Here is a 65,877-nt window from a genome sequence, read left to right on the forward strand (position 1 = left end):
CAGGTCTGAGATCATTAAAGCCCATCAAGATCTAAACCTTAACAAGGCAATTCTACCAAGTAAGATCTCTTTCTAACACCTTCACATAGCTTAGAGCTTGTTTGCTGCTCTCTGTTTCACAGGCTAAATGTCCTTTCTTGTCGATTACCCTTGAAAGCATAAAAAACCTCAAACACCAAAGAACAAACCTTTTAAAGAAATATTTTACTTATCCCACATTTTGCAACAGCATGACAGGAGACTGTGGGTGTTTTGCAGCAAAACTTTATTGGGAGAAGCAGGTGGTGCTGCAGGAGCAGGGGCACACCCCTGGCACTGCTGCCAGCCTGGGCAGCCCCCGCTGCCCCCTCACTCCTGTGACTGCAGGCGGGTGAAGATGTTGGTGCCCACCCTGTGGGGACACAGAGGGGGAGATGTGAGGGAGGGATGTGACAGTGTCCAAACACACACCCAGCCCTGTGTAACCACACCACATCTGCACCTTGGCAGGAGCCCAGGAGGTGGCATTTTTCCTTTCTGTGTTTTACCCATGCACAAAGCAACCAAGTGAATCTTGCCATCAAGATTTGTTAAGCTGTGTTTTCAAAACAGATAGTAAACCTGCTTTTGCCAACACCTGTGAGAGTGGCTCTGCAAGCAACCTAGAGCACTCCCTTGTGACAGCCCAAACCCGGGGGTGCAGCACAGGGGACATGTGCAGGGCAGGGACAGGGGGCTCACCTGGTGGCTTTCCAGTCATTTTTCATGTTCTCCACACGTGACCTCAGCAGCCACATGGTCTTCAAAACCTCCTTTCCATCCTCATCCACAAAGCACTGGCCCGTGAAAACAGTGATGGAGTCTGTGGGGACAAGACAGGAGAGGAGGGGAGCGTGGCGGAGGTGGCAGGTCAGTGGCTGCCCCAGCACAGGGGACAGTAGAGCCCTGCTGTCCCCGGCCTCTGGGGACAGCGGGGATGGGGAAAGCAGCAGGAGGGCTCAGGGCTGGCGTGTCACACGGACATGGGCAGGCAGTGCAGGCTCCAGCCCCTGCTGCCTCTCCTGCAGCCTGGGACTGGCAGCTGACAGCAACCGAGGAGCTCCAGGGACAGGGATGGGGGAGCTCCAGGGAGGGAGAGCAGTGGGGATAGTGCAGGGGAAGGCAGGGAATCAGCAAGGGCACTCCAGGGAGGGCAGAAAAACTTCAAGAGCAGAAGAGGGAGGGCAGGGGAGGTCCAGGATACCATAAAGAGGCTGGGAAAAAAGTACCTGAAAAGCTCCAGTTGACGGTGAATCCAAAGGTGGGCTGGCCCTTCTGGTTAGGGCTCTTCTGCATGGATCCCTGCAGTGGTGACACCTTGATCTCGTTGGAGGTGGCTGTCACAGCCGTGTGGTAGGAGCCAGCAAAGGCACCATTTGCGTTCACCGTCAAGATGGTCATGTTGGAGCCCAGGTCATTGACCCAGCGCCCGGTCAGGGAGCACTGGAGAGCAGGGAATTCAGCACTGGTGCCTGCAGCCACAGCCCCCTGCCCACCCCACCCTGTGCATCCCACCCTCACTGTACCTTTTTCACAGCGAGGCCCTGAGCCCCCAGGGCCAGGAAGAGCACGAGGAGCAAGGGAGTTGCTTGCACCATCTCTGCAGCAGGCAGACAGCTGATGGACCTGGGGATGTGCTCCTTGCAGGTCTCTGCTGATGCTCCTGCTCCCTCTCCTTTTTATTGGTGCCAGGTCTGTGGGTGGCACCTCTGGCCAAGGCATTGTGCAATCTGGGTGTTTCCTAATCTGTGGTTCCCAGCCATAAGAGGAGGTAATTGCAGCAAACATTCCCAGAAATGAGAGCTGAAGTACTGAAAATGTCCATTCCTGCTCCCCTGGCACCTTGCAGGGAGGCCCTGTCTCCTGCTGATCAGTGAGTGCTGGGAACTGGTTGGTGGGGAAAACCCCTCTCTGGAGCTGTTGTCCATTGTGTCACTCATTTGCCACATCAGTTCTGTACCCAGGGTTTGATTTTCCTTAAGCCTGGTGACCTCAGGACTGGCTGCAGTGCACAGCTCACCCTGCTCTTCCTCACCAGGCATGCCCATGTGCACTCACCCACCACCCAGATTCTTTTGGGACTCAGATTTCCCATCTCCCCCACCCCCAGAGTGATGAGTCTAGGAAGGTCTGATGTGCATGTTAAGCTGTTGTTTTCACAAACTGGTTTGTGTTGGAAGGGAATTATTTACTTAATGAGAAGCCAACATTCACTGAATATCTGGGACATTGGATCTTAATAGTGACAGAAGTTGTATTTACACAAGGATTCTTAGACAACTGTAAGAACAAATTTTCATCATTCCCCTTATGTTGTACTTGTTGCTGGCTAAAGAAGCTGAAGTGAATGGATTCAGCCCAGAGTTTCTCACCCATTTCTAAATGGTTTTCAAGGCAGTTTCCTAAAATACATGTTTTCATTCCCCAAGTCATCATAGCAAAAGCTGATGGAGCCTACTCACCAGAAAATAATACTTTTTGTAAACTGGAGACAAGGCAGTTCTTTGCAATGTCTCAAAAATAAAGAATATTTATTTTTATTTTTCTCAGTCTTTGCTTACTCTTAAATTTCACATTTGAGCCCTGGTTTCTCTCTGACAGCAAAACTCATTGCTACCCCAGCTGGAGAGCATCATATTTGTGCTGCTGGCATCTCCACAGCCCCCTCTCCTCCCTACAGGAGCCCTACAGCCCTGGAAGAAATCCCTGGTGAGAGAGCTGGCTGGCTGCTGCCCATTCCTGCCCCAGTGTTTTCTGTCGCAGAAATCAATTGCATAACAAGGTGTGTTTTCCCACATAGCTGCCATTTGCTCTGACAGTTTTTTGGCAAGCAGGTGCTGCCCAGAGCATTGCCAGTGTTTGGGATAACAAGTAAGGTCAATCTGGGAAGGCTGTGGGGGCCAGGAGGGACAGACATCGTCCCTTCTCCATCACCCCCTCTCCATCACCCCCTCTCCATCACCATGGTTCAGGGGGCTCCTGCAGGAACCCTGTGGATGGACAACACAAAGTCTCCATGCTGCTGATGGCAGCCCACAGCTCCTTCACAGGTGTAGGTTTATTTTAGCATCACACAGACAATATTGTTTATTTGTTCACATAATCTTTATTTTTCCTGTACTTAACAATCCCTTTAGCTCATCTCGCAGGGTCAGGGGGCAGCTCAGTGCTCAAGCAGGCAGATTTCTTGAGTGACCCCAGCTGAGTGCTGAGGTGTCTCCGTGGGGTTTGCACCCTCCAAAGATCAGAGAGTAGAGTGGCTTGGAGCTGGCAATCACCAGAAGGATTAAGTTCTGCAATGCCATGCCTGAGCTCTGGCACAGCAGGAAGTGAGGGCAACTGGCAGGCAGGGAAGAAAGCCAAAGCAGGAAGCACTGAAGAAGTTAAAAGTCATCAGGGCTGTGGTTTAAAACCCATGTACGTTCAGGGCGTTGTGAAAAATAAGTGTTGGTGGATAATAATAAGAAACGGTTAATGAACGATTTAACTGGCTGCTCAAACTGGGGTTGAGTCAGCCTTGAAAAACAGTGGAGTAGGCAAAATGTCTGTGACCAGGGACTGTCCTCTCAGCCCTCAGCTCCATCCATGCAGAAGCTGACAAAAGCTGAGCCTATCAGATACAAAACTAATTGAGGTGATACAGCCCAGAGTGAAAGAGAAATCAGAAATATCCCTTTATACAGACTGAACCCCAACCTTTGGAAGGCACGTTGCCTGGGGTTAAGGAACAGTATTGATGCATCAAAGCAATACCAGTCCAGCCAGAAGCTGTGCTGTCTCCAGTGCCTGCTCCTGTTCCTTGCCAGCTGGATCAGGACATCACTGCTATTGTTGGAAGCTGCCAACAGGATACAAATGCAGGTGGGAACCCCAGGTGCTCCTGACTGTTGTGCTGGCACCCTGTCCAACCAACCTTGCCACGGTGACCCTAAGGGACCACATCTCCATCCCTTTCCATTGTCTGTGGGCTTTCCCATGTGAGGATGACACCAGCTGCTCTGGGGGTGCTGCATCCAGGACAACCTGTCCTTCCTGGGTATTGTTACTTGTCTGCCTATGTGGTTGTAGGAACACTCCCCTGGGGAGTGAAGAAAAGGCCATTTGTCACCCAGTGACAGCTCTGGGCCACCACAGCGATCCCCTGCCTGCAGCAGCTCCCAAGGCAGAAAAGTGGGGGAAGAATGCTCACAGCAAGTAGGACAGGCTGCTTCCCACCCCAGCCCTAAAGGCTGCTAAGGACTTAGGGAACACTAAGCCCTGAAGAGAGAAAGAGCTGATAGTCTTCCCTGTGGTGTCCTCGGGGCCCTCCTGCCCTTCCCTGTGGTGTCCTCAGAGATGCCCTGCCCTACCTGTGGTGTTCACAGAGCTCCACTGTGATGTCCTTCATGCTCTTTTTCTGTCCAGCTCTGAGATCAGGTGAGCTCCCTGTCCCTGCCTTGCACAGGTCCCCTGTGCATCCCCAGAGAGGACAGGGCTGTCCTACCCCATGGGTGTCCCTTGGTGGGAGGCTCAGCCCCTCTGCTATAAAAAAGGGGCCGAGTGGGCGTGGGGCAGCAGCACAGGCAGAGCCCAGGCACCAGGCACAGCCACCACTGCCGTGGGGACCCCAGGCTGCTGCTGCTGCTGCTCGCCCTGGCCCTGTGATGCTGCATCCAGGGAGGGGAGGGCAGCCCTGGGGCAGAACCTGGCCATGCCAAGCTGAGCCATGCTGTGCTGTCCCAGGTGCAGGGTGAGGGGCTGCAGGCCCTGGCTGTGCTGTGCCATGCTGTCTGCTCTTGTTGTGCCCTGCAATGCCACCCAGTGCCATCCCACTCCATCCCACCCTGTTCCAGTGCCATCCCATGAGGCAGTGTCCGTGACCATGGGAATTTCCAGCTCTGGCTGTGCTGTCTCTGTGGGTACTGTTGGCGACTTACCCCTGGTATAGGGGAGTACCCAGAGCTCTGTCCTGCTCTGCCTGGGGAGGGAAAGGTGCTGCCCCAGCTGGTGCTCATGCCACAGCTCCCTGGTGCCACAAAAAGGGGCCATGCTGGCCCTGCACATGCAGGACCCATGTCCCACTGTTTAGGGAGGCTGGAGCAGCATCTATGACTCAGCAGTGACCAAGGCATCCATCAAAACTCACCATTCCCAGCCTTGTCTGGGAACACAACAGGAAGGGCAGCAGACCTCCCTAATCCCCATGCCTCCCTAACCAGGTTGGTGCAGCCTTCAAAGGCTGAGCTGGCACAGAAAGGAGGAAAAGGAAGCAAGGTGCCCAGCCCTGGGCAGAAGGGCACAGGGTTTGGTTAACCAGCTCAGCTGCTCCCCACAGAGGTATTTTCTGGCTCCTGGCCTTACCTTGTCTTGCAGGCAGCAGAAAAGAAAGCAAGGATCAGGTCTTTTGTGCCATTATGTGTGGAGAAGTGGATAAGGAGGCACATCCCTGCTCCCTTCAGCAAGGCTCCACAAGAGCCAGACACCACTGGGACTTGTCCCCTCCCTGCCCCTTAGCCCTAGTCCAGGAAGATAAAGGGGAATTGCAAGAGTTCCCTCTTCCTGTTTGATCCTGTGCCAAAGAATTCACCAAAGAAGAACAAGAGTAGACAGCTGGATAGATTTATTAAGAACTGAAGTGATTTATCCCCTTTCATGTGCTCCACTGCCTGCCCCCGGCACCAGCAGGGAGGGGGCCATGGTACCAGACCAGGACCTGCTTCTTGGGCTCAGATTGTCACTGTCCAGGGAGCCGGGTCTCCCCTGGGGATTGTATCTGCCACAGGCCCTGCTGGGGCAGAGCCAGTCACAATGTGCAGTGTCACCCCAGGACAACTACAGCATCCGTGTGCCTGAGTGCACCACTCCAATATCTCACACACACATTCACCCACACCCTTTTCTTTCCCTGCAGGACAGCTGCCCACCTCACCCAGCCCAATGCCTGCAGGAGAGAGGTCTCCTGTGCCTCTGGGCAAGGTACCAGCTGCACTTTGGGATGGCTGGGGAGCCTGCAGGCTGTCAGAGCCCCGAGTGCACAGAGATGGGGGCTTTGGGCTTAGTGCTCATGTGGACCCCTCGTGCTCGGTCCAGAGCAGGAATAAATTTTCCATGAGGAAAAAGGCAACACTGCTTGCCAGGTCAGTTGTCCCTAAATAGCACCAGGAAAATTACAAGAGGAAGTGGAAGAAAAACTTTCTCCAAAAAGCTTTTGAAAAATCCTGCTTGGTAGAATGATGTTGAACTACATTCCACCTTCCTCCTGGGGAGGCTGGCAGCTCATCCACCTAGGGCATCTCCAAAAACAGCTTCTCTCCCACAGTCCCCAGTTAAAGCTCTCCCAACTTTGGAAATTTTCCTTTGGGGACCTGGCCAACCAGACCACCCTCAACAAGTTTTTGGTTATCAGTGCTTGTTCCTTAGGATAAGGACTGTTTGAGGACTGCACTTTCTCCTTCACTGCACTGTTCTCTCAGCCTCTGCACCAGCTATGGGGAGCATCACAATGCCTCCAAAAGGTGGGATCCTGGCTAAAGGTGGACAAAGGACTGTCCAGGACTAGCGAGGCTGGAGGGGTTTTTTCTGCCAAAGGCAAAAGTGATGGCCAAGCCAGTCTGGCAACACCAGAATTGCCCTTGCGGCTGCAAAGTCCATGTTGTGGATAATGTTCAGGTTTTTGTGTAACTTCTGGGAATTTCAGGGAAAGGAATTACAAGAAAAATTCAGCTCCAGGTCAAGGAAAAAACAAAAACAACTTAGTCTGAGTGAGTTCCAAAAGTACTCTAATCCTTTCAGTTTTGCAATCAGATCGTGATGCAAAGGGTTGTGACTGAGAGTGGGCAGCTTGGAGGGAGAGAAGAGGCAGCCTGGGGATGAAGAAGTCAGACTGAGGTACACATGACCCCTGGTGGTTTTCTGTGTCTGGTTGCAGGTACCTGAAACTTTTCTCTCAAGGGAAACCTAAAGAGTTCTGAAAGGTCAGCTGTGCTTGCTGGATAAGCACTTCTTTCAGGAGATTATCAGGAAAAAGTAAAAAATTCTCTCTGTCTATGAGGAAAAAAAATCATCCAAAAACTGGGAAAAGAATTAAAAATATTTACCAGAATAGACTGAGAAAGCTATTGTCAAAACAGAAAAAGAGAACAAAGAAACACAAGGTAAACAAAAAGAAAGCTGCAAACAAAAAGAAAACAAAACCAACCATCTGGCTCCTGAGCATGGAAACAACCTGTCAGCTCAGCAAAAAGCAGCAGAGCAGTGGCACAGTGAGGAGTACAATGAGATTAAAATCCCTTGCACACAGCTGAAAATAAATACAGCATTTGCAACAATTTTGTTACTGCCAATAAAGACAGGAAATGTCACTGCAGAAGTCATGGAGTAACCACAGCATCAAATGGCAAGAGAGACAAGAGCCATGGGGCTCATCAGCACAGCCCAGGGACATGCCAGACACTTATTGTCAGTCTGGTGACACCAGAGCCAGGGGAAGCAGAGGCTGGGATGACACCAGACACAACCTTGCCAGGGAAGGCTGGGCAGTCCAAAGCAAAAGCAGCAAATCCCTTCTCTCTATGCTCAAGCCAAGCATCCCTGCAGACATTTTTCCCCACTGTGGCTCTGGAGATAAGCCCAGGGGATGCTGTGGGAATCAGTGAAGGGCTGGGGTGCCCTTCTCTGGCAGAAGCTTTTGGGCACACTCTCTTCAGGACTGGATCACAGACAGTTCTTACATCTCATTTCTGACTTGTTCACTGCTGACTTGTGCACACAAGGCCACACACCAAGGCCACGTCAATGAGCTCACAGACAGGAGTGATGCCAGCCAGGCAATGGAACAAAATACATGGAAAAAACTCAATGAAATGTCCTAGTAACAGAGGAATTCAGCAGTCCCACCTGCAGTCAGCTCAGAGCTCACCAGAGAGCAGGGGCAAGCACCACCTTCAGCAGCACCACGCTGAGGCTGGGGAGAGGCAGGCCACATTCTGGACTGCACCACATCTACTGTTTCCTCCCCAAAAGGAGCTGCAGGAGGGATTTACTGCAGGAGGGCTGGGCCAGACCCTGCCTGGAGCCCCAGGCACAGCCCCAGCCCCACACTGGGTGTCTTGGTTTGGAAATACTGAAATGGAGAAAATGAAACACTCCCCCCTGCCCCCCAAAATTGCCATAAATTTTAAATTAAGGGGCTCTCAGGCAACAAAAATTATGGGAGCAGGAAATAACAGTTCTTTAATAGGGAAAAAAACTAAAATGATAAAACAAACAATGCAGTAAACTAAAACAATACTGACAGAGTCAGAACACAACCTAACACTTTGTGGGTCAGGGTGTTGGTAGCAGTCCAATTGGAAAAGTGGCTGCAGCCCTCCTGGAGTGTCAGGTGTGGTTCTGCTGGAGCAGGGATCCTGTTGGAAAGGGTGCAGTTTTCCTCTGACGATCCAGTAGAAGAAGAGGCAGCTGCTGATCCTCTGGGAAATCTAATGGAGAAGCTGTGCTGGTATTCCAGAATCTTCAGATTATACCTGGGTAGCAATGCTTGGCTCCTCCCTCTGGGCGGAGCCTCTCACAAAGAGATGCTCTAGCTCTTATCAGACATGCAGTGACATTCAATAGCTGTTATCAGCAGATGTCCCTTCGGCTGATTGTCCCTTCCCACAATCCCTATCAGCAGATGTGAGGAGTGATTGTGATCACTCAGAGAGAGATAAGGCAAACTGCCCACTTGACAAAAGGCAGCTGCCATACAGAGGGTAATAGAATACATCTTGCCTTGCAATCTGGAACAGTGGGTTAAACACAGGAGGGAATGAGCAGCCAAAGTCACCTGAAGCTCCCCTCTGATTTCCCAACACACAGTGAAGTGGTTTGTCACCCTCCCAAAGACAAAGCCACTCCTCCCTTCACTCAGCTGAGGCCTTGGAAAGCTTTGCTGAAGCTTTGCTGTGACAGCAGCCCATGGGGTATAAATAACCCAAGGGTTCTGCACTGCCCCTCTCTCTTTAGGGTGTTGCAGCACCAGTGGCTGCTCTGAGCAGCCCAGCAGACATGAGGAGGCTGCAGCCAATTCTTCTCTTGCAACTGAAGAGCAACAGCCATGAAGTCACTGAACCAGTCTTAGCTGCCTTACCTACTCATATAGGCCTTTTTAAGACAGCAAATAACACTTGTAAAGTTAAAGCAATCTCTGAAAAACGCCAATCACTTGTTTTTAAAATGTTTAAAGTTTAATAGTAATAAAATGGTTATAAAAATAGTAATACAATTAGAGTAATAATAATTTGGACAATTTGAATTAGGACAATATGAGACAATAGAGACAAAAAGTTACGGATGTCCGGGTGTGGGAACTCAGCACATCCCTTTGGATATCTAGAGTTGCCAAGAACCCCATCAGGGGGCTCAGAGACCCTGGCATGCTGCCCAGAACACCTGGAGATTTGATTTTGACCCTTGCAGCGAATTGCCAGCTTTGTATGAGGACGTGAAAGTCACACAGGTTTGAACAGTATAATAATAAAGTATTCACAGGGTGAAAATGTAGATTTTAGGATTTTTGGTATGGGGGTTATGGGGACAAGATGGAGGAATCAGAGCGTGTCTAGCCTTTCTTCTTCTTCTTCTTGTTCTCCATTTTCTGCAGTGATGTTGGCACTTTGGGATTGGTTTGGAGTAGAGGTGCACTGTCTAACACAGGTGATAGGTATTGGGAATTAAGTGTAAATATGTTATATGTAGTTTGTAGTATAAAAGGACAACACCGCCTCGGGGGCGGTCAGAGTGCTCATGGCTGCCCTGCTGAGCAGATCTCGGCTGGGCAGAAAGAAAATTTTATAGATAAGAATTAATAAACAACCTCAGGACGGAAAAGCGAAGAGTCCACACTTGTTCTTCAGTTACGTGGGCTGAAGCAGAGACATCCCATGCATCTTGGGGCAGAGAACATCAACAGCCAACCCGAGATCCAGGCACCTTTTTCTGGGCAGCACAGATCTGAAAAAGGACCCCCGTTAACAGAGGATTAACCCTTAAAAACAATAGCTTGTTACACATTCATACACTTCATACATGATGTTATAAACAAAAAATCTGCCACATTTTTTGGGAAGAAAAAGAGCTGCAAATCCAGTTGGACTAGTTGTTGCCAAGGTGGAGTTCTACCTGTTATTGTAATCACTGGTCGTTTTAGCTAATTGCTCCTTTTGTATCAGTAAGGCTCTCCTGGGGCTAAGTTAATGGCTCTTCTCCCCAGACAGTGGGTGGAGGGTTCATGGGGGGGCATCAGAGAAGATGCAAAACAGCTTCGAGACCGGCATGCCATGGGAAGGAACATCATCAAACTTACCAAAAAGACCCCAAAAACAATGAGCCAATACAGACTTAAGAGATTAGAGTGACGTATGGATGTGAGGAACAGAGTGCTGAGCCTGCGGAGATGCTGAGAACCTTTGTTGCCCCTCACCCTGAGCAGAGACATCATCTGGAACCAGGGCCACAAGCCGGTGAGCAACTCAATATGTAGGGAAACCTAGGCCTATGTCCGCTGCTCTCCTGAGAACAGGATCTTTAGCTTGGGTTCCTAAAGGACAAAGCTGTGCATTCCTTTTTCTCCAACTCATCTTGGGAGTGGTGACAGCATACCACAGACCTGTCAAGCTTTCCAACCTTGAGCTGGTCACTTTTAACAAAGGCATTAGAAAGGGAAAAGTCTCTTGCCCTGTTTATTTCACATGATGCGTAAATTCCATTCAAATACAGGATTCTGTCTGGTCATCGTTAACTTCTTCCTCTGAGTCCTAACAGCACCTTTGAGGCGGGAAGAAGTTCGTTTCTTCTGATGAGAGGGCTATAAATTCTTTTTCTCTGAAAGATTTAGGTGTCCTGTGGCTGCTATTTTGCTGCAAGTCCTTTCTTTAAAAAAAGTATCCTACATAGCATAGTTTCTATTTTAACATTTTGTTATAACTTAAAACTATATTTAACACACTACTTAAGAGAATTAATACAGCATTACTTTCTAACACAACACATATAATATTCATTTCCATATTTGCGGAAATGACTATAAGGTAAGGCCGCACCCCCGAGGGCAGAGATGCTTGTTAGTGCCTTTCCCAGCGTTTCCCCGCTCCCGAGGGCAGAGCTCCTCGCTCGCCGCTTTCCCAGCGTTTCCCCGCTCCCGAGGGCAGAGCTCCTTGCTCGCAGTTCCCAGCGTTTCCCCGCTCCCGAGGGCAGAGCTCCTTGCTCGCAGTTCCCAGCGTTTCCCCGCTCCCGAGGGCAGAGCTCCTCGCTCGCCGCTTTCCCAGCGTTTCCCCATGGCCGCTCTCAGCAGCGCTGCGGGCGGGGGCAGCCCCGCAGCCGTGCCGGAGCTCGGCACTGCAGCAAGGGATGGCTCAGCGCTGCCCGTGCCGGCTGCCAGCCCCAGGCGAGGGTGGCAGCTGTGCCGGGACACGTCTGACCTTCCTCTTACCCCGGCATTGCAGCAGCCCGTGAGCCTGTATCAGCCTGCCCAGCAGGTGAGCGATGAGACGCCCTTTAGGCTGAGCCCTAAAGGCCTCTTTCTGTCCCTCTGCTGCCCGGTGTGCTGCTTGCCAGCCCAGGGCTGCTCCTCTTTGGAATTTTGTCTTGCCTGCCTCCCAAATTCCTCTGCTCCTGCTGCTGCTCCTCAGCTTGGCAAGAGACTCCAAGTCCAAGTTATCATTGCCGGTGCTCTTGCTGCCGCTGCATCCTGCGCGGTGTCCCGTGCGGGGGGGAAAGGATGCTGGGGCAGCTGCCTGTGGAGCAGCAGCCCTGGAGGCAGCATTGTGCATCTCCGCCAGGACTCCAGCTTGCCAGTGGGAGTGTTCATCTGGGAGGTGGAGAACGGGAGGGATGAGGACGTGGAGGTGTCCATCATGTTCAGCCTGCAGAATGGCCCGGGAGCGGCGGAGGCCGGGAGCGGCGGGCACTGGAACGAGCCCTTCACCTTCCACAAGGATGGCCAGCGGGTTGCTGGGGTCCTGCTGCACCACTGCCCGCCCATGAACCCCTTCACCCTGGCCATCTCTGCCCGGGAGAAGGTAAAGGGCTGGCCCTGCTGCTGGGGCTCCTGCTGGGGAGGTTGTGCAGCCCTGCTGCATGCGGGACAGCTGCCTGCAGGCAGCTGGCAAAGGATGGCGGTGCAAGGCCTTGGGGTTAGCAGCGTTCCTCAGCACTTGCCTGACACCAGGAGAGGGGACACGGCTTCCCTGAGGGCACCCTCTTTGGGGATGGTGTCAGGAGAGCGGCTGAGGCAACGAGTTAAGAGTTGCTGGGCAGCCCATGAGAAGCGAGTGTCACGTCCTGCTGGTGGTACTGGGGAGGGGAGAGCATGAATCTTCTCCTCCAAAGGAGCAGCCCCTGATGATGCTCTTCCCTTGTTCAGGCTGGCACGGGAGTCACCCATGTGACGGCATTCAATCCCACGGGATTGGGTAGAGAGGTGTGGCAGGACCTCCTGCAGGATGGCAGGCTGGATTCACCCCCTGGTGAGTGCCTCCATCCTCCGTGGGACGGGTGCAGGGGAGCAGGGCAAGTGGGTGGCCGTGCTGCTTCTGGGCACCCAAGCAGGGCAGAGCTCTTTCCTCCAGCCTCCTTGGCTGTTCAAAATCTCCCCAGGATGCTGTGGCTTGTTCCCCAAGTTAGGCTGTATCCAGACTTCCTATTGCTTGTCCTTGCTGTGGTTCTCCAAAAGCTGTTCATACCACTTTGGGGCTATTTTTAACAATTAGGGATGCCCTGACACACTACGAGGAGTGGGAGAGGAAGATCGAAGCGTGGCAGAATCCCATCCTGGAGAACAGGTAGGGCAGATGGGAGCACCTTCCCAGTGGCCTCCTGGGCTTGGCTGCCACAGGTTCATCACCACCTCAGCCTCCGAGGCTGAGCTTCCCTCTTTCCCGCAGCCAGCTGCCTTCCTGGTACAAGTCAGCCCTGTTCAATGAGCTCTACTTCCTGACGGATGGAGGGACCATCTGGATGGAGGTGCCCCCTGATTGCCGTGCCGAGGAGCTGCAGGGGCCGGCGGGGGCGGGGCTCTCCCACCTCCTCCCTGTCCTGCGGGAGTACGGAAGGTTTGCTTATTTGGAAGGTAACTCACAAGGATGGGAGGCAATCTCCAGCCTCAAGCCCTCCTCCCATAACTGTAGCCATGTGTTTTGAACTCGCCATGGGGGTGTTTTTCACACTCCAGTGGGTAGGGGGCAGTGCTATTCCCAGGAAAAGCCCTTGCAGCCCTGAAGGATAGGGCATGGAGTGTTCTGCACATGCCTGGTGCTCTGGGTAGAGAATGAAACCCTCTTGGAACGGGAGCCCCTGTCCGTGCTGGGAAAGATGCCCCTGTCCAGGGCCCTGTGGAGGGAGGAGCTTTGCCCCTTGTCCCCTGCCCATGGCAGTCTCCTTTGCCTCACCACCTGCCCTGTCCTGCCAGGCCAGGAGTACCGGATGTACAACACCTACGATGTCCATTTCTACGCCTCCTTCGCTCTCATCATGCTGTGGCCCAAGCTGCAGATCAGCCTGCAGTATGACATTGGTGAGTGTCCCCAGAGCCCTGCCTTGCTGCCTGCTCAGGGCTTCACCTGGGGAGGAGACAGAGCCTTGGGCACAGCTGCTGCTGCTGCTGCTGCAGAGATGTGTGCCTTGGAGCCAGCAGCCCCCTCCGGCCGCTCTGCTGTGCCCAGCGCTTGCAGCCCTGGAATGTTGCTGCCCCAGCAGCTCTGTGGCCAGCACTGGGGGCACCTTCTTGCCATGCTGGGGGTGCCCAGCTGGCTCTGCCTTCCCTGGGGGAGCCCCTGGTTTTCCCAGCTCTGTCCTTGCCCCTTGCATGGAGCTGTTTGCAGACTCCCAGTGGGAGATGGGCCACAGGCCATCGCTCCAGGCTGAGCGGGGCCCTGCTGGCCTGCAGCAGCTGGGGTCCCAAGGAGCTCCATGTGATGGGTGGTCTGACAAAGAAGAGCCCAAGCCAGGGAGGGTCACAGCTGGGGTCACACAATGGCCTTCAGTGGCAAGCGAGGCCACTACTGAGGAAAGGGAACAGGGACACTGATCTGTGAAAGAGAGGAGACAGTGTGTGTTTGCTGAAAAGCTTTATTGGGAGAATAAAGTTGCTGAAGGTGCTGAAGCAGGTGCTGAAGGAGATGCTGAAGCAGGTGCTGAAGGAGATGCTGAAGCAGGTGCTGAAGGAGATGCTGAAGCAGGAGGAAGGGCTACAACTTGGCATTGCCTCTTTTCTGGGAGTTCCAATGCTACCAGCCCTCAATCCATGAGCTCCTTCTTCCTCCAGAATATGTTGTAGCCAACCCTGAGGGGACACCAGCAGAGGAAATGTCAGGGTGGGACATGAGAGTGGCCCAGTGCCCAGCCAGCCCTGTATTCTCCCAAAACATTTGCACCTTGTCAGGACGCCCAGGGAAGCTACACACAAGCACCCTGTCCTCCCTCACTTTCACACTGGCAGCAGTTCTGCCAAATGCTGAGCACCACAGGCTGGGAGCACCACCCTTCATCCCCACCCTGGGGCCATTCAGGATGCCTTCTTAGGCCTTTGGCTTTGGAAATGCCTCTCAGGTGGTGAAGCTTCCCTTGAGCTTCTCACAGAAACTTTGCACACCAAGTCCTTCTGTTGCCTTATCAAGGAAACCAATACTCCAAAAGCCTTGGGGAATTACTTGCCTGAATCACAGCCCAAGTGGAACAATGTTATCATTACTGGAACTGTGAAAAATTCCTGTAATTACCCTCTCAAACTACATCCAGGATGAAGACTGGCTGATGACTTAGTTCAATCATCCCAGGACTTTACCACAGTATTCCTAAGTGAGGCCCTCATTGCCAGCCTGGATCTATAATTAAATCTCTGCTCTAATTGCGGTAAACCCTCCCAAATCACCTTATAAATGTTAAATTAGTCAATGGTTAAGTGCTGCCACGCCCTGTAGACAGAAACCATTGAGCAGGTCTGAGACTGAGAGCGGAACCAGCCCCAGCAGGGATCCATCCGTAGTTTAGAAATCAGTGGGCACCTTCCTGAACTTTGTGATTCATTTTAATATTCTCACTTCTCCTTGTCTATCTCCAGCTTCCATGTAAATCATTCTAGATTGATTCTAACCCATTTTTTCATTCCTATGTTTTACCCCTGCTCAAAGCAATCAAGTGAACCTTGCCATGGAGCTTTGCTAAGTCCTGTTTTTGCAAGCAGATACTAAACCTCCTTTTGCCAACACCTGTGAGAGTGACTCCTAAGTGACCTAAACCACTCATTTGTGACAGCCCCAACCCCTCGGGAGTGCATAGGGGACAGAGAGCTCACAAGGTGGCTTTCCAGTCGTCTGCAAGTTTCTCTGAATGTAACCTCAGCAGCCACATGGTCTTCAAAACCTCCTTTCCATCCTCATCCACAAAGCACTGGCCAGTGAAAACACTGATGGAGTCTGTGGGGACAAGACAGGAGAGGAGGGGAGCGTGGCGGAGGTGGCAGGTCAGTGGCTGCCCCAGCACAGGGGACAGTAGAGCCCTGCTGTCCCCGGCCTCTGGGGACAGCGGGGATGGGGAAAGCAGCAGGAGGGCTCAGGGCTGGCGTGTCACACGGACATGGGCAGGCAGTGCAGGCTCCAGCCCCTGCTGCCTCTCCTGCAGCCTGGGACTGGCAGCTGACAGCAACCGAGGAGCTCCAGGGACAGGGATGGGGGAGCTCCAGGGAGGGAGAGCAGTGGGGATAGTGCAGGGGAAGGCAGGGAATCAGCAAGGGCACTCCAGGGAGGGCAGAAGGGAGGTCTGGGGACAAAACAAGGATGCTAAGAAAAGGCTGATTACCTGAAAAGTTCCAGTGGACAGTGAAACCAAAGGTGGGCTGGCTCCGATATGGGAGCTGCTGGGACCCCAGCAGAGGTGATTCCACAATCTTTAATGGGGAGACTGCCACAGCTGTGAGGTACTTGCCAGTGAAGTCACCATTTTCCTTTACTTCATAAATGGTCATGTTGGAGCCCAGGTCATTCTGCCAGTGTCCAGTCAGCTTACACTGGAGAGGAAAGAACTCAGCACTTGTGGCACAGCACTGGTGCCTGCAGCCACAGCCCCCTGCCCACCCCACCCTGTGCATCCCACCCTCACTGTACCTTTTTCACAGCGAGGCCCTGAGCCCCCAGGGCCAGGAAGAGCACGAGGAGCAAGGGAGTTGCTTGCACCATCTCTGCAGCAGGCAGACAGCTGATGGACCTGGGGATGTGCTCCTTGCAGGTCTCTGCTGATGCTCCTGCTCCCTCTCCTTTTTATTGGTGCCAGATGGGTGTGTGGCAGCTCTGGCCAGGACATTGTGCAATCTGGGTGTCCCCAATTTTATCAGCTATCAGAGGGACTCATGACAGCTGATCTTCCCAGAATGCCTTTGTTCCAAGATAAATGCAGGTGGACAGCCCAGGTGAGATGCTCCAGTATTGTGGTGCCACAGTACCCCTCCAGCCTCCTTCAGTGACCCCAAGGGAGAGCTTCTTTGCATCTTTATCCCTCTCCATTTGCTGTGGGCTCTGACATGGGAAGATACCAGCACGTGCAGGGGGGGCACATATGGGAGCTTGCTCTCGCCATGTAACATTATTCCTCTGCCCAAAAATTCTCCCCTGGGAGCAAAAAAAGGGCATTTGTCACCACTGGCAGCACTGGGGTAGCATAATGATCTGCTGGAGAGGAGAGGAGAGGAGAGGAGAGGAGAGGAGAGGAGAGGAGAGGAGAGGAGAGGAGAGGAGAGGAGAGGAGAGGAGAGGAGAGGAGAGGAGAGGAGAGGAGAGGAGAGAGGCTACTTCATATCTGCCAGCCCTGATAGCTGTTGAGTATTAAGGATGCACTTTGGCACTAAAGAAGTCCTGCCATGGCCAGAAAGAGATAATAGCCCTTCTTGTGGTGTCCCCAGAACTCCTCCACCCTTTCTTGTGGTGTCCCAGAGATCCAACGTGTTTCCTGTGGTGTCCTCAAAGCTCCCACACCCTGCCTGGGGTATCTTTAATGCTCTTCTCACCTGCTGCCCTCGCTGTGCTCCCTGCCAGCTCACTCAGTGTCCCCCCCAGACTCCATCACTGTCCAGAGGGATCGGGGCTCTCCTATCTCATGGGTGTCCCTTGGCAGGAGGCTCAGCCCCCTCTGATATAAAAGGGGCAGAGTCTGACACCACACATGGCCACCAGCACCATGGGCACCCAGGGCTGCTGCTGCTGCTCGCCCTGGCCCTGCTCATGGCCCGTGGTGCTGCATCTGGGGAGGTGAGAGCAGCCCTGGGGCAGTCTGGCCGTGCTGAGCCGTGCTGAGCTGTGCTGTGCTGTGCTGTGCTGTCCCAGGTGCTGGGTGGGGGACGAGGGGCTGCATGCCCTGGCTGTGCCATCCCCGTGGTGTGTGTTTTCTCTGTGCCATGCTCTGCCACCACAGTACACAAAGGTTTTGCCTGAGGGGCTGCAGGTTCTGGGTGCACCGTCCTGTACCATGCTGGGCCACAGCGCAGTGTCCATGACCAAGGAGGCTGCCAGCTCTGGCTGTGCTTCCTTGGGGCTGCTGTGGGTCACCTCCGCCTGCCACAAGGTACCTCCAGCTCTGCTGCCCTGCCCAGAGACTGAGGGTTGCTCTCCTGACTGATGCCCATGCGCTGGTCACAGCTGCCAGGGCGAGGGGCTGTGCCATGGGGCACACATCCCCTGCTCAGCCAGGCTGAACATGGGACTGAGTCTGGGCACTGACTGAGCCACCCACACAAGCCCCAGGGTCACCTGCAGGGCCTGTGGAGAAACGAGCTGGGCTCTTACATGACCCTTTTGGCCCTGAACACAGCTGGGACCGCCTTGGGCTCCTGGCACAGCGCAGCAGCAGCCACCAACAAGCAGATCCTGCTGTCACCCCTGCAAGGAGCCCAGCAGCCAAGAGCTAACCCAGCTTCGGCTCCACTGTGCAGTGGCAGCTCCCAGGTACAGCAGTGAGAGCACCCCCTGCCCATGCTGGGAGTCCCCTGGCTGGCACTCCAGTCCCTTGTGCACCCAGAGGAGCCCTGGCTGTGGGCACAGAACTGGCCCACACATCTGCCCCTGCCTGGGGAGATGGAGGGGATGCGGGACATGGGATTGTGGGGGCGTCTGTCTGGGACAGTGCCACAGGCAGAGTGGGAGCTTCAGACATTGTTTATTAAATAAGCCCTCCTGCTGAATCACAAGGCTCAGAAAGCACTCTCTTGCATTCTAGAATCCTGCCAACTGAAGAGTTTGGGCAGAGCTGGATCCAACTTAGCCCCAGATTTTGTCAATGGATTATGTCTAAAGGATTATACAGGTGCAACAGAAATTTTATACAATATAGTACCACAGCACTGAGGATGGCAAATCAGATATATTTATATAAAAACAAATAATTTATTATGATAATTAGACAAAAATATCTTTATAAGAATTATTTACTACAGATTAGAAGCTATAACAATTTCTATAGTATGATGCAATATTTTGAAGCAGTATTCATTATATTAAAGCTAGCTAGCAAGGCCAATTACAGAGTAGACCCTGAAGTTTCCCATACCAGTAATTGTGGGCAAATCACTCTGGTTCAGCCTCAAGAAGGGGGTATCTCCATGCAAGGGAGGAATCTCCACACACACTCTGGGAAGGAGGGTTTTAGAAGACTTGACCTTAGAAATGGGGGCAAGCTTTTACAGCATAATGTGACTTGGCTATCATCAGGATGTCAGCTGTGGCGGTTCAGCAGCTTCAGATACATTATCAATAGTATCACTTGCCAGTTTCCTTTCTTGGTTCTTTGCCAGTTCTATCACACCTACACATCGCTGTTCAGGATGTTGAACTTCAGGGACTGATGAGTCAGACTCATTTCAGCATTGTTCAATACTAAAAGCAGCATGACACCCCTTTCTCCATTCCTCCCTGCAAATAGTGGATTGCAAATATTTGCAAATAGGGAATTGTTCAAGTTATTTCACCCCCACTGCAGGCACAGCATCCTGATACAGAAAGGGGACTGGGGTGTCCCTCTCTCTGTCCTAGGGATGTAGTGCCTATCTGTCCAGGAGATCTGTTTCTGTGGGCACAACGAGCTCCCTCCTTTCTATCCCTCCCACACCAGGATTGCACAGCCTTCAAATGCTGCAGTGGCAGAGAAAGAAGGAGAAGGGTGCCCAGCCCTGGGCAGAAGGGACTCGATGTAGTCAAGGGCCTGCAGCCCTGTGGCTCAGTTGCTGCCCACAGAGGCCTTCCCTGGAGGAATGCTCTCTCCTCTGCTGCTGGCAAGGCAGGGCAGAGCCAGGAGCCAAGCAAGAAGCAGGTCTTACCTGCTGCTATTGCATCTGGAGAAGTGGGTAAAGTGCACATCCCTGCTCCCTTCAGCAATGCTCCACAAGAGCCAGACACCACTGGGACTTGTCCCCTCCCTGCCCCCTAGCCCTCCAGCCTAGTCCAGGAAGATAAAGGGGAATTGCAAGAGTTCCCTCTTCCAGTTTGATCCTGTGCCAAAGAATTCACCAAAGAAGAACAAGAGTAGACAGCTGGATAGATTTATTAAGAACTGAAGTGATTTATCCCCTTTCATGTGCTCCACTGCCTGCCCCCGGCACCAGCAGGGAGGGGGCCATGGTACCAGACCAGGACCTGCTTCTTGGGCTCAGATTGTCACTGTCCAGGGAGCCGGGTCTCCCCTGGGGATTGTATCTGCCACAGGCCCTGCTGGGGCAGAGCCAGTCACAATGTGCAGTGTCACCCCAGGACAACTACAGCATCCGTGTGCCTGAGTGCACCACTCCAATATCTCACACACACATTCACCCACACCCTTTTCTTTCCCTGCAGGACAGCTGCCCACCTCACCCAGCCCAATGCCTGCAGGAGAGAGGTCTCCTGTGCCTCTGGGCAAGGTACCAGCTGCACTTTAGGAATGGCTGGGGAGCCTGCAGGCTGTCAGAGCCCTGAGCGATAGGGAAGGGGAGGCACAGGCTCCAGCAGCCACACACAACTCCTTAAGCCACCACACTCTGAGGAGATATCCCCCACACCTCTGGTCCCCCCTTGTGCTCAGCACCAGCAGCTGGAAGCCCTCTGAGGTCAAGGGCACGTAGTGGAGGTAGGGAAGGAAAACAGCAATGTGAGTACTAGCACAGAGAGGGAGGGGAGGGTCCCTGCCTGCCATCTGCACCCCCCAGCCCGTGGTGCCCTGCCCAGTGCCACGAGGCTCAAGGGTGGCTGTGGCCCTGGGCGAGCTGTGCCAGTGCCTGTGCCTGGCCAGCCCGGCGCTCCAGGGCCAGCTGCATGCTCCAGATGCTGAGGGGCCGCATGTAGGCCAGTGAGCGGTACACCTTCTTCTCCCGGTAGGCCTCTGGCGTCTGGAAGGCCATGCCCAGCCGCTCCCACACGGTCCGGTAGCAGCCCTCCGCCGTACGGAAGCCTTCCTCCACCATGCCCTGCACGAGAGGGAACAGCACCATCAGCACGCCCACAGAGCACACCCTGGTGAGCACAGCAGCAGCAGCATCCTCCCCGCTCACCTCCTGGATCATGGTGGCAGCCAGGGAGTAGACCACGCCGACCCAGACCTCGTTGGACTGCACGCTGGAGGTGTCGGGCACGCCATCGGGCCTCATGCCATTCACGGCGCCCATGGTGCCGCCCGCAAAGCCCAGCACGTTCTTCTCGAAGATGGTCTTGAGTGCGCTGAGGACGTGGCTCTTGGGGAAAACCTGGGTGGACAGAGGGGGGCTGGGTGATCACGTGGACCCCTCAGGCTGGGGCTGGAGCAGGATTGAATTTTCCATGAGGAAAAGGGCAACACAGCTCGCTGGGTCAACAGACACAAATGACCACCTCAAAAAATAACAGGAGGAAGTGAACCATCTCTTTCCCCAAAAGGTTTAAAAAGCCCCTAAAATACTTTAGAGACATGCTGAACCACATTCCACGTTGCTCAAGAGGATGTTGACAGTTCATCTAACTAGCTGATCTCCACAAACAGCTTCTCACCCACAATCACTGGCCAAGCCCCTTCCCCATCGCTTGTGGGTTTGCTCTGGGGGCCTGGCCAACCACACCATCCTCATCTACTTTATGGTTGTCACTTGCAAGAGAGACAAGAGCCATGGGGCTCATCAGCACAGCCCAGGGACATGCCAGACACTTATTGTCAGTCTGGTGACACCAGAGCCAGGGGAAGCAGAGGCTGGGATGACACCAGACACAACCTTGCCAGGGAAGGCTGGGCAGTCCAAAGCAAAAGCAGCAAATCCCTTCTCTCTATGCTCAAGCCAAGCATCCCTGCAGACATTTTTCCCCACTGTGGCTCTGGAGATAAGCCCAGGGGATGCTGTGGGAATCAGTGAAGGGCTGGGGTGCCCTTCTCTGGCAGAAGCTTTTGGGCACACTCTCTTCAAGACTGGATCACAGACAGTTCTTACATCTCATTTCTGACTTGTTCACTGCTGACTTGTGCACACAAGACCACACACCAAGGCCACGTCAATGAGCTCACAGACAGGAGTGATGCCAGCCAGGCAATGGAACAAAATACATGGAAAAAACTCAATGAAATGTCCTAGTAACAGAGGAATTCAGCAGTCCCACCTGCAGTCAGCTCAGAGCTCACCAGAGAGCAGGGGCAAGCACCACCTTCAGCAGCACCACGCTGAGGCTGGGGAGAGGCAGGCCACATTCTGGACTGCACCACATCTACTGTTTCCTCCCCAAAAGGAGCTGCAGGAGGGATTTACTGCAGGAGGGCTGGGCCAGACCCTACCTGGAGCCCCAGGCACAGCCCCAGCCCCACACTGGGTTAAACACAGGAGGGAATGAGCAGCTAAAGTCACCTGAAGCTCCCCTCTGATTTCCCAACACACAGTGAAGTGGTTTGTCACCCTCCCAAAGACAAAGCCACTCCTCCCTTCACTCAGCTGAGGCCTTGGCCTGCTGCCCATGGCCACCAGAAAGCTTTGCTGTGACAGCAGCCATGGGGTATAAATAATCCAGTGGTTCTGCACTGCCCCTCTCTCTTTAGGGTGTTGCAGCTCTGAGCTGTGGCTCAGTGGCTGCTCTGAGCATCCCAGCAGACATGAGGAGGCTGCAGCCAATTCTTCTCTTGCAACTGAAGAGCAACTTATTCCAAGCCTTCAGGACTTGGAATAAGCCATGGATCCCTCTGATACTAATTTTGGACTTTTCAGGGCAGCAAATAATGTGGAAAGTTTCATATACTTTTTTCTACCATTTTTAAACAAATAGCACCTTGCCCACAGCAAACCCCACTGGGGCCAAAGCTAGCTGCAGTTACACATCCCTGCTTGCATGGCCTCTCTCTGAGAGGGTTCTGGTCTAAGATGGATTCCACTGTACCCATCCAACAGCCTTCACTATGGTGTGCAGTGAGAGAGCAGGCAGGTGCCTGCCACATTAGCCCTAAAGTGTAACCCCCAGCATGTGCCAGCCCTGCTGCTGCTTCCCTCATGCCACAGGTCCCATCTCGCCACAACCACACCAGGCTGCCCCTTCTCTTACCTCAAACTCCCCTTGGTCCAGACCACAAGCTCCAAGAAACCACTGCCCAGCACACTGGTCTGACATGATGCTGATGGATGTGTCACTTCCACTGCTATCATAGTTGTAGTATTTTCCTAGAAAAGGCAGGAAACAGTTTAAAAACAATAGATTAAGATACTGGCTCCTGTGAGCTGTCCCTACACACCTCCCTGTGTGGCAGGAGCACAGCTGCTTTTTCCACAAGACTCTTCTCCCTTTCCCACACCTATCCCTTCCTAGACACCTGCTCCTTCCCCTCCATTTGGAGGGGCAGCATCTCCCTTACTTCCCCCCAGCTTGCAGGGACAGTATTGCCCCTTCCTTCCCCCATTCCCCACAAGGCTCCATGATCCAGGGAGGAGCCACTCCCTCCCAAGGGACACACGGCCAGCTGAGCGTGGTTCCCCACTGCTGAGCACCCACCATTCCAGAGCATCCTCTCAAACGCCTCCTTGCCCTTGTTCAGGATGCCCAGGTATTTCTGCTGGATCTCAGTATCCCCAAGCACCTCTGCCATCTTGCACATCATGCAGACTGCAGCCAGCCACAGTCCACCACAATAGGCACTGCCGGAGCCAAACGAGAGGAGCATCAGCAATGTGGGACACCTCAAGGGTTCAGTGACAAATGGGATACAAGGGCCCAACTCTGAGCTATGTCCCCTCCCCAGAGACCCCCTCTCCAACCCCTATGTGCCTCTCTTGCTCACCTGGCTCCGTGCACCACCCAGGCGTCGTACGTCTGGTCAGCAAAGCCTCCGTTTTCAATGAGCCCGTCGTTATCTGTGTCAAACTTCAGCTCCGACTCCATCACAGCCTGTGGGAGAGGCAGGACATGGTCACGCAGTCCTCACATCCTGGAAGCTCCTCACACTCTGCTCGGGAGCATCCATCCTCTCAGGAAGCTGCTTGGCTCCTGAAGTGGGAAGTGGGGAAGGGTGACGGCCCACAGCCTGACCTCCCAGTACCTGGCACACTGGCCACATGTCCCGCAGGTACAGGGAGTCATGGGTCAGGTAGTAGTCACGGTACACCTGCAGCACAAACTTGAGGTTGAGGTCCTTCCAGTCAGCAGTGTCGTGCATCAGGTAGGCATTGACACGCTGCCATGGCTCGTCACCTAAACCAGGACAGAGCAGATGCAGCAGGGCAGCAAGCAACAAACATCCCTCCTCCTACCCAGGAGCGAGGACCCGAGGGTGCTGTGATCAAACAGCACTGAAATATTTGTTGTACCCTGTGCCATCTCTAGTGAGAACAGCCTTCCTGCTACTTCCCTCTGTCTCCCTTGTAAAAGATTCATGCAGCACAGTCTTCATCACCACCCCATATCATCCAGCTTTCCATTCCCAGAAAATATAGAATCACACAATCATTTAAGTTGGAAAAGACCTCTCGGGACTGCTAAGTCCACCACTGAACCACATCCCTAAGTGCCACATCTACGCTTTTAAATACACCACAGATGGTGGCACCACAACTTCCCAGGCAGCCAGTTCCAATGCTTGACAACAATAAACAGTGTATTTCATGCACCATACCCATTTCCAACAGCTTAGCATCCCCTCTGCTCCCCCACAGACCCCTCACCTGGGTCCCCAATGTCGTGTGGCACCACATTCTTCATTTTCACCTGGGCTGTCTGACCACACATCAGGTACTGCCGGGGCTGGACATCCTCGTTCACCACAGTGACAGCTGCAGAGGACACAAAGCAGGACAAGTAAGAATGAGAGCAGAAACAGCTGCAGAAAGGTCCAAGCATAAGCACAGGCACAGCCACCAGCACCAGCACATCAGGCTGCCCTTTGGAGCTCCAAGATCACAGCCCTCTGCAAAGGGCTGAGGGGACAAGCTGCTCTCCATCCCCCACTCAGCAGGGGATATGAAACTGTCACGACCCCCTTAAGGGAGGGCTGGGAAGGGTACCCAGTGGGCTCAGCCCTACCAGAGCCCAGCAAAGGGCTGTGCTCCACACCCCTACTCAGGCCACCGCCAAGCAGCCACCAAACACAGCCAGAGCACTGGGAGTCTGCGAACAGCTCCATGTCTCCTCTGCAAGGGGCAAGGACAGAGCTGGGAAAACCAGGGGCTCCCCCAGGGAAGGCAGAGCCAGCTGGGCACCCCCAGCATGGCAAGAAGGTGCCCCCAGTGCTGGCCACAGAGCTGCTGGGGCAGCAACATTCCAGGGCTGCAAGCGCTGGGCACAGCAGAGCGGCCGGAGGGGGCTGCTGGCTCCAAGGCACACATCTCTGCAGCAGCAGCAGCAGCAGCTGTGCCCAAGGCTCTGTCTCCTCCCCAGGTGAAGCCCTGAGCAGGCAGCAAGGCAGGGCTCTGGGGACACTCACCAATGTCATACTGCAGGCTGATCTGCAGCTTGGGCCACAGCATGATGAGAGCGAAGGAGGCGTAGAAATGGACATCGTAGGTGTTGTACATCCGGTACTCCTGGCCTGGCAGGACAGGGCAGGTGGTGAGGCAAAGGAGACTGCCATGGGCAGGGGACAAGGGGCAAAGCTCCTCCCTCCACAGGGCCCTGGACAGGGGCATCTTTCCCAGCACGGACAGGGGCTCCCGTTCCAAGAGGGTTTCATTCTCTACCCAGAGCACCAGGCATGTGCAGAACACTCCATGCCCTATCCTTCAGGGCTGCAAGGGCTTTTCCTGGGAATAGCACTGCCCCCTACCCACTGGAGTGTGAAAAACACCCCCATGGCGAGTTCAAAACACATGGCTACAGTTATGGGAGGAGGGCTTGAGGCTGGAGATTGCCTCCCATCCTTGTGAGTTACCTTCCAAATAAGCAAACCTTCCGTACTCCCGCAGGACAGGGAGGAGGTGGGAGAGCCCCGCCCCCGCCGGCCCCTGCAGCTCCTCGGCACGGCAATCAGGGGGCACCTCCATCCAGATGGTCCCTCCATCCGTCAGGAAGTAGAGCTCATTGAACAGGGCTGACTTGTACCAGGAAGGCAGCTGGCTGCGGGAAAGAGGGAAGCTCAGCCTCGGAGGCTGAGGTGGTGATGAACCTGTGGCAGCCAAGCCCAGGAGGCCACTGGGAAGGTGCTCCCATCTGCCCTACCTGTTCTCCAGGATGGGATTCTGCCACGCTTCGATCTTCCTCTCCCACTCCTCGTAGTGTGTCAGGGCGTAGTGGGACAGGGCAGGAGCAGCATCGCCATTGCTGCCAAAAAACCGTGTGTACCGCCTGCCAAGGAAGGGTTTGGTCAGCACCCCAGGGGCTCCACCTGGGAAACCCCCACAGACACCACAGAGGGACACTGGACTGCAGAGAACAGCAGAACTCAGCTGCTACTGCAGGGGCATTGGGGAGCAGGGGCTGGACATAGGGTCCTCTCCCTGCGGTGGCGGGGCCACAGCCATCACGAGTGGGTGGCAAAAGGTCCCCTCATAGTACACAAGTCAGGAAGGAGGGAAAACAGGGCTCTGGGGGCATGAGCCAAACACCAGTGGAGAGAATCCACCTACCTGAGGTGCAGCTTCTCCTTGGAGCCAAAGTGAACACAGGGCATGTCCCAAGCCAGGGCAAACTCCAGCATTTTGTGCCCATGGGCAGGCACCCTACAGCTGGCACACACTGCTGCTGCTGTCACCTCCTCTTTCTCTGTCGGCCTGCTTTTGCCTGCCAGGAAAAATTAAGATATTCTTAAGCAACCAAGGAAGACCAAAGGGAGGGTAACTGAAGTTCACACACACCTTGAGGGAGATGAGAGTGGGCATACCAAAGCTCCTGTACAACCTGGAAGGTACAGCCCAGGGTTTTAAGGGATGATGTCACCGCAGGGGAAAAAAACCTTCCATGGGAGGAGTGGTTAAAAGGATTCAGTCATCCAAGAACAGGAACAGATCAGGCAGGAAAAGCCACCAGGCATGAATGGAAGCTACAGAGTATCCCATGACTCTGTATCTGCACTGCAGTCAGAGACACTGTGACTTTCTAGGGATAGTCATCGTTTCCAGCTTTCCGCAGGGCGTTTGAGACACTCTGATATTTAAGAAAAGCCCTTAGGTGGCTGGATAATTATATGCTGGTTCTGACATGTGTACAAGGTAAACTCATTAGAGCAACATAAGCACAGATCCAGACTATGATAATGTCTGGCATGCATGAAGAAAAACCACATCCCAATAGCCTGGAGAGCTCTGAGTGCATCTAGACAGGAAGCTTATTTTTCTGGAAAAATTCATATAGTAAAAACTTCATTTATGTAATTTAAGCCTCAAGAAATCTTGCAAAGACCCAGCATCACTAGTTTGTCAGCATCATCCTTGTTTAAAAACTGACAGACATTAGGGAAATGGTCACCTTTTATGGCAATAGGAGGTGAGTACCAAAGGCTGGAGATGCCACCCTGCTTCAAGGCTCCTCCCAAGGGAGTGAGCAGAGACCTGAGGATGGATGCAGAATGATCAGAAGAGACGTTCAGAGAACTGTTACAGTAGGAAGAGGACAGACAGTGATGGCAGTACTAAACCCCAAGCACTCTTAAAGCTGGTGGTAACAATTCCGACAGGACACAGCTCATTTTATCTGGAAACAGGAGCTATGGGAAGGGGGCTGGGCAGCACGCTGGCTTCCTAGCAGAAATCTCAATTCAGTGTGCAACCACACACAGAATAATGGGATACTGGTGCATGTAACCAATACCCAAGAACAGCCCCAAAGTGGTATGAACAGCGTTTGGAGAACCACAGCAAGGACAAGCAATAGGAAGTCTGGATACAGCCTAACTTGGGGAACAAGCCACAGCATCCTGGGGAGATTTTGAACAGCCAAGGAGGCTGGAGGAAAGAGCTCTGCCCTGCTTGGGTGCCCAGAAGCAGCACGGCCACCCACTTGCCCTGCTCCCCTGCACCCGTCCCACGGAGGATGGAGGCACTCACCAGGGGGTGAATCCAGCCTGCCATCCTGCAGGAGGTCCTGCCACACCTCTCTACCCAATCCCGTGGGATTGAATGCCGTCACATGGGTGACTCCCGTGCCAGCCTGAACAAGGGAAGAGCATCATCAGGGGCTGCTCCTTTGGAGGAGAAGATTCATGCTCTCCCCTCCCCAGTACCACCAGCAGGACGTGACACTCGCTTCTCATGGGCTGCCCAGCAACTCTTAACTCGTTGCCTCAGCCGCTCTCCTGACACCATCCCCAAAGAGGGTGCCCTCAGGGAAGCCGTGTCCCCTCTCCTGGTGTCAGGCAAGTGCTGAGGAACGCTGCTAACCCCAAGGCCTTGCACCGCCATCCTTTGCCAGCTGCCTGCAGGCAGCTGTCCCGCATGCAGCAGGGCTGCACAACCTCCCCAGCAGGAGCCCCAGCAGCAGGGCCAGCCCTTTACCTTCTCCCGGGCAGAGATGGCCAGGGTGAAGGGGTTCATGGGCGGGCAGTGGTGCAGCAGGACCCCAGCAACCCGCTGGCCATCCTTGTGGAAGGTGAAGGGCTCGTTCCAGTGCCCGCCGCTCCGGGCCTCCGCCGCTCCCGGGCCATTCTGCAGGCTGAACATGATGGACACCTCCACGTCCTCATCCCTCCCGTTCTCCACCTCCCAGATGAACACTCCCACTGGCAAGCTGGAGTCCTGGCGGAGATGCACAATGCTGCCTCCAGGGCTGCTGCTCCACAGGCAGCTGCCCCAGCATCCTTTCCCCCCTGCACGGGACACCGCGCAGGATGCAGCGGCAGCAAGAGCACCGGCAATGATAACTTGGACTTGGAGTCTCTTGCCAAGCTGAGGAGCAGCAGCAGGAGCAGAGGAATTTGGGAGGCAGGCAAGACAAAATTCCAAAGAGGAGCAGCCCTGGGCTGGCAAGCAGCACACCGGGCAGCAGAGGGACAGAAAGAGGCCTTTAGGGCTCAGCCTAAAGGGTGTCTCATCGCTCACCTGCTGGGCAGGCTGATACAGGCTCACGGGCTGCTGCAATGCCGGGGTAAGAGGAAGGTCAGACGTGTCCCGGCACAGCTGCCACCCTCGCCTGGGGCTGGCAGCCGGCATGGGCAGCGCTGAGCCATCCCTTGCTGCAGTGCCGAGCTCCGGCACGGCTGCGGGGCTGCCCCCGCCCGCAGCGCTGCTGAGAGCGGCCATGGGGAAACGCTGGGAAAGCGGCGAGCGAGGAGCTCTGCCCTCGGGAGCGGGGAAACGCTGGGAACTGCGAGCAAGGAGCTCTGCCCTCGGGAGCGGGGAAACGCTGGGAACTGCGAGCAAGGAGCTCTGCCCTCGGGAGCGGGGAAACGCTGGGAACTGCGAGCAAGGAGCTCTGCCCTCGGGAGCGGGGAAACGCTGGGAAAGCGGCAAGCGAGGAGCTCTGCCCTTGGGAGCGGGGAAACGCTGGGAAAGCGGCAGCGAGGAAGCACCTCGGGTGCATGGAAACGCTGGAAAAGGCGCTAACAAGCATCTCTGCCCTCGGGAGCGGGGAAACGCTGGAAAAGGCACTAAGAAGCAGCTCTGCCCTCTGGAGCATGGCAATGCTGGGAAAGGCGCTAACAAGCAGCTCTGCCCTCGGGGGTGCCGTCACCGCCTTACCTTATAGTCATGGGGGATGACGGGCGAGACCTGCCGGCAGGTGAGCACCACCTGCTGCCCCGGCAGCTCGTAGACCAGCCAGGCACGGGGGTACAGGGCATGGTAAAAGGCGTAGTGGCCGCAGTAGCCCCAGTTCCAGCCCTGCAGGCTGCTGGGTCTCTCCACGGACAAGACCTGCTGGTAAATGGTCTGCCCCTTGCACCGCAGGCACACTGTGAACTGTGGAGGAGAGGAGCATGTTCAGGGCATGAGAGGAGCCCTGTGGCAGATGTCCCAACTGCCCAGGCTGCTGCAGTGACTGTCACTCCCCTCACAGACCCTACCTGGTTGGCGATGACCGTTTCATAGTGGTAAAGGCCAGGGTTCAGCTGCCAGCGGCAGAACTCTCCCCGCCAGCCGCGGGTGATGGTGCCTCCCCCGATCCCGCCCAGCGGGCACCCTGGCAAAGACACCAAGAGTTAACAACCCCATTCCTCCCCCAGGTGGCACCTGGCTCAAGAACTCTCCCCCTGCATCTCTGCAGGGCAGAGTCACTCAATATCGCCCAAATCACGAAAGCTCCTTGACTCACTCGTTCCATCTAGCACCCTGACAGCCCCGTGTGAACCCCTGCCCACCCCAGTGCCCAGAGCGGATGGAGGCTGACCATAGATCTGCTGCAGAGGAACAGCACACAAGAGGTCAATGAAGGCCTTTTTCTTCTCTATCCGGGTCTTCTTGACCCACCACCTGAAGTACCTGTGAGGGAAAGAGAAGTATTGAAGAAGTGAGGAGCAGGCAACACCATCCTTTCATTGTCACCAGGCAGGATGAGCACAGGTTGAGCTTTCCCTCTTTTAGAGGTGTACAAGAGGAACCCGTGCCCCATGCCCATGGCACAAGGAGGGATAAGGCTCCATTACCCATCTGGAGCATGCATCACTCAGCAAGCACAAGCAGGCAGAGTTCAGGCAGCTCAGGAATTACTGCAAGGGCAACTCAAGAGCAGGAGTCCCAGCTCATTTAGCACAGGCTTTCCCAGACGTTCATGGAGAAGTGGGAATGCACACAAGGGCCACCACCACCCACATGCCTGGTACACAGTGTCCTGCTAAGGAAGGCCTGCAAGTAGAGGTGCAAGCCCAGTGGAGATACACACTGCCCCAGGGACACGAGCCTTGCTGTTCCACCTCCACTTCCCCATTGCCACACACTACCACTTCATCAGGGGCAGAGGGCACAGGGCAGCCCTGCCCTGGAAGTGGTGATGGTTGCTATCTGCAGCTGGCAGGATCCTGGGGACTTGCCTCCATCCACACACCAACTGCACAGACCAGCACTGCCCATCAGATAATTTCTCACCCAGAGGTCTGGGAATCAAGACACCCAAACAGGGGCACACCTGCAGCTGGGTGTGCCAGCACCACTGCAGGCAAGAGGAGCAGGGCTGGGCTCCGAGTCAATGCTTGTAAAGTACTGGCTTTGGCTAATAAACTGCCCCAAGTTAAGCCTCCTATACAGACACAATTAGCACATGGAAACCAGCTACCGGACCAGAAGCTGCTGAACCTTGTCCAGCAAGCAGTCAGGTAGGACCCAGCTGGCAGCTGGGTGCCAGGTGGGCAGGGGGGACACAGGAGCCCCCACAGTGAGCAGTGTCCCTGAGCTATCTGCAGACATCCATTCCATATTGCTGAGCAGAAAACCAGCCCAGCCAGGAGCACTCAGCCTGTCCTGCCCCTGGTTGCGCAGGATGCAGAGCACAGGTGATGGGCAACAAGCAATAATTCCCTGGGGACATGCACACCCAGGAGCAAGGGGGAGAGGCTCTCCCATGACACCTCTACTACTACTCTTCCCATACTGAAACAACCCACAGTTGACTTTTTGGCTGCTCATTGGGCATTCACCTTTATTCACCAACATCTAAGGTCCCCAAATCCCTCTCAGGGTGAGACTTTCTGTGCTGCAATCGCACAGAACCTAACTGCAGCCTGCTTTCCACTCCTACAGACCCAGCTTTGTGTTTGACTGTCTGTGGATGTTTTGCTTACAGGGGTTCAGGGCATGATGAGAACCAGCCTGTCCTGCTTGACTGCCCTGAACCAGGGCCTGCCACTATCTTCCAGCTGTATCTGCTGCAACTGCTCTTCTCCAGACAGGACAGTCCCAGCCTTACCCCGCCAAGGCAAGGTTTTGGCAGTGCTCTCTCTCTCTCAAGGAAATGATTATTATTCTTTTTCAACCCAGCGTCAGGGAACCAACCCAGCTGCTTCCCCAGCAGGCTTCTGGCAACAGGAAATAAGGTGCCCAGGCAGAGTGGCTGCAGCACAGCCTAGCAGGGCATCCTGACTTCTTGGAAAGGAGGCAGGAGATGGATTTCAGGAAGCAGTTTTTACAGGAGAACACAGTAGAATGACTTTGGGATTTATTGCCACTGCCAAAGTCATTTTACCATCTCAATATGCAAACTCTTCTCCTGCCAGCTTCTCCCAAAATCATGCAAGCCAGGAGGAGAAGCCCAGTGGTCAATGCCCAATTGCTGGCTATTAACAGCTCTGCCAGGGCTGAAGAATAACAAGGAGAAAGACTTTGCATTCTGTAGCACCAAAAGCCCTGCCAGGGCTGGAGGGCATTTTCTTCTCCTTCAAATTGGCAGTGGAGTTAAAACCTAGCTGAACATTACTCAGCTGATCTGGATTCATGGCATGACCCCTCTCAGGACACATGAGCCACCTCTGCAGAAACCTACCTGCACCTCTTCTCCTGCCTTGCCAGCCCCAGCTGAGCACTCTGCGCAGCCCTTTCTTTCCAGACACACATGTCCCCCACAGTTACCCTGATTAACAAAAAAATCCTGCACCAGAGCTGTCAACACCCCCAGCCACATCACCTGCACCTAGCACTGGTGCTGCAGAAGAGGGCACCTTCATCATGTTTAATTCAATGCAACAATGTCAATCCAGGATGTTGTGGCTCCTCTGCTGAGCTCCTCTGGACCTCCCGAGCACAAGCAGTGACCCCAAGGTGGTCCCAGTGGCTACAAGCACCTGCACTAGGTGACTTTGCACTTGATGCACCAAGCCATGCCAAGTTTTGAGAACATCCCTGGCACAGGGGTCACTCAGGAAAGGGCAGGTCAATCTGCAGGGCTTCACAGATCCCTGCACCATGACACAGAAATGAACTCCAGGTTTCTCTTGCAGCACCAGCACCCAGGTTTCCATGAGCTGGCTGCCCCAGCCTGGCAGCTGCTGAGATGCCCACCGATGCCTGGAGCATGCAGCCTTCCATATATCCTCTCATCTCTGAATGGGCTGCCCTTTCAGCCAACAATGTTGGCCTTGGGGTTTAAATCAAAACCACGCAGGTATTTCTCATGACCCTAGCATGTTGTCTCCTCTGCTCTTGAGGCTGGAATCTCCTCGCAAGGAAGCTCTTGCCATGGAAAATGTACTTTGAGAAAAAAACCAAATTACTTCCTGAACTTGAACAGGAGAAGAGGCAGTAGTTTGACTTCAAGCTTCCTGCTTTCAAAGACATTTTCCTAGAACTGATACAAGGCTCTTCCAGACTTCAATGAGAACAAGGCCAGGATCACCTCTCCTCCCTGCTCACCCCACCAGAACTTCACGCTTTCCCACATGCTCAGCTCATCCCAACCTGCTGCAGCAGCTTTTCCAGCAGCCTTTATTTATCTCCGGTGCATGACCCATGCTCTCCCTTCCCGAGTGCCCAGGCTTGCACCGGGGCGTCTCAGGTCAGACCAGCATGCCATGCACCCCAAAGCGATCCAGAATCTGCCCTTTCATCCAGCTTTGCAGGAACCAGCTTGGCAAGTGGCAGCCTCCAAGGACACCAGCAGAAAATGGAGGCAGGAGTCATAAATCCAGCACAAGGAAATAAGCGATGCCGTGGCAGGTCTCCGCGTTCAGCCTGGCGGGGGCACAAACACTGCCAGCACCCAGACTCCGGCGTTAAAGGCTAAAACGACACTCTGGCTTTACAGGCGTGGTCCCCGTCGTTACCTCCAGCTCACCCCGACGCAAAGCCCAGAGAGGTGCCCCGCTCCCGAACCTGCCACGGCACACAGCGTTCCAAACCCCTCCCAGCTGGCCCCGGTTTAACCTCCAGCTGCCAGCACTGGGGACTGTGCCGGGGAGGATGCGGCAGCGATGAGCCCCAGGGGGTCCCCATCCCCAAGCGATGCCCCCAATCCTCCCAGCTCCCCCGTGCTGAGGAGCCCAAGCGCCGGGTGCTGCCCCTTCAGCACCAATTGCTCCCGGTGCCGGCGCCAGGAAGGCTGGAGACTGCCGGCGCCTCCGGGCAGGAGGAGGGCGGCTCCCGCCAGCCCGGGGCCTTCCGTGATCCGCCGGACTCTGCCTCTCCGTACACCGGGACATCTCCGGTGCCTCCCCGGGGCGAGGCCCCCGCGGCACCGAGCGGCTCCAGCGTAACGCCGCGTCCCCCGCGGGACGCCCTCCCTCGTCCCGGTGCCTTCCCGGCCCCCTCCATCCCGCGCCGTACCGCAAGGCGAGGCCGACGTGCCGCAGGACATCGCGGAGCGGCACGTCCCCGGCGCCGTAGGGCTGCCGCAGCTCCTCGAAGCTGTGTGCGAGGCAGACGCGCCAGCCGTCCGCCGCCACGCCGCGGCCCTGCGCTGCCCCCTCGTAGCGCCGCATCAGCGGCCACTCCACCGTCTCCTCCGCCGCCGCCATCGCCGCCCCCCGCCCCGCGCGCGCCCTCTTCTTCACCGCCCCGCCCCGCCCCGCCCCGCCCGCGCCCCCGGGGCACGGCGGAAGCACGGACCCGCCCCGCCGCCGGTCCCCGGGGCTGCCCGGCCGAGCGCGGCCGAGCGCCGCCGAGCAGATTCCGAGAGTAGCCGAGCGCTGAGCGAGCGCTGCTGAGGGGCGTGCGAGAATTGCCGAGCGCAGTCCGGGAGCTGCCCGTGAGCCGACCGAGGGTGCCCGAGTTGTGACCGAGTGTTGCCGAGTGTTCCCGAGCGCTGCCCGAGCCTTGCCGAACTAGGCCCGAGCTTTGCCGAACTAAGCCCAAGCCTTGCCGAACTAGACTCGAGTCTTGCCGAACTCTGCCCGAGCGCTGCCGAACTCTGCCCGAGCGCTGCCGAACTCTGCCCGAGTGCTGCCGATCCCCGCCGAGCGGCGGGGGGGAGCCGGGCCTGCAGTGGTGGCGGACGGCGAGCGCGGCCTGTGCGGGTGGTGAGTGGGCCCGAGGCGGGAGCTGCGGAAAGGTTGCGGCACTGTGTCCCTGATCCCTCGGGTAGAGCTGTCCGTGTATGGGTTTACGTTCGGGACTGCAGGGCTGGGGTGTCAGGGCTGTCCTTCTCACCGTCGCGGTGTGTCCTGACCGCACTTCCTTGCCTGTGTGGGCTTGGGAGGAAGATGTGTGTGTTTGTAAAGACGGGGCTGCGCGTGTTTCCCCCCACACCTCGTGTGTGTGTGTGTATGTGTGTGTCTGTGTGCCCATTCCCCCTCAGTTACATGGCCCAGCCCTCTCTCTGTGTTTCTGTGACGGCATAAGGGGGAATGGCTTTAAACTGAAAATAGATTAAATATTTAGATTAAATATTAAGAAATTCTTTTCTGTGACGGTGGTGAGGCACTGGCACAGGTTGCCCAGACAAACTGTGGTTGTTTTATCCCTGAAAATAATGCCAGGCAGGATGGGGTCTTGAGCAGTCTGTTCTGGTGGGAGTGGTGGGAGGTGTCTCTGCCCATGGCAGGGGAGCTGGAACAAGATGGTCTTTAAGGACTCTTCCACCCCAAACCATTTGGTAATTCCTTGAATCTATGATTCTGTGATAACGTGCCCAATGTTGGCTTTTTTTGGCAGGTGTGCAGCAGGACTGTCCAAGCCATGATTGAAGTGGTGGCCAAGCTGGGCCGTGGGCCCGTGTTCCTGGCAGGGGAGGTGCTGGAGTGTGTGATCACCTTCACCAACCCATTGTCGGCCTTGTCCACCTCTGCCAGCAGGTACAGGAGCCTGTGCCAGTCCATGCACAGAGCCTCCAAGTGTTGGAGCTGCCTGGGTCCCTCCAGAGGGAACAGCCCCCTCTCCTCTCTCTGGAGTAGTAGTCATGGCTGCATTGTAGGGCAATGGTGCCAGCTCAGCCCCTTGTGATTTCCCTACTCAAGGCACTCCCTTAAGGAAGCCTTGCATCATCTCTCAATTTTGGGGGCGAAGCTGAGGTGATTATGCTGGTTTTGTGCCCCCAAGAAGTAGACAAGGAAGGAGGTATGCAGTTAGAGATTCTCTGTTGCTCAGGTGAGCCCTCAGTGACAGTGACTGGCAGAAAATGAAGCCAAACTGGCTGTCAAAGTGGGCTATCTGGTCACACCAGGGTGACAGTCCCACACAGCAGCATCCAGGCAGTGTCATTATTTCCTGCATTTGTGGAAGGAGTTCTCTTTTATCCAGCAGTGCTGGACAGATCAATGTGATCCCTGCCTCCAGAGGTGGCAGACAAAGGGTCGGGTCTGAAAGGGGCACCTTCTGCAGCCACATTTTCTGCAGTGGCCCAGCCCTTGAGCACTGCATCTCCCCTTCTCAGTGCTGAGGAAATGTGAGAAGATGGGAGCTTCCCATATTGGCTCACAGGGGGTGACTCTGTGTCACAAGTAATCACCCAAAGCCTTCGTGTCCGCTGAGTGTGCGGCCTTGTCTGATTCCTCAGGGAGTGGAGAGTGCTTTCTCATCTTGAGTCCTTCCTGGGAAGTGCCTGCTTCCAGCCCTGTCAGGTTCAGCATGTTTTCATCACCAGGATGATGTTCACATGTGATTGTTTTGCTGGGCCCACTCACAGTGCCTGCAGTCTCAGCAGCAGAGGGCTTCTGTATTTATTGCCTTCCTTAACTTTCCATCTTTTCTTCCTGTTTCCTTTTGGCTGCTGAGATCAGGTTTCAAATTCAGCTGTGGCAGAATCATTCAGCTTGCCAGAGTTCTGTCCTCTGTGATGACAAGATGTCCTGTGTTTTGTCTGCTTCTGAAACATGTGGGACTGCAAGGGTACCAGGTGGCATGGTTTGGGGGGGGTTTCAGTGTACTCACGAGAGCTTCATTTAAAACTTCAGATGTGTTGTGATCTGTAGAAGACTGCCTCTTGAAAAAGAAAAGTTTTTAAAATAATAAAAAAGCCCCAGGTGATCAATGGGGCAAGACCTGGCTAAGTCAAACGAGTGGCAGCAGCAAATAGATTGGTGGTTTGGAAAATGAAGCTGTGGGTTGTGTAAAGGCAGAAGCCAGATCAAAGCAACAGGCAGAGAGACCTGTCAGAGCCTGGGAGGTTTTGGGGCTGACAGGTGGAGGGACAGCAAGGCCTCCTATTGAAAACAGGGGCAGGAAATAAATTTAATTAATTTGACGTGGAGTACAAGAAACAAATCTCTTCTACCCAGAGGTTGCATGGAGTGTGTCCCGTGTAGGCTGCAGGAGTTGTTGGGGAAGGTGAGACTGTAAGGAAGTGACCTCAGCACCAGTGCAGGATCCTCCACTGCTGAACAAGCACTAGCTGAGCAAGCCAGCTCTGCTGGCAGGAAGGGACATGCAAATTTTGTTGGGACATCTGGCTAGAAAAAATGAAAACAATCCAGTGGCATGTTGTAAAGCTATACTGAAATAGAAAGAAAAAATACTCAAAATATGGTGTTTGAAGGTATTGTAATCAAGCTAAGCTCTAAGCTTATATAAAATCAGCAAATATTGCCTCAAGCAAGAGCAGTTATCTGCTTCCAAACAACAGGTACTTTACAAGAAAAAAACATATGGCAGCCCTATGTCAGTTGTTACCAGAAAAAGACATGCTGGTACTTTTGAAAATGCAGAACTACAGCTGTAGGGCTCAAATTAACTAGGTACAGTAACTGAGGTGTGCTTGGGTAAGGGCAGCCAGCACATACAAGAGATCAAATGGCACATCATTAGTCAGCTGACACAAATACAGCACACCTTTTTCCCTAGTTCATCTAGACCTTTAACCGCTCTGATGTGTCACATGGAGGGACATTCGTGTGCCACAAAAAATCCCTGTGCCGCCTAGAGCTCTGTTGTTGGTGCTTACTAATCAGATTGTGATGTTAGAAAACACCAGAGGAACTATTCACTGGCTAAACTATAGAGACCACTATTGAAAAAATAAATAGAGGAGTGATTTGGAAACTGAAAGGTGTCACTAGTACCATGGGAAGTGCCCTATGGAATGGCTGATGTCACAGCAGAGTCCAAAACATGAGACTGTTTTTTGTGCTGGATGCATGGCCCTACATTAATTGCTGGGGCTGTACTGAGGGGGGTCAAAATGACAGCTTTGCCTCCCCTATTGCCGTCAGCAAAGTCCTTGCATAAGGAGGTGTGAGTAGGTCCTAATGAAAGACCCAGAAGCATCCTCCTTTGGTCTGGCACAAACAGCAGCTGATGTTCTTGTTGGGGATGGTGCTGTGGGACCAGAGAGAGCATGTCTGTGCCTACCTGCTCTGAGGAGTGTTGGGCTTGGGGCATCTCTGTGCTGTGGGCAGGGACATCTGAGCCCAGGCTGCATGAAGTTGTTGCTTTAGAATTTACCCACTTCCCTAATGATTGTGTTGTCACCAGAGTGCTGATCTGTGCGAGAGCACAGAGGGATTTGTGGCTTGGGATTTAACTCCTCATGGCTGAGAGTCCTGTGCCAGGGTCCACGTGCAGCAGCTTGAGGTGTCCTCCCAAGACTGCATGAGTGGCCAGTTCTAATCTGTGGGCGATGCAAAAGATGAACAAATGAGTAAGGCTTTGGACTGTATCTTGAAACAGTTGATCTCAGCATGTTGGCTGAAAAGATCCCCGTGAAGTTTTGCACAAGCCCCCTGGTCTCTGGTCCTCATAGAAGGGGACAGGGGCTCCTGACCTCTGCTGCCTGTTGTCCTCTGCCATGAGTGTACAGCACGTTTCTTGGAGCAGATATGTTTTATCATGCCATGTCAGTGCTGTGCTGATGGTGTTGTGGCTCAGACTGCAATTATTGCTGCTTAAAAAGAGTCCTTGGGCTGCAGAGCCAGGCTTTGGGTGAAGCTGTTGTCAGCAGCTGGGGTGGAAGTGGCTTTGAGTCAGCTTCCCAGCTTGAGCTTACTCCCAAGGCTTGTTTGGAAGGGGACTGTGAGAGTAGCTTCAGTGACAGTGAAGCAACACCTTCTTCCTTCCAGACAAGCAGTCCTGCATGGAGCTGAGCTGACAGACATGCTCTTCTCCCAGTTCCTGCCTGCTGTAATTGAGGTTTAAAGCAGAGATATGAGTGTTGCTCTTTGCTTTCAGTGAGATGCTGGCATGGGCCAGCGCCCAGATCCACTGCCAGTTTCACGCCAGCGAGAACCGGGTGGCACTCCCTCCCTCTGATGGCAGCAAGCATGATGTGCAGGCAGAGAATGAGACTGTCTTTGTCCCCAACAGAGGTGAGTGCCACTCCTGCCTGTCACCCGGGTAGGGACAGTGAGAGCACAGTGAGCAGGAATCAAGCAGACCACTATGTGTGTGTCTTGATGCAGCATGCATCAGGAGTACAAAGTTGTGTTGCTTTCTTGGTGATAGATGTTATGGGACATTGTTAATACTGAAATCACAGTGACAGTTGTTTGTCCAGCTGCACTGGCAACATCTCATAATATGACCAGAGCAAGAGATGCTTCCTCTCTGGCTCTCTTCTCCCTGTTCCTCCTCATGGGGATAAAGCTTGACTGACGTGGACTGTGCAGCATTCATGTGTTTCTTATTCTCTTCCAGGAGAGCGGGGCCAGTGTATCCTGTCCACACCACCGAAGATCCTCTTCTGTGACTTGCGACTGGATCCTGGGGAGTCCAAGTCCTGTGAGTCCTGTCTCCTCTTCCCCTGCTCACAGAGCTCATCTCTGGGGAGCTCTGCTTTCAAAACTGGCTTTGCACACCTGAGTGCTGCAAGTGTGAGGTCCTGGTGCTCACAAAACGTGGGGTGCTTTGGTTGGAGCATGAGTGCTGAGGAGCTGCTGCATCATCCAGAGTCTGTTCTCTGCTGTGCTAGGGCTGTGTACTGCAGTGTGTCCCCTGGCCTGGGGCCTTTGCTGCAGGTCCACTGTGTAGCTGCAAGGCATTAAACTTTTGAAATACCCAGTTGCAGCAGGAGGAATGGCTACACACACTTGCATTTCCTTGCCTTTATTTCTTCAGTCACACTGGTGTATTCTTGGAATTTAGGCTGGTGTCCTCCACAGGGTTGTGCTTCCTCTTCAGGTTGTGGCTGTCCTGGAAATAAGAGTCTTCTAGTTTTCCTGCTGTGAAAGTGAGCACTCCTCATCTTCTCTGCTCAGAGCTCTCCATGTTTGAGTAGATAGCTGTGGAAAGAGCTGAGTATGTTCTGTTCTCTCTTGGTTGGTGGCTGTGTGACCCAGCCTGTTCAGGTCATGTCAGATCTCCTTTACATTCCAGTGGCCTGTGATTAGCAGCAGTGATGTTAGGCCTCTCAGGCTGTGCATGGAGAGCTTTGCTATTTTCCCAGGGATCTGCTGGGAACGGTTGATGGAGACCTCTCACACTGCAGAGCACAGGGAAAGGACAGACAGTGCCTATGCTGGGGTGGGCTCTGCTGGATCACTGAGCTCTGCAGAGCTGGAGGTGAACCTGGAAGTGAGACCAAGCAGCCGCGGGGTTGGGACATGCTAGTTTTGAAGCTGGTGTCTCCTGCCTTTCTGGCTTTGGAGGGGCCTGGCTGGAGGGAAAGGTGGACCTGGTGAAACCAGGCTGGCTTGCCTTGGTGGTTAGGGGGGTGGGGCAGTGCCATTGTGGGGCTGTGCCCCTAAACTGCAAGCCTGTTGTCTGAAGACGTTTAGTTATTCACTTATTATTGTACAGCAGCATGTTGGGGAAAGGTGGTGCCATGCCAGCAGGAAGGAGGAGGAGGCAGAAACCTTATCTGGCCTGAGGCTCACCTGGATTCTTCTGTGTTCCTTGCTGCTTGCAGGTTTGGGGCCGGAGCATCCATTCCCTGGGAGCAGAGGGAAGTCCCTTTTCCTGGCACACTTTAGGCAGGTTGGGCAGTTTCTGGGATAACAGATCAGTGACGATAGCCCAAGTTCCAGGTGGCTGGGATGGATTGAGGGATTGACTGTGCACTGGCTTAACAGGCAGAAGCTGTTCAACCCCCAGCCAAGCTAGGGATTTTCTACCCTTTCCAATGATGTCGTGATGTGTGTGTGCCCTCTTGCCTCTGGGTGGCACTGGCACAAGCAGCCTGCATCTGCCTGGTGCTTGGACACAGCTCCTCTGGAAGGACACAAACTCTCCTATTCTTTGAGGTTCCTTGGCTGCACAGTCCAGCCTTTCCCCTTTGCTGTGTGATTCACCTGTCTGTTTCATGTATCACATGTGATGTGGCTGCATGTGGCGCTGCTTTTTTAGCACTGAAGTCCCAGGCTGTATCACAGCCCTGGTCTCGTTCCTGCCAGGCTGTTCAACACTGAGCCCATCAGCCTGTGGTGCTGCTGCTATCACGTGAGACTGCAGCTGGCACACTTGCAGACCATTCCTGGGGTCTCCTGCCAGCTCCATGGAGGGAGAGCTAAGGCTGTGTGGGTGTGTGTCTTAATTCTTCATTTCCTGTTTTTCAGAAGTTTTGAGTTTTGCTACGCAGTTTGGGAAGGGGAAAAAAAACCAAACCAGAAAACCCAAGAAATCTTAATTCTGCTTCAGCAATGTACCGTGTTATTAAACTGCAGCCAGAGCTGGCACATACAGCTGAGGTTGTGTAGACGGTCTCTTGATAAAAGGACTTGTTTTCATTTGCTGACCAACTTATTCCCCAATACCTTACTCTTGTTATGGTGCCTATATGTTGAGGTTGACTCATATCCCAGCCCTTTGACACGTGGCCCAGGCTGAACTCTTTAAGTTTGTCACCATGAAACTTTTTCTCAAGTCCTCAAATAATTTCTGTGGCTGTTTTGCCTCCACTCTGGTTTTGTAATACCTTTAAAAATTTGGTAGATCACAGAGAGGGGAGGAAATGGAAGCAGCCTGGACACAGGCCAGAAGGCCAGCCAGAGGGCACAGCAGGTGGGTAAGGAAGGCATTTGTAGTGCAGGAATGTGCTTCCTTCTGGGATATGCACGGAAGCTGGGACTTCCTGAGTCTTGACATTCCTGAGCCAGGTAGCAAACTGTCCATCCTTCTCTGACTGTGGTGGTCTCTGCTCAGATTATCCTCACTGTGCAGGAAGGTCTTTGTGAGCCCTCTTGTTGAGGTATGGGGGTTACAGAAGTCTGCTTCTTTCCTTGGAAATGTCTGATTTTCCTCCCTGTCAGGGTAGTTCTCTGTTTTATCTGCACCCTTGTCCAGAAAGAGAGACTTGTGTTTTAAGGTGTGACATCCTGTCGCCACTACACACTAGCACAGTCTTTTTTCTTCCTTCCAGTCCTGTTATTTGAAATCCAGAAGTTATATTTAAAATGTAACCCTAACTTTTAATCTAAGCCTCAACATTCAGTGTGTGCCAGACATGGGAAGGATCTGTGGTTTCAGAGCAGGATGCTGCCCTTCCTCTGGCAGGGCGTATCTGCATTACGGTGGGCAAGCCAGAGGGGTGGAGACTTTCCACAGTTCACTGTTTGTGTCTTTCTTGTTTTACAGCATGTGGTTTGGGAAAGCTTCAGAAGTGTTCACACTGTGTCAAGAGGCATTGGGGTTTGTGTGGTGGCCAAGGAGCTCTAGGAGGGCTGAATGTGGTGAAAGTACCCAGAGCCCTCAAAGTCAGAGACTTTGTGATCTAAGTCATCAGCTTGTCAAGGGGGACAAACCACAGGTTGATGTGAAGGTTTCAGGAATTGTTTGTTGATCATTTAGCTGCAGTCCTTCAAAGAAAAACACAGGAGGAAACTTATTTGTTGCATAGTTTGAGGGTTTGTGTAAAGCAAAAGCAAAAGAGGCATGAAGTGCTGATCAATACCTGCATGGGACAGGACCTGGAGGAGGCTGTGCTGTGAGAGAGCTGGAGTGCACAGAGGCAAATTTGGGTTGAACTCATGATGAGTAAGTTTAGCTCTTGTGGTTGTATTCCTGGATTTTACGTCTTTCACATTCTTTGGAGACAAAGTTTGTGTGTGTGGTTATATGTGCTGGAAGCAGTATCTGGATGATGGTGCATGTGATGTGGGGAGCAGTGTGCCTGGTGCAGGGGAGCTGGGTTGTGCTTGGCTGCTGGAGGAAAGAGGAGACAGCAGAAAGCACCAGGCTCTGTCCCTAGCTCAGCACTGCTGGTCATAACACTTGGTGCAGGGAGCCTGCACACAACAGCTGCAGGATCTTCCTTCTGGCTTTGGAAAGCAAATTTTCTGCCCTCATTGCAGATTCATACTGTGAGACCCTGCCTGTGGATGGCCCGCCCTCGTTCCGGGGGCAGTCGGTGAAGTACGTGTACAAGCTGACCATCGGCTGCCAGCGCGTCAACTCCCCCATCAAGCTCCTGCGCGTGCCCTTCCGCGTCCTTGTGCTGCACGGTAAGGCCACGCACTGCCCTCCCTGCACAGGCAGCCCGGGCTGCACCCTGCCCTGCTGATGCTCTCACCTCCTTCCCAGGGCTCAAGGATTACCAGTTCCCACAGGATGAGGCTGTTGCACCCTCAAACCCCTTCCTGGAGGAGGAGGAGGGCTTGAAGAAAGACTCTCGCCTGGCAGACCTAGCGACAGAGCTGCTCATGGTGGCCACCTCCCGACGCAGCCTGCGTAGGTCATACTCCCTGCTCAAACCTGCTGTCCTTCCTAAGAGGCTGGTCATGGAGAACATCTCAGGGCCAGCTGCAAAATATTTCTCACTGACAAAGTTCCAACTATAGCTGTGTAGCAGCTCTATCAAGGCCTGCTTGGGTGAGAGCCTCCTAGCCAGTCTCAGGCTGTTCCTACTTCAGACCGAGAGACCCTCTGCCCATGGCACATGGCAGCCAGTGTGGGGTTTGCCCGTGCTCACTGCAGAAATTTCCCAAAGGGTATACCACTCTAGGAACCTGAACAGGAGGCATGAGGTCATGTCATTAACCCAGGGCACTGCACAGAGCAGAGCCTTGTGCTGCCACAACCCTTTTCCCTCTTCTTCGTCCACAGACCTGTATAACATCAGCAACACTCGTGGGAAGGTGGGGACGTTCTGCATCTTTAAGACTGTGTATAAGATTGGAGAGGATGTCATTGGGACCTTCAACTTCTCAGAAGGAGATATTCCATGTCTGCAGGTCATTGCTGTGTCCGGGATTACTGGGGAGAGGCAGGGGTTTAAGGGTGAGGGATGTGGAGAAGGGTTTGGGGTGGCACTGGGCTGTGAGGGTTTCTGGTGGGACCCAGCTGGTGTCTCCTTGTAGTCTGAGGAGAACAGTGGTCCAACCCCAAGCTCATTTGGAAAATGGACCCCCCCAAGGCTTTGCATGAGGTGTGTATGAGGTTGTGAGAGCAAGCACCCTACCAATTGCCCTGCAGTTCTCAGTGAGCCTGCAGACAGAGGAGAGCATCCAGGAGGAGTTCCAGCGCCGGCGGGGGCAGCCTGTCTCCTTCACCGTGCACGCCCGCCATCAGGAGTCCTGCCTGCACACAGCACAGAGCAGCTTCAGCCTGCCCATCCCCCTCAGCTCAACCCCAGGATTCACCACCAACATCGGTTAGTACCCACCAGGGAAGGGACACACCCCTGCTTGTCTCTACAGGAGGACTGTGATGTCCCCAGTCCTGGCCTTGCTCAGCAGAGCTGTGTCCCTTGGGAGGGAGCTGGCCTGTGTGAGTGGGGTCATTTGCTGTCCCCTTTGCCAGGGCAGACTGTGCTGAGACAGTTGCTGTCCCTGGCACTTGTGGGTGTTATGTGCTGACTGCCCTCTTGCTCACAGTGTCCCTGAAGTGGAGGCTACACTTTGAGTTTGTGACTTCTGGGGAGTCAGCGGGGACTTGCTTGGTTCGTGGGAGCCAATCGGAGGCTGTCACCTGGACTGGGGTGGAGCAGATGGAAGTGGACACCTTCAGCTGGGACTTGCCCATCAAAGTTCTTCCCACCAACCCCATCCTGGCTTCCTACGTATCTCAGTTCTCCAGCACTAACTCCATCACCATCTGACTTAGGAGAGGTTGTTGGCTTGCAGAGCTGCAAGCGTGTGCCACCAGTGGGAATGGCAGGCAGGGCTGTCACCAGTGTGCTGTGCTGCACTCATCCCAGTGTTCCCTTGGATCCATCTGTGATGTCCAGGTGGGCACCAGACATGTCTGTCCTGTCCATGGTTGGAAAAATGCTGCTTGATGCAGTGTCTTGTGCTGCAGCCCCCAGCTGGAGCTGGACCCTTCCTGCCTGGGTGAAGGTGCAAGTCCCAGCACTCAGCAAAAAGAAATCTGTCTTCCCAGGGAACCGCTGATGTGCCTTGGTCTCGTATGGGGCTTCCAAGAAGGAAAGGCCCATCCCAGGGAGGGGAGAGGGGAGCTCTTCCAGTGAAGCTTCATACCACACTTGGGTGAAGGCTGTGCCCTTACAGAGACCCTACAAGCAGAGGTCTGGCATCCAGGTGAAGCACAGTGGCCACCTGGGCTGGGTGAGACCCTTCTCTTCTGCCCTGGCATGTGTCCTGCCTTTTGCAGAGTTGTCCTACACATGGAATCCAGTGCTCCAGCCACCCCCACCTGGAGGAGGCAGGTGGTGGCAGGCCAGCCCTGTGCTCCTGGCATGTGCTGGTGAGCAGGATGCATGCCTGTGCTGGGTCAGTACAATTGTGATTATTCAAAACTGGGCAGCACTGAGTCCCTGGGCTGTTGTCTGCCTGGGCTCCTGGTGTGCGCTCCAGCATCCTGCTGGTCTTTGGATCCTTGGGGTGCTGTAAGGAATGCATGCTGTGCATCCAAGAGCTGGCACAGAGATCTCCCTGCTCAACAGCCAGCTCCCCATTTTTACTGAACTTTCCAATGAACTTTCCTCTTTGCATGGAAATGTAATAAATATCTGAATGTGCAAAACTCAGCTCTCCCAAGAGCCTTATTCCTACATTGTTCCCGGTGCTGAACATCCCACCTTCTACAGCAATCACAGGCTGGAGACCTCTTTGTTCAGTACCTTTATTGCAAGAACAGAAACATCTACACAAGGCTCTGCACAACACAGGCATGGCACCAGCTGGGGCAGCTGCCAGGGTGGCTGCCTCCACCCTGGCACTTGGATTGCTTCTGCTTCTCCTGAACCCTCCCCACCCTGCCCCACTGCCAGTGGGGATGGGGCTCTCCCCTGGGGACATCCTGTTCTGCCACCCACCCTGGGCTGGCTCTGTTGCAGTGTTGCCCAGGGCTGGCCTACAGTGCCAGGGACCCCAGGAGCTTTTGGAGCAGGGGCATTAGTGGTTCCAGAGGTGGGTTGTGCCCCTTGCACTCCAGGAGCAGAGAAGGGGCTGGACAAGGTGTGGGGATCCTGCACGAGGTGCCGTGGTGACCCCAGGGAGCTGCCCACAGCTGCTGTGCAGAGGAGTGCAGGTCTGTGAGGGAGTAGGGAGCTGCTTTGCTTGGGGCTGGGTATGGGAATGCAAGACTGCCATGGAGCGGGCTGATTTAGTCCTGTAGCCTTATTTTAGTCACTGAAGGTTTTCTGCCCACCTGGAGGAGATCCTGTAGAATCTGCATTTCCACGGTGTGCAGAGCACCTCACAGGGAGGATGCCCTGGTTCAGGAAGCTGAAGGCAGAAGCAAGGCTTGGTACCATGGTGTGTGGATAGTGGTTTCCTTCGGAGGTGCGGGCGGTGATGCCTCTACAGGGTGGGTGGGGTAGGTCGAGCATGCGGGCGGTGTGCTCTGGAGGGGAGGGCGGCGCTGAGGAATGCGGGGCGCTGCCGAGACTCTCTCTATCTGCTGAGCCCCGCACCCAGCACCTTGTTCACCAGCGGCTCGGGGGTGCTGGCCGAGCCCCACTCGTGCTCCACGCTCTTCACGCACGGCAGGCTGGGGTTGGCTTTCTGCACTACCGAGATCTGGCAGGTCTGTGAGTCGTAGTGGGCCTCGCACCAGTCAGGGAAGTCGATCGGGTGCTGGGTGCTGTGGGAGAGGACACGGTGCCGTCAGGACCCCTGATTAGTGCCAGGGGGCTGCTAACTGCACTGGGTGGCTTCCTGTTGCCAGCCCCCTGCACAGGGTGTCTTCCAGACCAGCTCAGGCAGGCTGGGACACGGCTCCTGGCCCATCTGGGCATCTTGCCGTGCCAAAACATCCTTTCCAACTGCCCCAACTCACCCCACCTCCCTCAATGCCCTGGTGGGGTCCTGCCCACCTCTGCCTCTTGTTCACCGGGACCTCGGGCCCGCAGCCCTCCCAAGGCTCTGATACCCAGCTGCATTTGCAGCCATCAGCTGCATTTGCAGCCACCAGACACCTGCTGCTGCAGGGGCAGGGTGCTGTGGTGGGAGGTGACAGCCCGCCCAGCCCGGCCCCTCACTCACGTCTCACAGCAGCCCACGCCAATGGGGTGCAGGCAGGTGCAGAGCAGGCAGTTGGTGCTCAGCCACGATTCCCCAATGGAGAACTGTTTCCCTTCGTACTCACAGGGAGCTGCAAAGGAAACAGTGGTCATGAGAACACATGGGCCTGTGCTGAGGGTGAGTGGAAGCCTCCTGGACACCCCTGTGCCCTGGACAGGGACAGAAGTACCATGAACCTCTCACCCACCTTGTGCTATGGAAGATATATGGTGGTCTATCCACCATCCTGCAGGTATGGAATGCCCTGTCATTTCTCATGGGTGATGTACCCATCCATCCTCTCCCGGCCCTGCCTTGTGGCTCTCACCACTACCCCACGGTCTAGAGCAAGAAGCAAGTGGCTCTTGCTTCCCTGGAGAGGACAAATCCAACACCCCTCAGGGTCTGGGCATTTCTGGAGCCCTGGGAGGAGACAACAGAGGGATGATGAGCTGCCCTCATCCCTTTGCTGCTAGTCCCACACATTCAGCCCCAGCCAGGCACCTGCCAGGAGCCTTCATGGCCCACAAAGCTGTTTCTCAGCCAAAGCCCTGGGGAGCTGTTCTGTGGTTTATAGACTGCTCCTTCCACTCACCACTGGCCCATGATCCCATTCCTGAGCTCAGCACAGTCCCTTCCATACTTCTCAGGCATAGGGAAGAGCCCTGCCATGCTGGGAAAGCTGAGGCCTCCTCTTCCCATCAGCCTCTTCCCATCTCACCTACCCACTTACCTTTAGCCTGGAAGTAGCATTTGGCCTGGGAGCCCGGCAGCTGGAGGAGGAGGGAAAGAAGCAGGCAAAGCCTGCCCCAAGCACATCTCATCTTCTGTGCTTGCATGGCCATAGATGGTTGAGCTGGACTTGTTCGCTTTGCTTCTCTATTGCCTTTGCTCCTTTGCCTTCTCTTTCTCTTTCTCCCTCTCTGCCTTTTTAATGCTCTCTTCCCCTGATCCCAATGAGAGATATTTATAAAGTTCAGCTTTACGACGCTGGCCACCAGCTGTGCCCCACTGGAAAAGTTGTAAAACTCATTTCCTGATTTGAAAGGCATGAAAACAAGAGGTAGGATCAAGATTTTTAACAAGCTGTGAAAAGCTGATTCATGCCCTCCAGAAATTTCTCCAGTTGGAAGCCCCTGTGGGTGCAAGGCTCCACAGCAAAGGGAGATCCAAAGGTCCCCAGCAGCGTTGCCCTCTGCAGTGTGGTGAGCACGTAAGCAGCAAGCACGGGAGACCCTGGCTCCTGACCAGAAGAGCTCCAGGCTCCCCTCTGGTCATGCTGAGTCGTCACTGCTCCTTCAGAGCAAGCCAAGGTTTTGGGAGCATCCCATCTCACAGTGACCAGAGCAGCACAAGCATTCTGCTAACAGTGTGGGATGCAAAGGGCACCATCCTCACTTGGGGATGGAGGTGCTTGCACCCACTCCTGAGTACCACATCATGGAGCTTTCACCCCAGCCTGGGCTGCAGCTGTGCCAGGTTCATAGCCATGCATGGGCTGGGGATGGGGACAGCAGGTTTAAAATCACAGGATCACAGAATCATAGAATCACAGAATCATAGAATCATAGAGTCGTAGAATATGCTGAGTCAGAAGAGGCCCATCAGGATCACCATGTCCAACTCCTGGCCCTGTGCAGGACAACCCAAGAATCCTAGAATGTGTCTGAGAGTGCTGTTCAAACACTTAACTGAACTCTGACATATTTGGTGCTGTGACCAGAGCAGACAGTACAGCAGCTACAACTGATGCAGAACCGGGGCTCATCTGAGCAGTGCCCATGAAAGGGGACTGTGCCTGTGCACCTGGAGTACCCACAAGGTGCTGGGGCTGAGCATCCTCTTCCAGGGGCTGCAGACTGGCCCCAACAGAAGCAGGAAACAGGAGAGATAAAATTAGGAGGCAGAAGTGCTTTTGGGTATCAGGTAACCTGAGAGGTAAATGAGGGACTTGGCTGGAAGCAAGGACCTGTGGGAACGTGCCACATCACCCAGGGTTGTGCCTGTGGACCTCAGAGACCCTCACCCAGAGGGGATGCCTCTGTGTAGAAGTGATAAGGCTGTTATCAGCTGGCAAAGTGAGCTGAAGTGCAAGACGGAGGAGGTCAGAGCCCTGGGAGCCACATGGCCCCGGAGAGCTACCAGCAAAGGGCTGACTTGCCAAAAGAAATTCGCAGCCCTTGTCAGAGGTGCTGCCAGCAGCAGGAAACAGGGCTCTGGGGATGGTCCAGCCAGGGGCTCAGCCAGCACAGGGCCATGCTGGCAGTGAGGCAGCATCAGCAGCAGTGGCATATGTGGGTCATCTGCCCCTGTATTAAGCTGCCTGTTCCTGAGAGTTTGGGATAAATTTACACCTTGATGCGTGAGGCTTAATATCCCTTCCAGAATTTGTATTGGCATTCACTATTATAGCTGGATATTTTTCTTATCCCTGTAAGTGCCCAATCCCTCATTGAATCTTGCTAGATTTTGGCCTGAGCATTTTCCTGTGGCAGTCTAATTAAGCACAGAGTGAGAAAGAAAAATGCTTTCTTTTATCCGCTTTATCCGCTTTGGATTCACCACCTTCGGATTTGAAGGCATAGTCCCTTCCCTTTGGTGCTCTGGGCCCCTTTACCATCCCATTGCATCCATCTCCTGCAGCTTGTGCTCTTACTGCTGAGGGAGAAGCTTTGCATCCCTTCTTCCCCCTAGAGAATTGCCCCAGCTCTGTTGTAGCGCCATGGGTGATGCTGTGTCCCTCGGTGGGGTGGCTGGGTGGCAGTGAGTGTGGGATCTGTTAGGAAAGGCTGATAACAAATCAGAGAAATGCTGGGCATGCCCTGCTGACCGCTGGGCCATGAGCCAGGATGGTGGAGTGTATCAGTGACAAATGGAACTTGCCCTTTGGTGCAGAGTTGTTACTATATAAGGAGGATAAAAGTGTTCGTCGTCAGAGCAGTTAATTAATATTCCTATTGTGTGTTTGGAAAAAGAAGTCTGGCACGCTAGTAACTGCAATGAAATAATCCATCATTGTTTCATCAACAAGAACAGCAAATGTTACAAAAAAGAAGTGGTGGGTTTCACTCGGAGGCCCACAGGATTTGGACAGGCTTCCAGAAGAGTGCTCAAAGGGGAAACAGCATCTCTTGGGGAAGGGCATTGCCCCTGCTCCATCAGGGACGTGGAGAGGCATTCGCAGGATTTCTGTAGCCATTACAGTTCATTAAATAGAGAGTTAAAGCTACGAGTCCGTTCATGGCCATTGGGTTTTCTATCAAAGTGCTTTTCTGGGAAAATGCAGAGAAATAGAGAAGTGTCAGGACATCTCTTGGCACACTGCAGAGGGAGCAGGGCAGTAGAGCACCATCCACACTGTGTCTGTGCATAAAGAAAGGGGCTGGTGGTCCCCCATAGCCTGTTGATCCTGCTATTCCCCCTCCTGACCACTTTCCTACCCCCACTTCTGCATTCCTGGGCACCCATCTGTCCCCAGCACACACAACCCCATGGGTGATCCAGAGCATTTTGGTCCAGGTCGTACAGGAGGGAGCTCATAATTTGGAAAGCAATAATTGCAATTGGGCTTGGTGTTTCAGAGCTTCTGCCTGGGCTCTTGAGGGTACTGTGGCAGGAGGAGCTGACACCTTCTCCTGCTGTGCCAGCCTGGAGGAGGCTTTGCTGCAGAGACTGAAAGAAAGCAGCTGCTTTTGGTCTCACATCTTGGGGAACAGCTGAGACCCAGGGAAGAACCACAGAGAAGATAAAGGGGCTGGAAGAAGTGCCTCTCTAGAAGTTCAGTCCCTTTGATTTACCAGGCAGAGCCCAACAGAAGGGATCACTGCCTGTCTACGTGTGGGCCAGTGAGGAGCAGTCACCACCTTTGAGTATCCCAGGATCCCGCAGAAGGTCACATCCGTGTCTCAGCATCCTCCCAGCAGGACCCAGCTCTCCTGCCTGGCCTGGGTCTCAGATTGTAGCTGTGTCTGAGAAAAGCTGGGTGCTGCACCCCACTAGGGACACAGCTTTGCTGGCGTCCTCTCCCAGCAATGCCTCTGCCGAGCGACAGAATGCCCAGTGCCAAGAATGGGACCCCATGGATGGGGAAGGACGAGCACCCAAGCCAGTGGTGCTGGGATGAGGTGACAACAGCCCACCCCATCACCACAGGAGGCTCAGGGGGTAATAATTGATGCTGGACCGGTTGCCATCAGCAGAATCCAGGAGGGTTATAAAACCTGAATCTCCTGAGCCTTCAGCTGGAGCTGCAGCTGCAGAGCAGGAAGCAAACAGGATCCCGGCTGGCATTGTGAAAGCAAACACCATAAATCCAAGGAAGTGCTGTGATTGCTGTTTTAGGCACTGGGGAGCTTGGCTCCTGGTCCCCAAAGCTATTTTATTTTCTCTCTGAACAAAAAAAAAAAAAAACAACAAAAAAATAAAAACCAAAAAAAAACCAAACCAAAACCCAAAAAAACAAAACAAACCCAAAAAACCAAACAAAAAACCCCCAAACAAACAAAAAATCCACAACCCCAGTTTATCATTGGACCAAACTGCATTGGTGCTGCTGTGGACCCTAAAGCAGCTCTTCAGGGGATGTGGGCACCTTTCCTTGCCCAGCACCTTGAGGATGTTTCAAGCACCAGAGTACCCAGGGCACCAGGGCAGGTGCAGGTAGATGCTGGCTCTGAGTGATGACCATTCTTGAATGCTCACTGCTCACTGGCATGGCCAGAGCCTGGGGATGGGTGAGCAGAGGGAGAAGGAAGAGATAGGCAGTCAGGAGCTGGGAAGGGAAGACAAAGGGCTAGACAGGGAATGACAACTGGCTCACAGCATCCTTCATCCCACAGCTGGCAAGCCAGATGGGACAGCTCACAGAGGCTGGAGTACTGCCCCACCAGCAATGGGACTGTTGCTCCAAAAAGGGGACAAAATAGAGGAGATGTGAGAAAAAATTGCTGTCACCTTACTCTGCAGACTGTCTGCCTGGTGGATGAAGCTGGATGCAGGTGGAGAAGCATGGGCTGCAAGGCATGCTGGCATGCCTTGTGTCTTCCATGGATGTCCCTGGCCTCAGCACCCTGACCCTCCTTGCAGGAAGAGGTGTTCTGACCCTAGAGGCTAGGCACAGCATTTCACAGGGGCTCTGCAACCCTGGCTGGGGGGGTGTGTGTTCCCTGCCATGGGACAGGACCTGCTGTGGGATGGTGTCTGCATGTCCCCAGTCATGGTCTGGGCTCTGTGTCCTGGACTGTCCCACGCTGGGGCTCACTGCAGCTCTCGTGCTCTCCTGCCCTCTCTCACATGGTCTCATCCTCCCTTGCTCATTGCTCATGCCCATGTTCCATTCCCTTGGGACTTTCCCAGGTCATTTATCATAGCTGTGGCTGCTCTGCACCAGGCCAGGTTTTGGTGTCAGTGGGTTGGCCACGCATTCCTGCTGCCCTCAGCCCTGGCAGGGTGCTGGCACCCACCCTGGCCCTCCAGCACCCTGGGTATCCCAGCACGGGTGTGCTGCAGCCCATGGCTCTGCCTGGGCTCCCCTCAAAGAAACGTGCCAGGAGGTCACGGGGTGTTTAGGAAAACAGGCCTTGGCACTTGCTGGCCATACCAGGAAAATAAAAACATCCGGGCAGGCAGCCACACAGTGCCTGCGAGAGGCCGGCACTCCATAAATCCCCTGGAGCAGGTGCTTTGTAGTCAGCACAAGGAAATGAGCGTATTATTCAGCTTGGCTTAAACCCTGAAATGTTTCCTGTCCTGTGAGTCAGAAATAACCGTAGGAGATCATTCCTAGGCCACGCAGAAACCACACCAGCCAAAAAATGCCAGGCACATTTTGGCCTGAGGACTTGCCGGGGAGGTCAATGGTCCAAGCCCCTCATTTTGGAGGAGACTTTGCTGTGGCAGTGTCATGCCACCAGCACTGACCTCAGCATATAAATGGCCTGGAACATGATGAGAATCCACGGGAGACTCCCAACCTGGTCCTGAGCATATTGCTTCATTGGGATTCAGGGACAGGGAGAGCCCTAAGAGACCCTGAGGCTTTCTGTGTCCCGGGTGGATCCTGCAGATCTCTGGCTCACTGTGGTAATCTGAAAGAGGGATCCCCTTGCACAGTGCACTGGCACCAGCAGGGCCATGCTGGGGTGATACCCTAGGGACACTCTGCAGGAAAAGCCATGAATGGCTGGTGGCTTCATGGTGGAAGAGATTACATAGGCATAGGATTGAGACTCGCATACTCAGCCTGGGGATCCCAGAGAAGTTGGAGGGGAAAGCACTGTAGGAGCTATTTCTGGCTTGCACAGGCAGCACCCACCTGAAGGGGTTAATAGATGACACTTCCTGTCCTAGTGCCCTGAAAGGACGCTCCTAGGGTCCTACTGTGGGTCTGGGGCACAGAGAGGTGTGGTTTCCAGGGGCTCCCTTCACAGACACCCCTTGTCCTAAACCAGGGAGGTGACATAGCTGCCACATTCATCCACAATTTTCCCTTTAAAATATTTGCCTTTGCTCTTTTTTTTCCATTACTGGCACACAAACTTCAAATCCGAACAAGGAGCCCTTCAGACTCCCTGGACAGGAGAAGCACAGGAAGATCATATGTGGAAAGGTCACCCCATATATCTGCACCAGTCCTGGGTGCTCTGTGCCCACCTAGTCAAAGCCTCTCTGACCTTCTGAAGGTGTTACCCTCCCATTTGGGATGGTGGCAACGTGAGCACTGGCAATAGACACCCCAGCAGAAGCCTGACCCACACTCGAGTAGAAATGTGAGTCGCCAGTGGTGCCTTCTCCATCCCTGCCCTCTTTCCACGCAGCCTCCAGCAGGAAGGGGCTGCTGCCATCCATGCCATCCATGCCAGCCCTCGCTGTGACCCAGTGCTGTTTGTGCCCTGGCACAGCAGTGTCTGCACGGCTCCTCCTGGCCCTGGCAGTGAGGACCGTGCTGCAGGCACTCACTCGTGGTGCCTGCCACGCTCTTTACAGCCACCTCCTGAGGCTGGCAGGTTTCTGGCTCCACTTTCAGCATGGAGGTGAAGGAGCTTGGCAAGGCCCATGGCCTTGTGCTGCTGCACCCCAGGAGGTGGAAAAACAATTGTCATCTCTGGGGACCAGGGGCTTGGTTATGCTTGCCAGGGGAACATGGAAAAGAAGACTGGAATCTCAGGGGTGTGAGCCCCCCAGGGCAGACAAGTATAGCTGTGCCCTCGCTGCCCATCATGATCTGGAGCAGTCCTAGGACCAGCATGTGTGTCACTACACAACAACTGTTTGAGATCACTTCAAAAATCACTGACAAGGGTATCAGCAAAAACCAAATTTAATATTAAGTGGCAGCGCAACAATGGTCATTGGCAAGATTCACTTACTACACAGTTACAGCACATTGAGGAGAAGAAAAGGAACAACAAACAAAATCCAGGCAATCAAAAAAGGCATGAACCAAGAGCCATCTAGAGGTGTGTGTGTGGGTGTGTGTGTGTGTGTGTGACAAAAGTCCAGTGAGGGCAAGGATAAAAAGGAATATGGTCTAAAAGCTTAGCAGCACTCACGCTTAACACTACTTAACTTGTAACTTAACACTTAATAGCATCTAACCTATGTAACTTAAAGTTAATAACTTGGCAAAAGAACACTTTAGCAGCCTTTAACTTGGCTTATAACTTATGACTTAACCTTGCTTACAGGCCTAAGTTACTTAGATCTGAGGTACTTAAACACCCAAGAGAGCAGCATTTCTCCCAGATTTGCTACAGCCTGTGCACAGGGGCATGCACACAGACAGAAAGACAATGCAAGCAAAGTACCTGTGAAAAATTCCCCTCAGAGGGCAGTGAAATGCTCACTTTGGGTATCTTTGCATCCCCTCAACAGGCAAAGGGCTGAGCCTCATGGAGCAAGGGTATCAGCCCAGGATCCATCGTCGTTGGGTGATCCTCAAGTACAGCAGGCTTGAGTTTGCTGGCTCTGGGAGGCTCCACTCGGAGGGAAGTGCTGGCCACAGCCTGGTGCGGTCCAGGGCAGCTCAGGGGGTCTCATTTTGGACCACTGTTTACCTGCGGCAAGAGAGTAGACGGAACAAAGTTTCATCCTTGCCACAGTTTCAGCCCGCACTTTCTTTGGATATCTGAGAACAGCCATGTTCTGCCCTTCAGGGAAGAAGAAAAACAGTTGCCAGCATTGTTCATGAAAAGCCCAGGAGCTCTGTGAGACAGCAGCAGTTCCTGGAAGCAGGAACTATTAACAGGGAGTATTTCTGATAAGCTGAAGAGCTGAGTCCAGGTGCTGTTTTTAAGGCTCAGGCCTAAGGAGCATTTCTCAGATCTCAGTGCAGCCTGGAAAAGGGGGGCTGCATCTCCACAGTGGGGCACCATGGACCACCACAGATAGCCATGCACCACTGCAGGCACCAGGAGCAGGGTGCTGGGAGCAGCCCAGAGCAAGGGAAAATTATCATCCCAAGGTGTGGGATGCCAGTAAAACTTAGTGTGAGACCATGGGACAGGGAATGGGCAATGGAGCTAGAAAAAACCTAAGGTATGGTAAGTCTATGGGTATGGTGTGTGTATGGTGTGTGTATGGTGTGTGTATGGGATGTGTATGGGTTGTGTATGGTGTGTGTATGGGGTGTGTATGGGTTGTGTATTGTGTGTGTATGGGGGGTGTATGGGGTGTGTATGGGTTATGTATGGGGTGTGTATGAGTTATGTATGGTGTGTGTATGGGTTGTGTATGGTGTGTGTATGGTGTATGTATGGGGTGTGTGTGGGGTGTGTATGGTGTGTGTATGGTGTGTGTATGGTGTGTGTATGGGATGTGTATGGGTTGTGTATGGTGTGTGTATGGGGTGTGTATGGGTTGTGTATTGTGTGTGTATGGGGGGTGTATGGGGTGTGTATGGGTTATGTATGGGGTGTGTATGAGTTATGTATGGTGTGTGTATGGGTTGTGTATGGTGTGTGTATGGTGTATGTATGGGGTGTGTGTGGGGTGTGTATGGTGTGTCTATGGTGTGTCTATGGTGTGTGTATAGGTTGTGTATGGGGTGTGTATGGGGTGTGTATGGGTTGTGTAGGTTGTGTATGGTGTGTGTATGGTGTGTATATGCTGTGTGTATGGTGTGTGTATGGTGTGTATATGCTGTGTGTATGGTGTGTGTATGGTGTGTGTATGGGGTGTGTATGGGGTGTGTATGGTGTGTCTATGGTGTGTCTATGGTGTGTATATGCTGTGTGTATGGGGTGTGTGCGGTGCCGGCACGGTGTCGGTGCGTTGTCGCCACGGTGTCCCCGCGCTGTCCCTGCGTTGTCCCCACGGTGTCCCCGCGCTGTCCCCACGGTGTCCCCGCGGCGGTGGCCGGGCCCCCTCTGGTGGCTCACACGCGCACACCCGGGGTCCCGCCGCACCCGCATTCCCCGCATCCCACCCCTCCATAAGCGAATTCCCACCGGCTTCTCCCTGGTTCCCTCCACCCGCTCTGCTTTTCTGCCCCATATCTCTATTTTGTTTTAACAGAGTCCTTCCTCCGCTGGCGGCATCCCGCCTGCCGCAGGTCCTGCGGGAGCAGCCCCACATCCCGGAGCGCTCGCTGCGGAGGCTTTTCCCACTCAGTCTGTTGTCAGCCCCTCTGTGTCCCCTTCGCCAGCGGCCTGTGCCACCGGAGCCTCAGGACAGGAGCCACAGGGCTGATCTGGGGGCACCAGCAGGGTACAAAGTGTGCCACCATCTGTGCCCCGTGAGCAGGGGTGATTTCGCTGACACTGTGCTCTCCATGAGACCAGCACCACCCCAGCACCATGTCCAGCCCCACACTCCATGGGGAAGCTCTTCCAGATCTTTCCAGCCTCTCCTTTGTGGATGTAATAGCTGTCGGTTGGATTTCACTGTCCTTCGGCTCAGGCTGCCCTGCCAGCTCCGTACCACACCGGACCGAGATATTTATAGCCGGCAATGCAATCTCTTCGTCTCGGGTTGTGCCGAGCCGGGGGAGCCGAGCTCCGTGACCCCGCGAGCATCTCTGCTGGTGGCGACACCTGCAGTGTGAAGGGTAGGGACAGCGAGAGGGACCGTGATTCCCGGCAACCCCAGAGGTGGAAGCACCCATGCCAGGGCACGCTGTGGTGCCATGCCCGCGGTGCTGCTCTGCTCTGGTGGCCTGCCCCAAAATCCCGGAGGGGACAGCGACAACCTGCCCGCCGCTCGGCGCAGCATCCCTCAGCATCTGAACCACACAGGACCCTGAAGGGCCAATGGCACCGGCAAGACCTGCGGGGCCACCGTGCACCCAGTGCGCTCCCCCGTGCTCCCACACACAAGCATCCCGCCCCACACAGCTCTGAGCCGTGGGGAAGGGGCTGGCACCACCCCCAACACCCCCCTCCAGTCTCTATCGCCCCCCACCCCCGCCCGACGGGAGCAGGCAGCAGGCTGGGAATGCCAGGAATGCACCGCAGGCATGCTGCCTCCGCCGAGCCCCACTTGCCCCACCGAAGCGCCCTGCAAACAAACGCACGGCACCTCTGTGTCCCCCTTGGCTTGGCGGCCCCCCATGGCAGCCCATGACATCCCCTTAGGTCCTTCCCAAATCCCCGGGAGGTCCGGCAGCCCCGCTCTGCCCGCGTTATCCCAGCCCCACGGCGCCGCGGGGGCTTGTGCAAGGCTCATTGCACCCCGAGCGCTCCCCTGTGCTCCACTCGTATGCGTCCACCCTCCTACCCACCACCCCACAGGCCTGTGTCCCATGGCAGAGGGGCTGAAGCCCCAAAAGCTGCAGTGACAGCTGTGGTGACATGCTCGTGGCATCCAGCCCCCTGCCATCCCCTGCCCTCAGCTCCCGCTGCCCCGCCAGGGCTCCTGTCGGCCAGGTCCCTGTGGCACGGGTTCCAGGGCACCCTCCACTGATGAGCAAACACACCGGGTCTCGGGAACGGCTGGTTCCCCAGGGCATCCCAGCTCTCAGGGTCCAACTCCCCAGGTGCCTCCCTGCATCCCAAATCCCCGAGTACATCTCCAACCTCCTACCCTTCCCCCACGGGAGACACCCACGGCCAAAGCACTGGACGCCTCCACAAGGAAGGCAGCTAGACCCCGGGCAACTCCTCCTCAGACTGATTCCTCCTTTACCCGACAGCTTAAGACCTCCCAAAAATCCCTTGTGAGGACTCTCACACCCAGGATATTCCCTCCCCTTCCAGCTGGCTGTACCCCACAGCCGTGTATCCCTTCACATCCTTGCACCCCTCCCCAGGGTACCCCTTTGCCCCATCATGCACATCCCCAGCACTCCACTGACTTCCACAAACCCTGGGGACCCCCAGCTTGAGACATCCCCTCCCTGGTCCGTAGTTATTGGGGTACCCTAGAACTAGGATGCTCTCTCTCACTGCAGCTCCCCGAACCCAGGTACCTCTTTCTCAGCCCCGCACCCAGTGGGGACACTCCAAACCCTAATTCTCCCTGCCAAATTCCCCTCACCGACCCTAGATCCCATGTACCCCCTCTTCAATCCTTGCCCACTGGGAGCCGCCGGCTCTGGGGACTTCCCTCCCTTAATCCCCCGATGGGACCCCCGAGCCCATCCCCAACCCCTCCACCAGAAGACGAGCACCCCAGTCCCCTGCCCCAAACCGATGCCCTCTTGTCCGATTCCCCCTCACTGCGCCTCACCAGAACCAAAGCACACCTCCCTCTCTCCTCCACCCACTGGGGACATCCCGAGCGCGGATGCCCCTCCCTACCTCCCCTCCCGGACCCCCTAAAACACGGGCCCCCCATCCCTCAGTCCCTGCCTTCCAGGGGCCGCCGGACCTGGGCACCGCGGTCTCTGACCCCCCCCCCGGGGATCGCGTAGCACTTCGCCAGCCTGGAAGGCAGAGACGCCGAACGCCCCGCCATCCCCCCACCACCCCGACCAGCGCCCCGCTCCCCGCTAGCCCCACCCCTGGCCCCCCCTCTCCGGGGACACCGCCCCCCGCCCCGTCGCGGTGCCGCCCATCCCCGTGCCCGTCCGGCCGGGCGGGGACCGGCGGCGCCGCCCCCCCGGGGGAGGGCGGTCGGTGGCGGTCGGCGGGGCGGGGGCGCGGCGGGGGCGCCGGAGCGGCGGGCGGCGGCCGCGGCGGAGGAGCCAGCGCGGCCCATGGCTCCGCCGCTGCCGCTGCTGGCGCTGCTGCTGCCGCTGCTGCCGGTACCGACGGGCGCGGGGCGGCGGGCGGCGACTCCCGACGGGGCGCCCGCCAACTTGACGGTGGCGGTGGTGCTGCCGGAGCGCAACGTGAGCTACGCGTGGGCTTGGCCGCGCGTGGGTCCGGCGCTCAGCCTGGCGCTGGAAGCGCTGGAGCGGGGCGAGCCGCCGCTGCTGCCGCGGCCCTTCTCGGTGCGCGTCGAGTTCATGAGCTCGGAGCTGGAGGGCGCCTGCTCCGAGTACGTGGCACCGCTCAACGCCGTGGACCTGAAGCTCTACCACGACCCCGACGTGCTGTTCGGGCCGGGCTGCGTGTACCCCGCCGCGTCCGTGGGGCGCTTCGCCTCTCACTGGCGGCTGCCCCTCATCACCGGCGGGGCGGTGGCCGCGGGTTTCAGCCGCAAACGGGAGCACTACAGCACGACGGTGCGCACCGGGCCCTCGGCACCGAAACTGGGCGCCTTCGTCTCCCACCTCCACGCGCACTTCAACTGGAGCGCCCGCGCCGTGCTTCTCTACGTGGACCGCAAGACCGATGACCGACCCTACTACTTCACCGTCGAGGGTGTCTACCAGGAGCTGCAGGATGGCAACAACCTCACCGTCACCGTCCACATCTACTCCCCCGAGGAGGGAGGCCCCGACACCGCCGTCCACTTCATCAAAGCCAACGGGCGCGGTGCGTGGGGTGGCGCGGCGTGGGGTGCGGGGGGGACACCGTGACCACGGGCGGGATCGGGCCGAGCGCCCGCGGAGCGGGGGCGGCGGTGTGGGAGTGGGAGGAGGAAGGGAGAGCGGAGGGGGCTCCCCTCGGGAGATCTGCGCAGGGCTTGGAGGGGGGGAGGCAAAATGCTCCGCGGGGCACAGCGAGGGGCTGAGGGTGAGATGGGATCTGTGGGGGGAACGGTGCGGGGCATTGGACCCGTCTGGGGCTCAGCAGGGGGAAGGATGGGATGCAGGAGGGCACTGGGGTACCGTGGATGACATGTAGGGTACAGCAAGGGGTTAAGGGAGCAGCAGGACACATCTGGGGCACAGAGAGGGGATGGGGATACAGCGGGACTGCTGCAGGACACAGCAAAGGGCTGGGAATACGGTGGGATGCATGTGTGGCACAAAAAGGGACCAGGGATGGCAGTGGGACCTGTTTGGGGCACACCAAAGGATTGGGGGGCAATGGATTTCCACACAGGGCACAGCAAGTGCCAGAGGGGGCAGTGAGTTACATGTGGGGGGCAGCAAGGGGATGGGAACAGAGTGTGATCATGTGGGGTGCAGCAACAGTCCAAGCTGGCAGTGGCACCTTTGTGGGGCACCATGAGGATCTGAGGACACAGTGGGACTTGAGAGGGGTCGAGAGCAAAATGGCGCCTGTGTGAGGCATGGCAAGGGAACACAGATCTGGTGAGACTTACATGGGGTGTAGTAGGGAGTGGACAGAGTGACACCTGTGGTAGGGCATAGCAAGGGGCTGAAGGCACAGTGGGACCCCTGTGGGGCACAGGGAGGGGCTGGAGGCACACTGGGACCCATGTGGGGCACAAGGAGGGGCTGGAGGCACACTGGGACCCATGTGGGGCACAGGGAGGGGTGGGCAAAATGGGCTTTGTGTGGGGTGCAGTGAGGAGTGAGCGCATTTTGTCACAGTGGGGCTGGAGGAGCAGCAGGACCTGCACAGGAGGTGAGTTCACAGGGGACAAGACAGAACCTCAGCCAGGATGCAGCAGGAGGAGGGGGCACAGTGTCTCCCTCCCAGGCCCCACTCCAGTCAACCTTTGCCAGCAATAGCTGGGGCACACCCCCAGCTCTTGGGACATATGCTGTGGGGGCACCCTGTGGGAGCACCCCACCCTCTGTGTCAGCAGGATCAGAGTGACCCAGGCATGTCCTTGGAGGCTGAAGGTGATGGAAGGGATGTGGCTCTCTGGAGGATAGCATCAGCTCTGGTTACATACCCAGAGAACCATGGTGCCAACATACCTAGGTGGCTGTGCCGTGCTCAGGCAGAGCCCCCAGAGTGGCACCTGGGCACCCCGGGCTGTGCCTTGTCCCTGCTGCACCCCCAGGATGGGGCTGAGATTGCCCCACCCTGCTGATGGAGGGATAAATCAATTTGGTGCCTTGCGAGTGCCCCAGGAGAGCAGCTATATTGGGAGCAGGAGGAAATGGAGGGGCTTACAGAGGCAGCTGGAGAGCAAGGGCAGCCTGATGCTCTTTCATTATTGATGAGCAGGGTGTATCAATCCTGGAGTCAGCCACTCCGCAGTGCTTCTTAATGGATTCTGAGATGCTGTGTCATTAGGAAGGACATCTAGCCCGGATAAGTGGAGCCAGATGGGCCAGCAGGACTTGTGTCCAAGGCTGGGCCGGACCAGACTGCAGGGGGAGGTGCTTTGGGGTGCTGGACTGGATTCCAGTCAGGATTGAGGCCAGTGAGGCTGAGTCCATGAAGTGAGCATCCCATGGCTGCCCCACTGGGATGGGAGCTCTTGCCTGTGCCATCACCAGCCATGGGGTTTGGAGCTTATTACGGGATGAGGGCAAAGGACTCTGCAGGGAGAAGGGCTGAAATCAGTGATTCCCATCAATGTTTCCATCTTGGTGCCATAAATCACTCCAGTGGAAATCGATCCCTCTGGTGCAGGCAGGGGGTTGTGGCTGCTGGGGGAGAGGGCCAGGCATGGGCAGGGACCCGAGGGCTTTCTAAGCTGGGGTCATAGTACCACAGGACCATGGAAAGGCTTGGGTTGAAAGGGACCTTAAAGATCATTCAGTTCCATTCCCCTGCCATGGGCAGGGATGTTGAGAGGGTCTGGGCCTCTCTGGCCACAGCTCAGAGGTCGTGCCAGGGTGTGGGGCTGAGTGCTTGGCCGCACAGAAGTGGATGCTCAGGGCTGCAGAGATGGTTATAGGTCCCATCCTAGGCCAGGTGTGTGGGACAGCGAATGGAGACTTGCAGGGCTGTCCCAGGGGTTGGGACTCCTGCATGGAATGGTAGGGAGATAGAAGCAGGGTCTTCAGCTGCATCCACGTCCATGACCTGCAATAACACCATGTATCATCCCTCTTGTCATCACCTTCCTTCTAAGTCATGGGCAGGAGTTTGGTGAACATTTCCTAGAGAAAGCCGCTTCCCTGGCCCTCTGTGCTTCCCTAACACTGCTGGTCTTTACAGTCACAGGTCTAATGAACGGGCACGAGGGGGGGTGAGATTGCCCCTCTCACCGGTGCCTGGGAGACGTGCAGGGGCCCACGTCTCTCCTGCCATTTGCAAAAGCACTGATATAATTAGAGCTGTGGTTGAGAGAATTACTGGAGCATCTGCCTGCAAAAAGCCCAGGTGCCCTGCCTGGGGAGATGGCTGGGTGGTGCTGCTGGAGGGGAGTGCATTTGGTCTTCACCCCCACACTCCCCCTGGGCCAGGGCCGTGGTCTCTGCACTGCAGTGCCCTGTGCTGGTGAAACTGCTTGAAGCTGGGATTTTCTGCCTGAACCTGGGATTTGCCCTCATTTCAGGGTTATCTTCCATTATGCAGGGGTCAAGCAATGTTCTGCCACTTCATCTGCATGCTCGTGGTCCTGCCCCTTCCCTGGGACCTGGCACTCTGCCACCTATGGGAGAGACGCCCCCTAAATAAATCAGTCAGGGGTCTGGATGCACTCCAGCCTTGCAGAACTTCATTCCCTTGTCCTGGGTGATGCTGAGGCTGCCTTTGGCCATTTGCCGGCCCCCTGGGGGTGCCTGAGCCCCCTAAGGCCACGCTGGCCATGCAGGAAGCTGCCAGCTGGAGGCAGCTGCCTGCCTCAGGGAGAGCCCCAAGCATTGACCCTTCCTTCTGCACAGCTCATGCAGCCTGTCCCCAGGGAGCCATCTAGGCGCCGTCCATCCCCTTGCTTGGTGGCCTTTGACCAGGCAGGCTTTTGCTGCCGCCGCAGGGGCTGGCTGCCTGCGGTGTCCCACCATCTGCCACCAGCTGTTGAGGCTCCCTAGCCCCTGTGGCTCCCTTTTCTTGGTGCCTGCAGTGGGATGGGGAGGGTTCCGTCTATGTCCTTGGGGGGAACCCTCAGGCTCTGCGTGTTGGGGAGCTGCTGAGCTGCCCACCCTGGATGAGAAATCTGGGGACGTTTCTTGATGCAGGACTAGCAAAGTGGAGAAGCCAGGAGTGTTTATTTGAAGTATTGCAGCATTCAGAGGGAACCATTTCAAACCCTGAAGCAGGCTGTTGCTCACACACAGCCTACAGTGCTGCGATTTCTCCCTCCCCCGTGCCCAGGAGCAGCTCCCCACATTGCTGTGGATTCCCTTTGCCCAAGGTGGCTGTGCTGGGTCTCTTTCCCACCCGGGGGCTTCCTCACTGCCCCCATGGGTGACGCTGCCAGCCCTGCTGCCCCCATGGCTGGGTGCCTGTGTGGCTGGGTGCCTTCCAGCAGCAGAGACCCCTTCCTGGAGTGCGGCCCTTCCTCGCTGTCCCCATCGCCGCCTCTCCCCGGGTCCAGCTGGGGCGCTGGGCCCCATGCAGAGGAGCTGTGTGTCGGGGCCAGCGCCCAAGCGTGACATTCCTCCAGCACCCGCTGCCGCCGCCTCCTCCGTTGCTCAATCCCGGGTTCCCAGCCAGACTGGCTGGAGCGGGGGCCCTGGTTTTCCGGGGGGAGGGAGGAGGCAGTGTCAGGATCCTCAGCAAGGGCACGGAGGGCCCCTGCTCGGGGGGTTCGGACGCTTTCAGGCACCCGTCCCCGCAGCCTGTGATGCCCTGTGCCAGCGGCGTGCCAGCCCCACACAGCCGTTGGGTGGGCATCCCATGGGGGCTGGTCGAGCCCCCAGCAGAGGTTGGGGGCAGGTGGGACGTCCTGACGGGGCCCGGGCACCCCCTTGCCGTGTGGGTCACACCGGCGAGATGCTCTGTTTCCAATTAGCGGCTGCCGAAGGTGCTGGAATCTGGGAACCTGCGCATTCCTGCCGCACAGACAGCCGGCCACGAACCCAAACATGGGTTTGTCCTATTCCACAGCGTGGGTTCCCCAGGGGCCTCCGGCGCACGGCTCCAGTGCCTCTCCCAGCCCCCCTGATTCCGTGGCTAGGGCTGGCATGGAGCAGCACAGAAACTGATGCAGGGGGGAGACATCCTCTGGCTGGCTTTTGCTGGATCAGGGTGTGTGGGGTCTGTGCCTGGGGCATCCACCTCATGATTTCCAGCAAGTTTTTCCCTGTTCTCCTGTACCCCTTCAGTCTGAGGTGATTGACAAGGCAGGAATGGGTCAGTGCCAGCAGGGGCTGTGGGTCTGGCCATGGTCACAGGGAGAGGGTGAGCCAAGCCCTGCCCCTCTGCCTGCCCCATCGCCCCGCAGCCTCCCGGTGCTGCTCTGCCCCACCTCCCCCGTCCCTGGCCGTGTGCCTGGGGAGCAGTGGGGTGTCCCTGCCCCGCTGAAGCCCCTGTCTCTCTCTGGCAGTGGTGTATCTCTGTGGGCCGCCAGAGATGCTGCGACAGATCATGCAGCTGGCGCAACAGGAGAACCTCACCAACGGCGACTACGTCTTCTTCTACCTGGATGTGTTTGGGGAGAGCCTGCGGGGTGACTCTGCCCGTGACCCCTTCAAGCCCTGGCAGGAGAGCCCTGGCCAGGACTCAGGACTGCGTGAGGCTTTCCAGGTGAGCTATGCCCACCTGCCTGGGGACAGAAACCTCCCCAGCCTGGCTCCAGTATGTGAACCAGGGTGCTGTGCTTGGTTGCAGATGGTGCTGGTGATCACCTACTACGAGCCCCAAAACCCTGAGTACCAGCACTTCCAAACCCAGCTCATCCTGCGAGCTAAGCAGAAATTTGGGGTGCAGCTCAACTACTCCCTGGTGAGTGAGTCCCCCAGTATGCTGGGGTGGTGGGGTCCCTTCACACGGGTCTGAGGCAGCTCACCAGGATGCAGAGGGTGGGACACAGCCACAGACAGTGCCAGAGGGACCATTCCTGGAGGGAACAGCCACAGACACTGCCATCCCTGCAGGGTGCATGTTGGCCCCAGAGTGGTGATGGGGCGGTGGGTGGGTGCGTGGTGCTGCTGTAAAGGTTCTGGGATGCTCCTGCGTGCGTGGCTGTGGGTGTGCTCAGATTCCCCCTGGCAGATGAACCTGGTGGCGGGGTGTTTCTATGATGGGATGCTGCTGTACGCCATGGTGCTGAATGAGACTCTGCGTGAGGGCGGCTCCAAGAAAAACGCCACCCACATCATCGAGAAGATGCGGGACCGCAAGTTCCAGGGTAACATTGGGATGCGGACAGCAGGGCTGGGGGTGCCGTGGGGGCGGTGGAGCTCAGTCCCCATCCCACCTGTGTCTTAATTTTCCCACAGGCGTAACAGGGCTTGTGAGCATGGACAGCAACAATGACCGGGACACTGACTTCAACCTATGGGCCATGAGTGACCCCAAGACCGGGCAGTATGAGGTAGGGGGAGGTTCCTCCTGGCTGGGGTTGGGGGATGGGATGGTGGGGTCTGGGGGTGGCCTCATCTCTCTCTGCCTGCCTTAGGTGGTGGGACACTACTCGGGTGTGGAGAAGCAAATCCACTGGCTGGGACGACCCATCCCCTGGGTGAAGGGGGCTCCCCCCTTGGACAACCCTCCCTGTGTCTTTGATGTGGATGACCCCTCCTGTGATAAAAGTGGGTGTCCTGGGTCCCCACATCCCTTGGACCCCAGCAAGCTTCCATACGGGTGCATGTCAGTCTGGCTGTCATATCCAGCTGGGCCACCCTGACATATCCTCTCCTGCCTGCAGCCCCCCTCTCTATGCTGGCCATCGTGGCTTTGGGCACTGGCCTCACCTTTGTCATGTTTGGCATCTCCAGCTTCCTCATCTTCAGGTCAGCACTGGGGGAACCTCTGTCTGATGGGCAGGTGGGCAGGCAGGGCAGAGGGGATGGGGGCCTGACCCCAATGTGTCCCCCAGGAAGCTGATGCTGGAGAAGGAGCTTGCCAGCATGCTCTGGAGGATCCGCTGGGATGAGCTGCAGTTTGGAAGTCCTGAGCGGTACCACAAGACAGCAGGCAGCCGGCTCACCTTGTCCCTGGTGAGAGGAGCCATCCCTGAGGCACCACCCTGCCCCTGTGCTGCCCTCCCTCCCTGCGTGACACCCCTCCCTGTTGATCCCTTTCATGACCCTCTGTTTCCTACAGA

At 55.4% G+C, this 65,877-nt stretch overlaps 7 protein-coding genes across 10 annotated transcripts in view; 3 read left to right on the plus strand and 4 right to left on the minus strand.

Moving 5' to 3' along the window:
* Positions 1-248: 248 nt before the first annotated feature.
* On the minus strand, positions 249-1,702 carry LOC139589522 (avidin-like). Its single transcript, XM_071425966.1, has 4 exons — positions 1,545-1,702; positions 1,248-1,461; positions 721-841; positions 249-391 (listed from the first exon to the last, which is right to left on the minus strand). Exons 1-4 carry the CDS (start codon positions 1,614-1,616, stop codon positions 349-351), a joined length of 450 nt encoding a protein of 149 aa, XP_071282067.1. The 5' UTR covers positions 1,617-1,702; the 3' UTR covers positions 249-348.
* A 3,898-nt stretch (positions 1,703-5,600) lies between these two features.
* On the minus strand, positions 5,601-33,813 carry LOC139589307 (non-lysosomal glucosylceramidase-like). Of its 2 annotated transcripts, XR_011678987.1 has the most exons (18): positions 33,593-33,813; positions 29,733-29,824; positions 29,410-29,525; positions 29,087-29,305; positions 27,905-28,144; positions 27,458-27,560; positions 26,042-26,195; positions 25,635-25,760; positions 25,348-25,532; positions 24,904-25,008; positions 24,146-24,253; positions 23,524-23,675; positions 23,266-23,372; positions 22,980-23,122; positions 22,536-22,651; positions 20,540-20,731; positions 19,946-20,455; positions 5,601-6,005 (listed from the first exon to the last, which is right to left on the minus strand). XR_011678987.1 is itself a non-coding variant. In XM_071425624.1 (17 exons), the coding sequence occupies exons 1-17, from the start codon at positions 33,781-33,783 to the stop codon at positions 20,228-20,230; spliced, it is 2,577 nt and encodes an 858-aa protein (XP_071281725.1). In that variant the 5' UTR covers positions 33,784-33,813; the 3' UTR covers positions 18,383-20,227. The 2 variants fall into 2 exon arrangements, 1 of the variants encoding a protein (XP_071281725.1); XM_071425624.1 differs by lacking the exon at positions 5,601-6,005 and having other exon boundaries at positions 18,383-20,455.
* On the plus strand, positions 11,100-12,739 carry LOC139589450 (uncharacterized). Its single transcript, XM_071425917.1, has 2 exons — positions 11,100-12,056; positions 12,401-12,739. The coding sequence occupies exons 1-2, from the start codon at positions 11,313-11,315 to the stop codon at positions 12,737-12,739; spliced, it is 1,083 nt and encodes a 360-aa protein (XP_071282018.1). The 5' UTR covers positions 11,100-11,312.
* Positions 14,086-16,375, minus strand: LOC139589309 (avidin-related protein 7-like). The gene is made up of 4 exons (XM_071425628.1): positions 16,137-16,375; positions 15,832-16,039; positions 15,329-15,449; positions 14,086-14,317 (listed from the first exon to the last, which is right to left on the minus strand). Exons 1-4 carry the CDS (start codon positions 16,206-16,208, stop codon positions 14,272-14,274), a joined length of 447 nt encoding a protein of 148 aa, XP_071281729.1. The 5' UTR covers positions 16,209-16,375; the 3' UTR covers positions 14,086-14,271.
* A 64-nt stretch (positions 33,814-33,877) lies between the features above and the next one.
* On the plus strand, positions 33,878-45,049 carry RGP1 (RGP1 homolog, RAB6A GEF complex partner 1). Of its 3 annotated transcripts, XM_071425625.1 has the most exons (9): positions 33,880-34,284; positions 34,919-35,058; positions 38,366-38,502; positions 38,831-38,914; positions 42,421-42,570; positions 42,650-42,796; positions 43,172-43,299; positions 43,541-43,718; positions 43,942-45,049. In XM_071425625.1, the coding sequence occupies exons 2-9, from the start codon at positions 34,943-34,945 to the stop codon at positions 44,163-44,165; spliced, it is 1,164 nt and encodes a 387-aa protein (XP_071281726.1). In that variant the 5' UTR covers positions 33,880-34,284; positions 34,919-34,942; the 3' UTR covers positions 44,166-45,049. The 3 variants fall into 3 exon arrangements, with proteins under 3 accessions (XP_071281728.1, XP_071281727.1, XP_071281726.1); XM_071425627.1 differs by lacking the exon at positions 42,650-42,796 and having other exon boundaries at positions 33,878-34,284; XM_071425626.1 differs by lacking the exon at positions 34,919-35,058 and having other exon boundaries at positions 33,878-34,284.
* Positions 45,050-45,859: 810 nt separating this feature from the next.
* Positions 45,860-47,375, minus strand: MSMP (microseminoprotein, prostate associated). Its single transcript, XM_071425630.1, has 3 exons — positions 47,264-47,375; positions 46,513-46,621; positions 45,860-46,111 (listed from the first exon to the last, which is right to left on the minus strand). The coding sequence occupies exons 1-3, from the start codon at positions 47,373-47,375 to the stop codon at positions 45,922-45,924; spliced, it is 411 nt and encodes a 136-aa protein (XP_071281731.1). The 3' UTR covers positions 45,860-45,921.
* Positions 47,376-58,599: 11,224 nt separating this feature from the next.
* Positions 58,600-65,877, plus strand: part of NPR2 (natriuretic peptide receptor 2) — an 11,495-nt gene continuing 4,217 nt past the window's right edge. Inside the window, exons 1-8 of the mRNA XM_071425631.1 lie at positions 58,600-59,387; positions 64,156-64,355; positions 64,440-64,553; positions 64,824-64,959; positions 65,051-65,145; positions 65,230-65,362; positions 65,479-65,563; positions 65,650-65,770. Of these exons, the coding sequence (XP_071281732.1) occupies positions 58,664-59,387; positions 64,156-64,355; positions 64,440-64,553; positions 64,824-64,959; positions 65,051-65,145; positions 65,230-65,362; positions 65,479-65,563; positions 65,650-65,770 (1,608 nt within the window). The 5' untranslated portion in view covers positions 58,600-58,663. The remainder of the gene's footprint in view (positions 59,388-64,155; positions 64,356-64,439; positions 64,554-64,823; positions 64,960-65,050; positions 65,146-65,229; positions 65,363-65,478; positions 65,564-65,649; positions 65,771-65,877) is intronic.

This window comes from Agelaius tricolor, unplaced genomic scaffold, assembly GCF_023055355.1.
Source record: "Agelaius tricolor isolate 1412-34295 unplaced genomic scaffold, bAgeTri1.0.p SCAF_4, whole genome shotgun sequence".
Lineage (NCBI taxonomy): Eukaryota > Metazoa > Chordata > Aves > Passeriformes > Icteridae > Agelaius > Agelaius tricolor.

Bases quoted from the DNA above. Each gene is read 5' to 3' on its own strand.
- RGP1 (XM_071425625.1), top strand. From the start codon at position 34,943: ATGATTGAAGTGGTGGCCAAGCTGGGCCGTGGGCCCGTGTTCCTGGCA. The intron at 43,300-43,540 runs GTCATTGCTGTG...ATTGCCCTGCAG, and splicing joins GAGATATTCCATGTCTGCAG to TTCTCAGTGAGCCTGCAGAC. The intron at 43,719-43,941 runs GTTAGTACCCAC...TCTTGCTCACAG, and splicing joins AGGATTCACCACCAACATCG to TGTCCCTGAAGTGGAGGCTA.
- LOC139589522 (XM_071425966.1), bottom strand. From the start codon at position 1,616: ATGGTGCAAGCAACTCCCTTGCTCCTCGTGCTCTTCCTGGCCCTGGGG. The intron at 1,462-1,544 runs GTACAGTGAGGG...CCTGCTCTCCAG, and splicing joins AGGGCCTCGCTGTGAAAAAG to TGCTCCCTGACCGGGCGCTG. The intron at 842-1,247 runs GTACTTTTTTCC...TTGTCCCCACAG, and splicing joins CGTCAACTGGAGCTTTTCAG to ACTCCATCACTGTTTTCACG.
- LOC139589309 (XM_071425628.1), bottom strand. From the start codon at position 16,208: ATGGTGCAAGCAACTCCCTTGCTCCTCGTGCTCTTCCTGGCCCTGGGG. The intron at 16,040-16,136 runs GTACAGTGAGGG...TTTCCTCTCCAG, and splicing joins AGGGCCTCGCTGTGAAAAAG to TGTAAGCTGACTGGACACTG. The intron at 14,318-15,328 runs GTGAGCTCTCTG...GTGTCCCCTCAG, and splicing joins GACGACTGGAAAGCCACCTT to GGTTGGCTACAACATATTCT.
- LOC139589307 (XM_071425624.1), bottom strand. From the start codon at position 33,783: ATGGCGGCGGCGGAGGAGACGGTGGAGTGGCCGCTGATGCGGCGCTAC. The intron at 29,825-33,592 runs GTACGGCGCGGG...TTTCCCTCACAG, and splicing joins CACGTCGGCCTCGCCTTGCG to GTACTTCAGGTGGTGGGTCA. The intron at 23,676-24,145 runs GTGAGGGGTCTG...GTCCTGGTTTAG, and splicing joins ACACGACATTGGGGACCCAG to GTGACGAGCCATGGCAGCGT.
- LOC139589450 (XM_071425917.1), top strand. From the start codon at position 11,313: ATGGCCGCTCTCAGCAGCGCTGCGGGCGGGGGCAGCCCCGCAGCCGTG. The intron at 12,057-12,400 runs GTAAAGGGCTGG...TCCCTTGTTCAG, and splicing joins CCATCTCTGCCCGGGAGAAG to GCTGGCACGGGAGTCACCCA.
- MSMP (XM_071425630.1), bottom strand. From the start codon at position 47,375: ATGGCCATGCAAGCACAGAAGATGAGATGTGCTTGGGGCAGGCTTTGC. The intron at 46,622-47,263 runs GTAAGTGGGTAG...TTTCCTTTGCAG, and splicing joins ATGCTACTTCCAGGCTAAAG to CTCCCTGTGAGTACGAAGGG. The intron at 46,112-46,512 runs GTGAGTGAGGGG...CCTCTCCCACAG, and splicing joins GGCGTGGGCTGCTGTGAGAC to CACCCAGCACCCGATCGACT.